The following is a 72,089-nucleotide window of genomic DNA, read 5'->3' as shown; positions in this document are numbered from 1 at the left end:
TGCTGTGATTGTTTGCTTTAGAGATTGCATTTACAAACTGGGTTTGAGACTGTCTGCGTCGGTCTAGCAGCTCCATTACCTTGTCAGCCAGCTGGGTGAGGCTCTTCATTTCCATTGGTTCAGTTACTGCGAGCACAATTTGAAGGTCTTGAGGTAGTCTGTCCATCCACAGAGTCCTGATAAATGATTCGTTTAAGTTACTTCCGTGTCGACGCATTTGCTCGTATAGTTCAGATGGTTTCCCGGTCAGCTGCAGACCGGAGATTAGTGTCCGAAATTGGTTTTCCTGAGATACAGCATATTTGCTTGTTAGAGCATTCTTCAGGGCTTGGTACTTGTTTGTGGGTGGTGGTTGCTCAATGACGTGCTCGACCGCTGTCATATGTTCGCGATCTAACCGTCTTATAACCGCGTTGAATTTTGCGTCGTCGGTTAGGCCAGGTTTGCAATTGAAGGTTGCTTCGATAGCTTTGAACCATAAATTCAGAGATTGTGGCCAAAATGGAGGTAATTCATTTGCGTCAACGCGAACCGCAGGTTGATTGTAGTTTGCGAATGCTGGTGATGGATAGAACAGAGGCGGGTAATACTGCTGTGCGTATTGTTGGTCGTTACCTGTCGTGGTTTGATTAGCTAGTGGAGGTCCACCATTTGTTTGGTCGCGTGGTATTGTTCCCTTGCTGTTGGTTATTGGTGGTTTTGACCTATCCGGTTCATTTTGTGTTTGATTCACCTGGCCGGTCTCTAGTGTTAAGCGAGGCATTCCTGCATAATCTAATAAATCCTGATTGTTGTGAGCAGTTTGTTCAGTTAGGTCGTTTTGAGACTGTTTTTTTCCTGGTGAGCGCGGCAGCGTCATGTTGCTTGTGTCTTTATTTCTGGCGGGAGCGCGAGTGAGACAGTTGATGGCGTCGTCGAATGTTCTGGACGCGTTGCAGGTTATATTATATATGCACGCACTTTTCTCGGGGTCACCAATTTGTAGGGGCTAACACCACTACAATTAAATGTACATGTATGCAGAATAGAAACGTTTATGTTTATTGTAATAAGTAATAACGGGAACAATGATAGTTATGCACTTTTGATATGTCTGAGTCCCGTGGTCGTTAGGTACATTGTAGAGTTTCGTAAGCCTAATATGATAAATGTAATCTCGGGGTACCACTAGCACCGGCCCGTGCGGGGAGCGGTAGTTGGTAGCATTGTTGAGCGCCTAGTTCCATTTGTGTATTGAGTATAATGTGTGTGTGAGTGTTGTGATTGACTGTGTGTGTTTACCCCCACAAAAGTGTGCGTGTAGAGTGATAGAGAGAGGGGGAGAAGCGAGAGTCAGTCGTAGGCCAGACGGGCATCAGGAAAGGTAATACAGATATTGCTGGGTTAAAGTGAAATTGTGTGTTTTTTCCGATATCAATAAATGGTGCGCAATATTACCTAACGGCGAGTGTTTTATTCCTTTCACCAAACTATCTTTACATCAGAAGTGGGATTGATGCTGACAACGCTTACGAGTGGTAAAAACCGATAACGTGGTCGAGACGCCGATCACGTGTGGAACAAAGAACAGCAGTGTACACGGTCCGGTGGATTAGTGCCAAGGATGATTTCAGTGCAAAAGTGCGAGCAAATAATCTTCTAAATAATTGTGTATCGGAAGTGGAAACATATTCGCGAGGAGAGATGAATCGAAATACAATTTATTGAAATCAAGGGCGTCCAAGATGGCGAACGGCGAGTGATTTCGTTGAATGCGTGGTTCTCAAAAAGATCGCAAGCAGTGCTGTGATTACGAATCACGTGACGAACTCGTGTGACGGACATTTCGGTCGTGAACGTAGCCGTTGCGCACAGTCGTAATAAAAGTGACATCTGAATACATAGGGTGCTTTCCATCAACCCAAGTAACAAGTGCACGCCATGACCGTCAGCGGAGCGCTTGCATGATTTTTCCTCCGAACTATCTGCCTGTTCCCGCATACGGCGGTTAAACATGCGCATGGATGCTTTCGGCTGAGACTTGCAGCAAATAATGCGTATGGTTCGTGCATGATCTGCAGCTTGTAGCCGCTATATGCAGTAGTGCTCAGCCTACGGTATAGTATATAAAATTTCAAAACTTATTTTCGTTTTATTTCACATAAATTATATGCAGACAGTCATTATTTTCAGCCGTAAGAGACTTGAAAAACTATGATTATATACTTTTATCGCAGTAATACACAGTATTTATCATCAAACCATACGTAAAAAATTCTTGGTACTTTTTCAACAGTATTGCATGTATCTTATAAAAGGCACCTACGGTGCTATAAAGTTCGCCAAGTACGCCAAGTGTGTTTGATGTTGACCCTCCGAGCGGCCACGGGCTTTGGGCTGACTCGCAGCAGTTCAGTCGCTAGCGACGAGCCGCAATGGAGGCTCGCCGTGATCGCTGACAACAAGTCGTCCGCCACTGCGGTCTACTCGCTGTGTTTAACTGTTTGACAGCTCCGAATTCGCTGCTGCTTTCAAACTGTTTTGATCGGCGATGCAATGACCGCAACGATCACTATTTATTTACAGTACCGATAAAAGTAATTTCAAGGAACAATACGAGTTGTTTCTTCTTCTGGGGTATGACCAATGCTCCATACGAATTATTTCTCTTTCGAGGATATTAGGAATAATATGAAAAATATTGGCCACTATCGGAGGAGTAACTTCGGCAAATTTAACGGTCAAATGTTCGATACATTATATGTGATTCTATCACATGTGAAATCGAAACTTTTGAAGTGAAACTTCCTTATCGGGGTTGGAAAAAAATTTAGTGTAACATTTTTTCGTTACGCGTCACATTTTTCCGTTACGCGCCATCTTTTTCTTATCCCTACCACGCGTGATTCGAAGTATACTTTTTCCAGCGGAGTAGGGATTGGTAAATGTCTCTGTTTTGTATGTGTTAGCACGAGTAGGCTCTCCTGAATCGCTTGTATTTTCTCAGTGTGTGGATACAATCAAGAATTTGATAAACAAAGTAATTTATTTAAATCTGATCACATATGCTTACAAAGGTAAAAATGATGCGAGTATACAACGATACAAGCGGATCGAGTGTATTGATTAATAGGTAAAAGTAGACCTATTAACCGAATGATATAAGAATTTGAATGATTTAAACCAAGCAAAGTAACTCAATCAAATATTATTGTATAAAAAGTATAAGTGTACTTAGTGAATCGCGTCATTACCAGGGTGTTCGTTCACCTCAGCGGATACTCGACGAAGACGACTGGTCAAAAGTGTCCCTTTTTGACCTATGCTAATGCTGTGTCTTGGACCGAACCCAGAGGGTGGGAGGCAATGCCAGACACCTCCCTCGCGCGGCACACGTGTGGGACCCTTAGCGATCAGCCAAGGGACCGATGCGTCTGGCCACCACTTGAAGTTCTTAACATTGGGACGTTAGAAAGTCGTAAGGGCCATTCCACGTGAACCGGATCAGTCACCTCTCAGATATTTTTTTAATTTGGCATGTCGATTGTCCATGGGGAGTTAGATTTTTGTGCCAAAGGATTTTTGAATTAGTGCAAATTTCGATTTATTATGAACAATCGAAAAATTGAGAGGCGGTTTCTTTAAAAAATCATAACTTCGTCAAAAATGATGTTAGATTCAATTTTTTTTTTTGAATTTACGCGGATGAGGCTATAGATTTATGAAAAAAATAAATGGTGCCAAAAAAGTTTATTCATCATTTGTTTATTTGACAATGAATTTTTAAATGATTTTTAAAACACTGATGGATAGCACCGAAAAATTAAAAAAAAATGCTGACATATACTTTGAACTATACTACAGCCTGTGAATTAATTTCAGAGATGCGTTCGGCTTGGTTTTCGAGTAAAAAATCATCGAAGTTGGCGGCGCGCATGAATTCGAGCTCGTCGACGCCTATGCGCGTGATGACGCGCGTCGAGCGACAGAGACCCTATCTACTCTGTACGGACGCTACTTGGTGTACGCTCGACCGCGGTATTCACGAGTCATTTTCGCGATGATCGACACCGTTAAAAAATCTGGAAAAAATCCCATAGCTTCCCCATAACACGGCAAAGCCATAGAGTAAGTTCCAGAGATGTGTTATTTCTCGTTTTCGAGATATCCGGACGCATTGGGACTTTCCATGCTCGCTACTTGGTAGACACTCGGCGGCGGAATTCACGAGTCATTTTCGCGATGATCGACACCGTTTAAAAATCTGGAAAAAATCCCATAGCTTCCCCATAATACGGCAAAGCCATAGAGTAAGTTTCAGAGATGTGTTATTTCTCGTTTTCGAGATATTATTGTGTCTTAATATGTCCTAGTAGTGAGCGCGGAGTGCCATATGCGTCCGGATATCTCGAAAACGAGAAATAACACATCCCTGGAATTTACTCTATGGCTTTGCCGTGTTATGGGGAAGCTATGGAATTTTTTCCAGATTTTTTAACGGTGTCGATCATCGCGAAAATGACTCGTGAATACCGCGGTCGAGCGTACACCAAGTAGCGTCCGTACAGAGTAGATAGGGTCTCTGTCGCTCGACGCGCGTCATCACGCGCATAGGCGTCGACGAGCTCGAATTCATGCGCGCCGCCAACTTCGATGATTTTTTACTCGAAAACCAAGCCGAACGCATCTCTGAAATTAATTCACAGGCTGTAGTATAGTTCAAAGTATATGTCAGCATTTTTTTTTAATTTTTCGGTGCTATCCATCAGTGTTTTAAAAATCATTTAAAAATTCATTGTCAAATAAACAAATGATGAATAAACTTTTTTGGCACCATTTATTTTTTTCATAAATCTATAGCCTCATCCGCGTAAATTCAAAAAAAAAAATTGAATCTAACATCATTTTTGACGAAGTTATGATTTTTTAAAGAAACCGCCTCTCAATTTTTCGATTGTTCATAATAAATCAAAATTTGCACTAATTCAAAAATCCTTTGGCACAAAAATCTAACTCCCCATGGACAATCGACATGCCAAATTAAAAAAATATCTGAGAGGTGACTGATCCGGTTCACGTGGAATGGCCCGTAAACAATCAAGTGACGCAGAACACATCCTAGCCTGGGGTTTTTCGCTAGCTTTTCCAGGCATGGTTATTGTCACTAACAACTAAAGTGGGTTTATGACCGCACTGGAAATTCCGAAGGGTCAGACTTGGCCTGGGATTGCCTCCCCTCAAGAAATGAAACATTCCATGAGTCAGTCCGACAGTTAAAAAATAATTATATTTATGAGTATATATACTACAGCTATCCCATATGGGACCGAACATCCCGCCGGCCTTGAAAGAACGTACTTTCAACGCACTTGAGAATTCAATTATTATGACTAAGTATATAGAATAACGTACAGTCTTATAGATAAGTGTTTAAGACTATTCGTGCTCCTCTAAGGGAAGTATGCAGACCTTTGCTAGGGCCCGTTCTTCACGTGTGTAATGTGATCTTTCGTTGCATTCCTCCAATTTCCAGAAACGGTGCAATTGATCGTTGATTTGTTCGTTGGTAACGAATCCACAAACTTGGTGAGTCTGATTCTTCTCGTGATGTTCGACGGCAACTTCTCCGGAGATAATCCAACCAAGCTGTGTTTTCTGCATAATGGGTTGTCCGTCGGTCAATTTTATTTGACCTGCACATATAAGTTCCCAGAAGATTGATGCACCGATGAGGAGGTCAATTCTGCCTGGACGATTGAAAGTTGGTTCGGCCAGGGTCAGATTCTCCAGTATACGCAATAGTTTTGCGTCGATCCACGTGGCGGGATGCTGCGTGACAATCTCGTCGATGACGAGGACCGACAGCGTGCTCTTGTAGGCGTGCTGTCGCGATCGTATCGTTAATTGTAATCGTTCGTGTACTTTCGTAGAAGTATTGTTGATGCCACCGATTGGCAGGTTGAATCGTTCCCTAGGTAAGGATAGTCGATCGCTGAGTTCCCTAGTCATCAGGTTTGACTGGGTCCCTGAGACGAGAAGTGCTCGACATTCGTGTAATTTCCCGTACCTGTCTTCCACAAAAATCAAGGCAGTGGACAGCAGTACTTGGGATTTTGCGGTGCCTACCGCACCTGTGAATGGGGCCGTCGATTGGGAGGTACTGGCTCCGTCGGAAGGTCGCATCTTCTGAACATTGTTGCCAGAAGATCGTGGATGCTCTGGATCTGGTGTAGGTGCACTGTATTCCTTGGCATTTAATGTGTGCTGATCAGAATCCATATGTAATAACGTATTATGGAACCTGTTACACTTTCGGCATCGGCCGAAGGTACACTTTCCATTATGTAATCTCAAACAGTTCATACAAAGTTTATGCTTTTTGACTTCAGTTGTCCGCAACGCGACCGATAAATTCCTAAACACTGGACACCTGTACACTTCGTGGGAGTTTTCACACACCTTACACGTTGAAGAGTCTGTTGAGACACCTGTAAAACTAGTATTGTCCCGTCTGGAGTTCGATTGTCGCACATTACCGGAGGAGTTTAATTTAATTGGCGTCTTTGCAGCCACGTCCGTATCCACTATTGCGCACCGTTCTTCCAAAAATTCGATTAATTGAGCTTCTGTCGGCATGTCGATATCCTTCGTGAAGCATTCCCACTCGCGTTTCGTCGTGTTGTCCATCTTGCTGATAATATGATACGTGAATACTGCGTCCCACGTATTTGCCTTCAGAATCTTCAAGGACCGCGAGAGCTTCTGAGCGTGATCAAGCATTTGTCGTAACACTGGACCCGATTTTTTCGGTATCGAAGGAGTTTCGGCTAACGATTGAAGATTCCGACTTATCATGAGCTTCGTGTTGTTGAATCGTTTCGTCAGCATTTCCCATGCAGTTTTGTAGTTTTCCGCGGATGCTGTTAACGAATCGATCGCGTCTGCTGCGGTGTCTTTAAGTGAAGACCGCAGGTAGTAGAATTTTTGGATATCGGCTATCGCTGGGTTGTCATGGATCAAAGCCTTGAACGTATCGCGGAAATTTAGCCATTGGTTATAATTACCGTTGAACGTAGGTAAGCTCATCGTTGGTAATTTTATGCCAGAACCGATCATTGGATAATCTATATTTCCGGTTTGATTTGTGATTACCGAGTTGGGCGTAGCACTGGTGTGACGTTGCAAGAGCGTTTTTGCCCTACCTATTGTGGTGTGGTAGGAATCTTCGAAGTTAAGGCGTTCTTCATCGTGATTCGATTCTTGGTCAATTGCCTCGATCTTATTCTGCATTTCGTTGAACTCTGCTATGATATTAGCTGCTTCGTCAAGCCGTGATAGCAAGCTTCCGAAGTCACCTGTGAGTGGATCGAAGGAGTTGAGCCATGTAGCGAATCGAGTTATCCTGCCCTTGATTTGTCCTCGTGCGTGCCTCAACGCGATTAAATTGGCCATCGTAGATGGCAGCGTATGTCGGTTCTTGTAGCCCGAATGTGTTGGAGACTATTGTCTTCACGTAAGTGGTGGAATAATTTTCCACACTGATAAATGTTCGTTGGTGATAATTGTTTATTCACTACACTAGGTTCACTTATCACCACGCAATTGTCACTGTTTAATGCACAATTGATTTTTTTTTTTCAAATGTTTTGTAAACGCGGTTTAGATCACTGCACGTACGCGAACTATTCACCACTAATATCACTGGATCACTACGTAGTCAATCCGGCTCGAAGGACCAAAGAATATTGCATCCCGATCGAGGTTGCGGAAGCCACCCTTAACCTGACACCCCCGCGATTATTAATTTTCTTTGACAAATTACAAGTCCCAAACTAGAAATCTCTAGGCGTTGCAACTCTACATACGTGTTACTCTAACGATCAGAATGTATGAAAAAAATATTCCATCCCGATCGAGGTTGCGGAAGCCACCCTCAACCTGACACCCCCGCGATCATTGCATATTATTCAAAAATTACAAGTCGCGAACTAAGAATCTGTCGGCATAATACCTGACATACGCGTCACTACGATGATCGAAATGATTACTGCTTCTCAGAAATAGTTGTAATTGTATGAATAAATCTCACAGATCAACATCACATGCGAGTTGCACACAAAGGAATCACACGAGGTAAGTCATATCTGTATTCCACATTATCATGACGAGCATCCACCTTTTGCTGTTCAACTCAATATCTCTACAATTAATTCGAAATACTTTATGAGTCATACCTCACAAATTCTAATTCTGCCGACATTTGCACTTGACTCCAGTATTCCTATTACCACGAAGAAGATCAATTGTAAGCGATATATCCGATCATGATCGAGGCGGGGTAAGTCATCGCATACGCTCATTACGCATAGAGCTTTTGGTTAATCGATAACTTAATCGACTACGTTGGTCTAACAACATTATCCTGGACGAATATTATTCATTTTAAATAATACTGGGAATAATTCAGTAGAGTACCCTATACACGTAATGTGAGAACATGTTTTGGGATGAAATGAAGACTCATCTGATTACTCAGAATTATGTGAATCGATTTACTAATAATTATCACAACAATGGTCAACATCATATTACAATATTTGGGTTTCATTTTATTTTTGGATACAATATTTCTTCTTATGTAGACATTCATCTGACTTGATGCAGCAAAATGACCAAATAAATCGTAATCACAGATTAACAAATTTATGTATAAAAAATAACATGTTGAAGAAAATATTCGCGCAATACTTCGCGAAATGCACTCATAACACGTACACACCAATAATTTACTAGTCCAAAAGTAGTAGTGTTTCATAGTGTCTACATATAAAAATAACAACCCCAACAAGAAATAATGTTTGATAGTATGTACATAGAGAGATAACAATATACTGTACCGGTTTGCTACAATCGGCAGATTTAATGTGAATGTTGGGCGCCAAGTTGAATTTCAACTAATTTATAGACTCTTCTCCTCGGTCGATTGGACATACGTCCTTGGGCCGGATACAAAAAATAAATAGGACTGGACTATGATTGCGTCGTAGGAAGGAAGGATTTATGGGTTTTTATTCAGGACACACAATTATATGGGAGTGATAGGAATTTACAAACACTTTTTCTTAAGGCTAAGAGGATTTCTTTCCTTTTTTCACAAATTGTTTAATAACAGATATCCCTTTTTTGGGACTATCCTATCTATCTTTATAACTCTTTCTGTTTTCTCACTTTTAAAGGTTCTACTATTTTCTATACTAGAGACTCCTATACTTGTAGAGAACAACCATATCCCAGATTTTAGGTACAAGGAGGGAATTTAATGCAACCTCAATGCGTTGACTTTGAGTATTCAATTGAGTTTAGGGGGAAAAGATTTTTTAGGTGGTTATAGCTCCGGACAGGCAAAGAAACCGAAGCGTCTCCGCGATGCCGGCATGCGAACCAAAAATAGGGGAAAATCAGAGATCTGGACAGGCAGCGAGACCGAAGCCACTCCGCGATGCCAGCAACTCAGATTGTGCAGGATTTTACGGGTAAAGATCTGGACAGGCAGAGAAACCGAAGCCACTCCGCGATGCCAGCAACTTTACCGGGCAAGATTTTACGGGTAAAGATCTGGACAGGCAGAGAAACCGAAGCCACTCCGCGATGCCAGCAACTCAGATTGTGCAGGATTTTACGGGTAAAGATCTGGACAGGCAGAGAAACCGAAGCCACTCCGCGATGCCAGCAACTTTACCGGGCAAGATTTTACGGGTAAAGATCTGGACAGGCAGAGAAACCGAAGCCACTCCGCGATGCCAGCAACTTTACCGGGCAAGATTTTACGGGTAAAGATCTGGACAGGCAGAGAAACCGAAGCCACTCCGCGATGCCAGCAACTTTACCGGGCAAGATTTTACGGGTAAAGATCTGGACAGGCAGAGAAACCGAAGCCACTCCGCGATGCCAGCAACTTTACCGGGCAAAAGAAGACTTTTTTAAGAGAAAACCTATTGAAGATCTGGACAGGCAGAGGGACCGAAGCCACTCCGCGATGCCAGCAACTTCGCTAGGTGATCAGGTACAAGGGATATGGTGATCCTGGTTGAGTGAGGAATTCGGTGGATTATATATCCCCTTCATCCTTTTGTTCCCACGAGAGGCCACTATTCGTTCGTGTCCCTCTAGGAGTCACATATTCAACTCATGTGGTTTGCTCGGGGCCTTCTGAGGTACTCCCGGCGATCGCGAAATTAAACAATTGCTAGCGCGCTTCACGTATACTGACCTATACACTTCCATTGATCAGTATTCGTGTCGCCTACTTCTACGTATCTTTTTCTTCCTATCTTTAGAGGATTGGGCGCACCACCTTACAATGCCCCCCTAATGAATAGGTCTAAATGAGGAGAGTTAATCGCAACGTTTTTCGTTGAGTAGATCTCGATGCTTTTAGACATATTTATTACAGTAAGGACCGTGGTGTAGACCTAGTTTATATATTTTTTTTTTTTTTTTTTTTTTTTATTTGAACATAATTTGAACATAACACATAAACATGTAACACGTAATTAATAATAGTATTTCCAAAATTGTCTCTCTTTCGTAACATTGGGGATCATCACGTTCTTTGGATTTAGAAAAGTGTTTTTAATAAATTTAATTTGTTTTTTGTTAGTTTTCGAGGAATTATTTTGTCGAGGTCGATGCACACTTTTATTGGGGAATGTCTTTTCGGGGCCAGGGATTTTGGGGGAATAGGGCTGATGCTTTTCTTCTGGGGTTCTGGGGAAGATTTGCACGGGGAAGGGGGTAAGGGTGTGATGAGTTCGGGGAACTGATAGAACTTTTGTATCACCTGGTCGATCAGATCTTCTTCGTGAACCATAGAAGTGGCGAAGCTGGATGAATGCACAGGTGTGTAGCCTCCTTCTTCGTTTGTGTATCCTTGGAAAAAGAACGGGTCACTCAATCCTGGCGTATCATTTCCTATCCCGATATAAGGGCTGTCGCCTATCCACCATAGATGAGCGGGACACGGGTGTGGACGACGGGCCTTCCTCTCAAAGACGATTCCTGGTTGATCTATCGGAATGAGCTTCCAGGATTCACCCTGTTCGTCTTCTTCTGACGATACCTCCGTTTGGACACCGCGATGAGTCTTGCTGCTGAGACGAGTTGTCTGCTGGCATCGCCCCAGCACATGGCGCCCCTTGGCTAGTATCCAGGGTCCAGGCATCAGAATTTTCTGAGCGGCATATCCTGCGATTGCTCGGAGGAACACTCCTTCCTCACTGGTCTGAGTGCCGACCTCCCGGGTTCCGGGGAGATAGCAGCTAGCTTCTTGGTCAGGCATCTTCCTCGTTAATTGCTCGATTTTGAACTGTGACATTTCGTCAATCAACTGTGATTTATATAGGAATCCGTTTGCCATCGCCCGCACCAATCAGATGCGATTTCTTAGAATGCGTTTTTTGTCTTTTTCATGGCATTTCTAGTTTTGGCACGGATTTTGAGTTTTCGTGGTGTCGTGTGCATCGTCATCATGGCTTTCCTGAGCGGGACCACTTGGAGTCTGCTGGGTTTGATTGGCTTTTGTTCTCCCAGCTGATTTCTTCTCCTCGTCGTTTTCGTAGATTCGTGATGTCCCTCGTTAGTTTAATTTGGTTTTTATTTTCATTTAGGGAGGAAATACTATTGCTATACTACTCTCTATTTTACTTTCCTAGTTCTAATTTTCCTTATATCTACGAAGGTTATTCCGGTGGAACACCCCTTTGATCTTATTGTTCCTATGGATATCTGTTAATTCATAGGCATTTGCATGAGGTCGACCAGTTATAGTGAATGGTCCCTCATATAGGTGAAAAAATTTATTTATTTTCTGTTCACCGACGGCGGAGGTCCTCAATGCTGTCACTAAAACTTGCTCACCTATTTCTAACGGTGTTGACTCGATCTTGACTTTATTTCGTCTCGTGGCACTCCGCGTTAGATTTTCATGAATTAATCGTATTTGGAGGTTGCGCGGCACCTCAGAGTTCCACGGAATTTTTAATAATTTTCTTATCTCATCGTCTGGTCTCTGACCAAAATGTGCCTCGTATGGAGTGAATTTGGTACTTTCATGGGTTGTTAAGTTAACATATTTTTGAATTTGGGGAACGATATTCGCCCAACTAGTGTGTCTCGCACTGCAGTACGTGCGAAAATAACGCCCAAGTTCCCTCATGATTCGCTCGGTCGGGTTACTCTGCGGATGGCGAATTGGGGAAAGTAATAATTTAATGTTGTTATCCCTGCCGAACTTCTTCCACGTGAGTGAAGTGAATTGGGTACCGTTATCTGACAGAATTCTCTTTGGCTTTCCGAAGTTTCTAAAATAATGCTCCCGTAATTTTCTCACGCAAGTGATGGCGTTTGCCTTTTTTATCGGGTATAGTGTGATGAATTTGGAAAATAAATCCATGGTGACGAATAGGTATTTTACGCCACCTGTAGACACGGGTAGGGGACCATAGATGTCTACTGTTAGAACTTCATTTATGTTTGAAGGGATGTAACTGGACATGTGTACGTTCATTGCGCTATTATTAGGCTTTGTTCGTTGACATATATCGCACGACACGACATACTTTCTAATATCCCGGTGATATCCCGACCAGATGAAAAACTGATCCACGTACGCGATGCATTTCTTACTACCTGCATGCCCTGTGATTCGGTGAACATGCTCAATTATTTTAGTGGTCATGAGGCGCGGAAGGCAGATCCTCCATGACGGATCACTACGTGTATTTTGACAAAGAACCCCATTAACGATTCGGTATTGAGGGTTTGAAGAATCCTGATTCTCTTTGACCTTTTTAATAATCTTACTATATTTTTCGTCTTTAGCTTGGAGTTGAGCTATATTCTTGATGTTATTTCTCAATTCGCGACTGATCCCTACTTCGAGACGAGAGATATGGACCGTATCCCTTTTTTGTGTTTCGACTTCAGTTTTGTTGTCTTTCAACGGATTTCGACTGAATAGATCGGCGACCACATTATCGCGACCCTGGCAATGATGTATCTCAAAGTCATATTCTTGCAAGAATATGGTCCACCGGGTGATTCGACTATTGTGAAATTTTGCTTTCATTAAGAAGGATAACGCTTTGTGATCTGTGATGATCGAAAATTCTCGCCCTAACAGATAACTGCGGAATTTCGTGGCCGCGAACACTATGGCTAACAGCACAAGTTCGGTAATGGAGTAATTCTTCTCAGCGGAATTCAGGCAACGGCTGACGAGGGAAATGATTCGAGCATGATTTTCATCATCATATTGATAAAGTATAGCGCTGATCCCCATCAGACTCGCGTCGGTTTGGACATAAAACTTTTGATCTAATGAATAGTGACTGAGAACCACAGAGTTGAGAAATTTTTGTTTCAACTCGTCGAAATGGCGATTATGTTCCGGGGTCCATTCCCATTTATTCTTAGGACTCAAGAGATTTCGAAAAGGATCGGTATAGTTTGCGTATTTGGTGATAAAGCGACGGTAATAATTACATACACCGAAGAATTTCTGTAGTTGCTTTAGATTTTTGGGTGGAGAGAAATTTTGTATTGCCCGTATTCGATCCGGATCAATTTTCACTCCCGTAGTTGTTAAAATATACCCGAGAAACGTGATCTCCTTTCGGCACAGAAACGTCTTTGATAATTTAAGCGTGAATCCATATTGAATTATTCGTTTGAGCACTTGATCAAGGTGATCAAGGTGTTCGGAAAATGTCTGTGACGTTATTAGTAGATCGTCCACATAAACGGTAGTAAATTTTGCGAGATTGTTTCCAAAAGCGAGATCGACGGCACGTATGAAGCCACTGCTTGCAGTTTTGATTCCAAATGGGATTCGGCAAAATTGATAGAGAGAAGAGTCATGTAAGAACGCGGTGTAAGGGCGTGACTCGGGAGCAAGGGGTACCTGCCAGTATCCGTTCGTAAAATCTGTTGACGTTATATATCGAACATTGTCATATTTCTGAATGAGATCGTCTACTGGTGGGGTCTTTCATGATCAGCCTTCATGTATGAGTTTAATTTTCGAGCATCAAGGCAAATGCGAATCGATCCATCTTTTTTGACAACAGGGGTAATCGGATTGAGATAAGGCGAGCTACTCCGCTCAATTATACCATTATTTATCATTCGATTGATTTCCTCACTGACCGAGGCTCGACGTGAATGGGGAACTGAATAAATGGGACCAGTGATGGGACTATCCGTAGTTAAATGTATTTGATGTGCGTATCCCTGAACACATCCGGGTCTATCACTGAAGGCTTGGGAATTTTGTAAAAGCACTTGCTTTAGATCTCCTTTCTCGGATTCGTTCAGAACATCTATTTTTGTTATCATCTCCTCTATTCGAGCTGGAAATGACACTTCTAATGGCACGGGTACATCTCTTGGTACAAGTATTCGCTCAAATAAATTATTATCTGGAGGATTGGAATTCCCTTCTAAAATGTGATTTAGGCCTGCAGTTAAAGTCTGGAGTATCTCTTCGGATGGAATGAATTTCAACTCGTGACTGTTCGTTTGAGGAGGTCTGGGATTGCAACCGAAAAAAGGTTCTGTCAATGTAATCCCTTTTATCCGAATTGATTGTGACTCACTATCGAAAGCTACCTGATTGTTATGAATCCAGTCGATTCCCAAAATTAAATCTTCATGAGCTAGCGGGAGTACGAAACAGATGGTTTCAATTTTTAATGAATCTACTTGTAGATCTAACATAATTTCGTGTTTCACGATAGGAGATTTGTGAAAGAATGCCCCGTGAACTTTCATGTTTTGAACGGGTAGAATTGTTAATTTATGACTTTTCTTGAGCTTTTCAAAGAATTTTTCTGATACGCATGTGATTTGGCTCCCCGTATCTACCAACGCTTGAATTTGAACGTCTTCTACGAGAACCTGGAGTCGTGGACAGCCGATTAAGTTAGATAAATTTTCATTAATTTCGCGTGGAGAGTTGACCTCGTCCATGACTTCCTGTGTGATAGTGTGAATGCTCTGATTAGGGTCTAGACTGAGACTAGGGTGGTCTAGACCCGACGTCGGTTTAAAGAATATCTTGACTCTTCATTTTGGGATTGTATTGGTGCGCGAGTTGCTTCTCGAGCTTGGGGTAAGGTATTCTGACTTTGCTGCCGTGAGTTTTGATTCGAGGGTGAACTATTTGAATTCAATGAATTGATCTGACGACGCGGTGGTTCAGAGTTTTGAGGTGGCGAATTTTGACTTTGCCATCTCGATCGCGAATCTTGATTCTGCCCCTGCGAGCTTTGATTTTGCCAACGCGAGTTTGAATTCTGCCAACGTAAGTTTGAATTCTGCGCATTATAGTTTTGATTTTGAGAGTTGTTTGGATGCGTATTGCGATTGACACTCTCCTGATCTTGATTAGATGCCGATCTTTGGTTTTGGAAAAACCGATTTGAAGAGTTCCCAGGTGGGTTTGGGTAATCTAGATACATTGGATGCTCCATGATGCTTAACCGTTGGATAATCGAGTCGGTATTGGCGCAATCAACACTTCCGATGAGTGATTGTACTACTTCGAAGGGAAATTGCCTAATTACATTGTAATTTATTTCAAACGTCGTCATACGACTATCAACTTGAAGAGCTCGATGCACCTGATCGTAGAAATATTCCGTGAATGATAAATTTTCCCGGGGATCTAACCTACGATTCAACCATTCAGTTTTTCGACGAAGACGAATTGCTTCATTCCAATAAGTCCGTAAGAATTCTTCGACAAATTCTTCGTAAGTTCGAATTTTTGTTTTTACAACCCCAAACCAAAGCTTGACACTTGGACCGAAAATGTTGTTACGCGTTTTTATCTCTGCCAGTCGGGCATCGCCTATGATTCCCCATTTTTCAAACCAATCATTTAAATCGCTTAGAAATTCAGCAGGAAACACGTTGTCTCTATTAGTAAACACGGGTGGGTTACTTCTAGCTAGATTTGCTAAAACCGGTAAGGGGAACTCAGTTAAATTTCGCGGTGGAGAGGGCTCGGGTATGACGTTATTTTCACCTGCACTTTCTAAATCATGGATTAAGACTTCTACGGGATTCGACCTAACTGTAATATGATCGATCTTTCGTTGTAACCGTTCTTCGGTAAATTCTATTTTTTCGAGGGTTTCTCGATTTTGAACTGTTAACTGGTGCATCCCATGTCGTACTTCGGTGCAAAAGCTATTAAAAGAAGATACTAGTGAAGCTATGGTACTACTTTCTTTGTCTGCCATTGAGGAACCTTCGTCGCCAGAGTTATGTTCGTGAGGGTTTGCCTCTTGTGTTACGATTTCCTTATCCACTAAGGACATGGATCCTATCCGTCCTTCACCACGGGTACGCGGCATAGTATATATTTTTTTTTTTATGAATGAATTACTTTTTGTTTCCAAAACAAGCCCCGCGTTGGGCGCCAATTGTACCGGTTTGCTACAATCGGCAGATTTAATGTGAATGTTGGGCGCCAAGTTGAATTTCAACTAATTTATAGACTCTTCTCCTCGGTCGATTGGACATACGTCCTTGGGCCGGATACAAAAAATAAATAGGACTGGACTATGATTGCGTCGTAGGAAGGAAGGATTTATGGGTTTTTATTCAGGACACACAATTATATGGGAGTGATAGGAATTTACAAACACTTTTTCTTAAGGCTAAGAGGATTTCTTTCCTTTTTTCACAAATTGTTTAATAACAGATATCCCTTTTGTGGGACTATCCTATCTATCTTTATAACTCTTTCTGTTTTCTCACTTTTAAAGGTTCTACTATTTTCTATACTAGAGACTCCTATACTTGTAGAGAACAACCATATCCCAGATTTTAGGTACAAGGAGGGAATTTAATGCAACCTCAATGCGTTGACTTTGAGTATTCAATTGAGTTTAGGGGGAAAAGATTTTTTAGGTGGTTATAGCTCCGGACAGGCAAAGAAACCGAAGCGTCTCCGCGATGCCGGCATGCGAACCAAAAATAGGGGAAAATCAGAGATCTGGACAGGCAGCGAGACCGAAGCCACTCCGCGATGCCAGCAACTCAGATTGTGCAGGATTTTACGGGTAAAGATCTGGACAGGCAGAGAAACCGAAGCCACTCCGCGATGCCAGCAACTTTACCGGGCAAGATTTTACGGGTAAAGATCTGGACAGGCAGAGAAACCGAAGCCACTCCGCGATGCCAGCAACTTTACCGGGCAAAAGAAGACTTTTTTAAGAGAAAACCTATTGAAGATCTGGACAGGCAGAGGGACCGAAGCCACTCCGCGATGCCAGCAACTTCGCTAGGTGATCAGGTACAAGGGATATGGTGATCCTGGTTGAGTGAGGAATTCGGTGGATTATATATCCCCTTCATCCTTTTGTTCCCACGAGAGGCCACTATTCGTTCGTGTCCCTCTAGGAGTCACATATTCAACTCATCTGGTTTGCTCGGGGCCTTCTGAGGTACTCCCGGCGATCGCGAAATTAAACAATTGCTAGCGCGCTTCACGTATACTGACCTATACACTTCCATTGATCAGTATTCGTGTCGCCTACTTCTACGTATCTTTTTCTTCCTATCTTTAGAGGATTGGGCGCACCACGTTACAATACATGATAACAACATACGTCCAGCGTACCTGTCGAAAATAAATCGCAACGTGATTAGTACGCAGTATTACATAAGCACTTTTCTCTCGGCGTTCCAAAGACTACTCCGTTTTCATGCTTACATCTCGTAAACTTACAACGATGGTGATACATAGCTTTTTCAAAGATTGCAAAATGCTATCTCTAAAACTAAAAATGATGTTATTTTCTACGCATATAGCATTAATTCGTTTGTTCTCGGAGGTATCGTATATTTCAAGTGACATATGTTGCGATCCTCACATTCGTCACAACATTCTAATTGCACTTACGAGTCCATGAACAAATGATTAATACAAAGAAATACGAAGTGAAGCTATACTTCACGTGTTGCGGAATAAATCCTAGTCGATTGCATATTGTTCAGTTCATTTAATCCAATATTTTACGTCGTATTTTAGCTATTCGCATGTCCTCGGATTGTTAACAGATATTTGTTCACTCCGAATTATGCACCACGTCCTTCTTCAATTTCACGGCTTTATTTCTTTGAATTTTCATTCCGCACGATAGATCTTTTGAATAGATCAACTGATTAAAAATTTCCAGTGCTCTTATTAGAATAACTGTTGATATGTTATCACAACGAAATCCTTGATGAATAGATAGGTATGGGTAATTCATTTCCTCGATTACACAGTCAACTTTCTTTCCAAAAGTGAATTTCATCGGGTCGTTTTTATAGCAGGCTCTTCATCAACCGTAATATTCAATTGTCCTTGAGTACTGGATCTCTTGGCGGTGCACTGATTCCCTCTCATACGTGTTGCAGCCTCTCCAGATAATGTCAGCGTTGAACTTCATTTGGAACAGAGGGTTTCAGCATATGAAGGTAGATATTCTGTGACTCTTAATTTCTGTCCAACTATATCTCATACGTGAATGCTTACGGGCATACTACACGTCTATCAAGCTAGCACCGCCACAAGAGAAATATTGAGTTCAGTATATGTAATAATTGAGTGCTAATTAGATGCTCATTGAATGCTCTAATGCCGAATTTGTCGCTCTGCATTTTATAAAAAAAAACCTGTAGCGGTGCCAGCTTGGATTCAAGCTAGCAGCGCCACATTGAAAAATCAGCTAAGAGAGGGTGATTTCGAAAAAGTGATTGGGCAGTAATTAAATGCTAATTAGATGCTCCAATAATATCCAAGGCCCGAATTTGTCGCTCGTCATTTACGATTTTTTCTCAATTTTTTTCGATTTTTTCTGCCGTCTGTGGGGCTGCTGACGGTGTCGAGGGTCGAATCTACGATGGGGATGACAAATTCGAAAAAGTGATTGAGCAGTAATTAAATGCTAATTACCCAGGTAGAAAGTTATCTTGGCAGAATAAGTTTCAGCCTAGCCGCTAGCCTCATTTAATATTGGCTTGCGAGGTTCGTACTGCGACATTGGCTTTAGGTTGCTGCTAGGTACAATTGCAGTTCAGGATTTCGAGATATGTTGCTTGGTTATTACCTTTGCATTGTACCTAGCCGCGACCTAAGTATACGTGATAGCTTTACTTTTGCGAAAAGTGGGGTTAGGCTTACAGTGACATATATGTATATGTTTAAAATGTTCAGTACACACGTGGTTCATCGATAAAAGTAGTATACGTACGCATCTCACGTATTTATCTTTTTCAATTTTATTTTATATGATTCGATTTATAAAGGTATATGGATGATACTAAGCAATAACGTCTTAGCCAACATTTTGAAAAAAATCGAATTATTATATGATGAACGTATCCAGTGAATGTTAAAATGATAAAATAACGTTAAAGACTCAAATTTGTATTTTTGTTGGTTAGGACGGTATTGGTTAATACCGTCATACACGTATAGATCTTCTATATGAACCATACAATTATATCGCAATTATAAATTTTCCATTGTTATATACGGTGTGTATCTATGCTATGCTAATTTGCGCGAAGCGAATGCGCAAGCGATGGGTATGTTACGCACGTTTTCTGTGTTTGTTTACTTCATATTCATATTTATATTGTGGATATTCTTCGTTGAACGTGATTAACGACCAAATTTAAACTGGTAAGTAAAAATAATATTCACTCTGTTATAATTACTAGTGGAGAAAAGTTTGATAGTTCATTATTCTTGACTTGTAATTCGTAACAATAATTTAGAGGTTAAGTTCAATGATTTCCGACCGGTCTGATTCATTTTTCCATGTGGTTCTTTCTTAAATGTTTTTGTAATTATTGTAATATTTTCATTTTTACAAAGTAACTGTAATTGATACAACTTCTGCGTTATGTCTTTTCTTTAGATATTTCGCTTTTGAAAGTGTCTATAAACTTTAAACAATTTTACTTTGACCTGCAGAAACTTTAACATCCCGGATAAATGCAGTCGAATCGAAAGTCTATGCCGCACTAGGAACAGTCTTTACCAATTCAAAAGATTGGGAAGGTTACAGAATAAATCGGACCAGAAAAGAGAAGATTGACGAAAAAAGTGATATAAGCGAATAAGACATTTTCTTCACAGTTTAAAAGTTTATTGCAGTTATATAATACCCATAATTTATTACTTGTTACTCCACCATAATATTCTTCAGTATATTTTGATAATAAACGTTAATAACATAAATGATAACTGTATAGTGGATTGTTAATACTGCAATTTATTTCACGTTTACCTCTAAAAATCCCGAAGCCTGCTACAACCTGAATTGATCATATTGGTACTAGCTAAATTACGAAGGTTGGCCCAAGATAAGTAATTCAACCTGCTGCTAGCTAAAATGAGCGTTACAAACCGAGCTTGCAGCAGTATAGTTAAGCTATGCCGCACCAAGATAAGAACTAGCATAACTAGATCGCGGTTAGCTTCTGCCAAGATTAAATTTCTACCTGGGTAGATGCTCCAATAATATCCAAGGCCCGAATTTGTCGCTCGTCATTTTCGATTTTTTCTGTTACATTCCAAAGCTTATCCCACTCGAAATGAAGCTAACAAATACATGGCTCAACGTCAATATCAGCTTGTTACTGCGAACTTACCTTCTGCTTATTCTGTCTGGCCCTGGTTAACACATAGGCTACATTCGTAGTATATAGCGTACGCACAGCGTTCTTGTTGTTCTGCTACAGTGCAAGAAAAAGAGTGCTGATCGAATATTCTGAGTTTTGTGAGAAATTCAAAGTCTTGCGTTGGCCACGGGTTTGGTATAATATTTCTGTCTTCTTGTCGAATGAACCTCATGTACGTTATTACGAAAATGATCTGGTGAGTCTTTTAAGCATCTTGTGTTTGTTCAATAAATATTCATTCGTGTTGATTAAACAAACAAAACATAAATTAAATCAAAACTGATCATCCAAAACTACTTCATAATAAGTAGAAGTAAAAGGTCGTCCTTGTTGATCATTTTTGTTGAGTTTTCTGTTTTTATCGTGCGACCTATCACTGTGTGTGTGACGTTATAAGTAACTTAGAGTGGGGAGCATGATAGGTAAATAGATCTTTCATTCAGTTCGTCGTATTGAAGCAGGCATCGTGTAACCACGCTCCAGAATATTAAATTTTTCATATTCAGTTAAAACTGCAAAAGCGACATTTAAGTCACACAGTGCCGTGTTATCAAACAGGGAAAGAGAGCCAAGGGGTGAGGTGATTTCGCCTCACCTTCTAGTGTGTTTTGTTCGGATCTGCTACCCGGAGAAAACGTAAGTATACTATAGTGTTTGCTTTCCATTTAGGGACTGAATTATTATCATCCCAAGCAAGGTGATGATACCCTTTTCTCTTTGCCTTTTTCCAAATTGGTAGTTATAGTATAATAGTATATTACGCACCTAGCAAGTAAAAGTAATATACATTTCAAATTACGTGCATAAACGCAGTTTGATACGGTACAATTTTCTTACCACGCTGCGTATACTTTTTTTCGCGACACGCGTAATAGAATGCTCTTTCCGAAGAGGGCATTAATACGAAACTTTCCGTCAAGGTGTGGTGAAATTTTTTTTTAAACTGTTACAATTTTGGTGTTCGACTGCTATTTATTCATCTCATAGTAGCGAGTTTAGTCATTTTCCACGGTAATAATTATGTTGCAAATAAAGCATAGCCACTGATGTAAAGGTACGGCAGCGCCGGTCTGTAGCAGAAGACCAGCGTCCCAAGAAAAAAAAAATTGATACCTGAAGTCCGATAGGAATAAAACTGGAGGAATCGGTAAGAAAATAGTTTTTTTTTCTATTTCCAACAAAATCTACTGTATAGAATAGTACTTCATATTTTAAACATTTCAAACTTAATAACTCATAATTATTTTATCTTATAAAAATTAATCTTTTTTTTTTTATATCTTTCACAGGTTCACTCGTCGAATTTAAACCAAACAAGCGCGTGAGGTCTGGCTTGATGATTACGGGCGCAGAATTGGCTCTCGTGTCGTCGAATTTGAAATACGAGCTCGGTGGCCTCAACGAAATTGTCGTATAGTGCCCTAGCCCTGGGTTATTATCGACCACAGATCGGGTTGCTGTCCTTGGAGGCGTAAAATCTATGATACCGATAAGTCTGTAACGAGACTTTCCATTGCTTAACGGATCACAGCAACTCTTCGGGATTTGATCCAACATTAAAACTCCAACATCATCCGTTTCCATGATCATGAAAAGACCTGTAAATGCCAATCGTTACGCATAAAAGTAAGTGTTATGTCGAAAGCATAACAAATAGTAATTGATATAGAGACGGCATTTTATCTTCTGGTGTAATATCACCAGGATATATGCAATGCATTCCAGAATGCCTTATTTAGCAAATTTGAATCACGGATTTATCGTGCTCAAATGATTGAAATTCGATCAGTGATTTTGTGTAATCAAATTTCAGGAGAAATATCACTTTCTCATTTCCTATTTTACATCTATGCATGTTCGTCACCGAAATGGCTGAAAATATTCAAAATTTCACGGAGATTTTTTATTATGTGTGTCTAATCGGCTGTCCTCAATTTAATTTTTTTCTATTTTTTTACCGGCCACCACTCCAAAATTTTGTTTTTTGCCGAATCTTCGTTCACATTAAGGCTAGACAATACATTCCATTCGTTGCGACACATTTTCTTGATGTACATAACGGATTATCATTATCACGTGTTAAGATGAAAAAGTCAATACTTGAGGTATAGCGTTTATCTTTAATTAGGGTTCATTTCGGACGAAAAACACAAGTTTCAGGTAGTGGGACGTGAAAAATAGGGGGGAAAACAAAGAATCAGGACACACTAGTACCCATATCGCGAAATCACGTCGGACCGGGATAAATTAGTCGAAATCGAATTCAGGAATTTCAGTTTATCAGTAAAATTTGTGTTTCTTCATATGTGAGGTGTAGAATATCAGAAAAGAATGAAGTTATGATGAGTGCAATCAATACATGAAGTCTTTTTTTTTTAATTTTGCTTCGTCAAGTGATTAAAAGCTGTTTTTACAGATACACGACGTTCAACGAAAACATCAGCCAGATGCTTGATTAGGACCCAACTTAAAGATGGAAGAATGAAGAAAAAACATCAAAGAAAGAAGAGAATAACAATACAAATAACAAATTAACATAAATCAATCGGACAGTGATATTTTACAATATAAAAAAAAGTATGAACGTTTTTGAATGGAAACTTACCCGTAGCGGTGATAACGTGGTCCGTGGGTGCTCGACACTTCACACAATAGCCTCTACCACGACTACTCAAAATTTTATGTAGTACGTTATCAAAATCTTGATGCCGCATCAGATGGTCTCGATTAACGCTGATCGTTCGTAGCGATTTATCTACGTATTGACATCCTTTGGCGCACAGCGATATCTCACGAAGGCTTGGTGTGTTTATGAATGCCTTAGCTAACACTGGACAGACGTTCGACTCGCAGTCGACCAAGTGACAATTTTTTACCCTTCTGACAGATTCGTGGAAATCGAGTAGTATTTGTGCCCTCAGTTGGTAAGAGTAAGCGCGTAGACCCTTGGTCATTATGTCCACTATCAAGTTAAAGATCGGATTATTGTCCTTAAGATCCTCCACGGCTTTCCTCACTTGTGGTCTATCAAACGCAGCGACAAGTATTACGTTCGTCGCGCTATCGAACGCGCAAGTATTCGTGAAAGAATATTTTCCGGCAGCAAACCTTGAAGCCTGTACAAGTGACACAAAATAGAAAATAAGCATACATAATGAGGTATACTAGGGTGTTTTGAAAAAAAATATATATATATTTTTTTTACTAACTTCTCTTTTGAGTCAACAAAACAGTCTTAAGTTTAATTGAGATGAAAGTTTTGCGGCCAGATTATGAAAAAATAAATTTGAGTGTGATATTTGAATGGCAATCATACACTCTGTTGTAGCCATCTCTAAATCTTTATCGATTGGTCGGAAATTTTGCGAAAATTTTTTAGGCGACACACCGTAATATGTATACTGACCGGCATAAATGGCTTCACAATGTTTACGTCGTGCGGCGATGTGTGGGTCACAGGTAGGCGGAGTTTCTACCTACGGGGGCCCATAAGCGCGATCGAGAGAGCATCATAGTGCGACAGAGTTAGCAACACATCGCTCGTTGCATCCCTTTCGCACAGCACTGGTGCGAGCGAGTCGGCAGAGTCAGGTAGTCCAGCTTGGTGGGGGAGATATTCTTCTCCTCGCGCGGAAGGCATTTCTGGCCACCGATACTAATTCGTTTCTTGTCTCACTAACGCTGTGCGACGACGATGGGTGATCGAAAACACCATTCCTCTCGAACTCACGAAACTCGCCGTAGCGTCTTCTAACTCCCAACTCATGCGCTGTGGCTGTCTCTCACAATCAGGATACCCAACGTGCGGTAGAAAGTGAGAAGGCGCCAATGGGATGTATAAGGGTGCCGAAAGATAGATTCTTTCTGATGACTTTTTTTGACATTTTCCCAAAATTGGAAAAAAAAATTATAAATGCAATTTCCGATCGATTTCCCCATTTGTAGATGTTTTTTACCGATTTCCGCTCGTTCCCGAACTCATTAAGAACGTATACCGGGACAGGCTGAGTAAGACGCGATGTTATGAAATTATTTTCATTTCAGTTTGCAACAATTCAACTATGAAGTACGGGCAATATTCATGCCGTTAATTGAAGTAAACGGAAAAATTCGATACTTGATTGAACTTATAGACAGATTCAGTTTTCCCATTAAGATTACCAGGGCCTTACGGGTTAGGGGTGATCGAAGTTCTTTTTCTCAAATAAACAGAATGGCGGTCTCTGATAGTTTACTGGCGGTTTTTCGATTGAAAAAGCACTAGTTCATTATTGTTTGTAAAAAATGTAAATTTTAATAAAAAAAATAATACTACGATCAGCCTCTACTTTTTTATGCTTTCAACAAGCTGTGGATATTTCATTTGATTCCATCGAGTAGACGTTGGATTACATTGGTTATCGACTTCAAAAACGTAGTTTCTAAAAAAACTTTTTTAATTTTGGGAAAATGTCAAAAAAGTCATCAGAATCTATCTTTCGGCACCCTTATACATCCCATTGGCGCCTTCTCACTTTCTACCGCACGTTGGGTATCCTGATTGTGAGAGACAGCCACAGCGCATGAGTTGGGAGTTAGAAGACGCTACGGCGAGTTTCGTGAGTTCGAGAGGAATGGTGTTTTCGATCACCCATCGTCGTCGCACAGCGTTAGTGAGACAAGAAACGAATTAGTATCGGTGGCCAGAAATGCCTTCCGCGCGAGGAGAAGAATATCTCCCCCACCAAGCTGGTCTACCTGACTCTGCCGACTCGCTCGCACCAGTGCTGTGCGAAAGGGATGCAACGAGCGATATGTTGCTAACTCTGTCGCACTATGATGCTCTCTTGATCGCGCTTATGGGCCCCCGTAGATAGAAACTCCGCCTACCTGTGACCCACACATCGCCGCGCGACGTAAACATTGTGAAGCCATTTATGCCGGTCAGTGTACATATATTTAGATAAATTTGACCCAAATGTCTCCGGGATCTCGGGCAAAATACTGTAAACTAGGCTCAAAAGCAAAGCCAACAATTTTACACTTTGGTCGTAATAAACTTTGGTTAGACTGTGTTGCAGGCTCAACACGTTACTTGCACGAACACACGATCAGGATAGTCTGTAAAAATTGTACAAAATGTAAACGTTAATCAATGTGGCCTAAATACGCCTTGGTTATGGGCAATATACTGCGAACTAGGCACTGAAGCAAGGCCGTTAGTATCGCACTTTGGTTGTTATAATCCTTGGTTATCTAAATTTTAAGGCTCAACACACCCATCGTTCGAACGTAGTTGCACGCACGCACGTTCTATATTTTCTGTAAGAAATGTAACAAACATATAATCATATAATTCACACAACGCCTTTGGATATTACAAACAACACATGTTTCAAACAAACTTCATAGCCGGTTTGTTGAACTCTCATCGTTCATTGTTGAGCTAATAGAAATTATGATTGATATAACCAATCACATAGATGGAAATTGGTAGCATTATAATATCTCATCTTGTTACATAGCGCCTTTCATCGTATTTCGAATAAGTATCTTCACCTGCAAGTTGTGATATTTACATATTATCTCCAAGTGAACGATTTCAACATAAATGGTAGAAACCACGAAATCGTAGGATTTGTTTAATTGTAATGTCATTGCTAGTATGTTATGCGAATCCACTTTATCTACATAACTTGCATGTGTACGCAACACACGAATTTATCAAGGACGTTTTCCTTGTTTCTTGGAGACCAGCTTTACTATTCCGGGACCTCTTCTTGAATTTATTTAACGGGTCGTTTTCAAACTCTTCGTCTTCCGAGTTTACTTCACCTTTATCCAAACAGTTGGTGTGACACCAACGCAGACACTTCACGCATGTCGACTGAGCATCCGTATCACGACACTTTTCAAAGCAGTACATGCACTTGTCTTTGACATTATCTGATTTTAGTAATAGGATTCGAGCCATCTTCCGTCTGAATTCCGGCGGATCGAATGATAAATCAAATGGGTTGTTCTTTGCCAAACATTCGATGTAACGTGCAACGTGTGCTCCGCAATTGCTGGTATCATTTGGAGCCTGATACGGCCTGCCGAGTACTTCTTTCATCGTCCACTGGATCTTCCGCAGTTCCTTGAAAGTAGATCGGTTACTGCAGCCTGTCAAAAATTGATGGAATGCTTCGAGCAGCCTTTTTTCATCATCGTTTCCACCATATGGATCCAACAATGATAAAGTGTTCTCGTCTATATCGACAACCAGCAAACGTCAGTGACCATGAATCATGTATGGCAAAAAGATTTTGCCACTTAGGGGGCGAGAGATGTTATACATCGCACAGGAAGGTTGTTTTCTGTACAACCAATAGCATCCGATTATCACACTTGTATCGTCCGTCGACATATAGATGCTGTTCGTCCATGTGTCGATATGCGTCATTGAATAACAATCGATCGCCAAACCATCGATCCATCTATTCCGCGACAAAGTATGAAATTGTCTTGCGGTGATTTGGAAATTATTCGATCTCAATGGGGGATTCAGAGATGCAGTGTAAGAGCCAATTTTCACGTTGTGTGACCTGGACTTCAAGTAATAGTGGACATCATCCATCAAACCATTTTTAAGACCGCAGCAAGTATCTTGCGAAATTCCTGCCAAGCGATTCTCATCTTCGACAACAGTAGACTGACAGATTTCAATTGCTGCACGCTCGGGAGCGGTATATTCGCAAGCCTCTGGTTCCTTGACCACATCACTTTCAATCGCCGTGTGGACAGAAGTTTTCGGGGTTTCCATGTTTCGTATGGTACACTGTGGTACGATGCACTCGGATTTTCGTGTTTCGTCGGTATGTTCATATGCGCGCTTCTCTGTTTCTTCATCTTTGCGCAATTTTTGCATAATCCGTGCAAGACGATTACCTTCGAAATGGGTTCTCGCTCGAACCCATTGTTTCTTGTCCGTCCAAGTTTCGGTGATCAATGGATCGGACGCTTTCTTACGGCACGTAATGTCTATTTCGGAAGCTACTATCACGGTAGATTGAATTTGGTTCGGTTGCAATGAGTCCTGCCCTGTAACCAGATCTCCTGTGGAACACTGCGTGAGTGCAACGTATTCATCGGATGTCGGAGCGGTGACAGTATTGCCAATGACGTCACGTTTCGCAGTTCTGGGATACTTCGGTCTCGTGCTGGGTTCTTTGGTTTTCAAGGTTACTCCCAAATTGGCTTCCGCAATCAGCGATGGTGTGTACGATTCTACTTTTCGGATGAAGTGTCCGATCTTCATGTTTTTTTCGTGGTTCAACACCTGATGTTTTATAACGTTGTTGTAACTTTCCACGTAGGCGTTACTAAGACGAGATATATTTTCATCGACTAAATCCAACATCATCGATGTCCAAAGAGGAGCGTATGGAAAATGCTTCCAAGTCATATGCTTGGCAAAACCGGGTACGTAGTACTTGTTCGTGATTGGTTTTGTCCTATCAATTTCTTTTTCCACTTCCCGCAGTTTGTTGTCGAATTCTTGGAAAAACGGAGAGTTGGCGTACACTGCTTTGCTTTTTTTCTGTGTTTCGAAATCTACTTCCGGTTTGCTTTCGTGTAACGTCTCTTTTGCATTGTCGCCCATCTCCTTGCCGTGATCAGTCATGATTGTGATTTCCAGTTTTCGGTCTGTCACAATTTCCGCTAAAACAATTAAGCTATTTCGCGCATCGACTTCGTCGGGCGACGACACTGCCTTTACAAAGTGTGTGAACACTTGCAGAAGTTCTTGCATTCCTCTGCAGAGCATCATGATTGCTACGCACTCCAGTAAAAACGATTTTTTTCGCTGGAATTGCGAGAAGTCTTTTTTGATAATCATCGATATCCGTTTCATAAAATGAGCGCAGCAGCTTTGAACTATCACCACGTTTTTAGGTCTTTGGCCTATTGTGATATACTTGTACGCCATATTCAAATATTCTCCAACAGTCATGTGGTTCCATTCCGAAAAAATAGCGTTCATCAATGCCCAACTCCAATCGACAACTACTGCCGCAACAAATGGCCAAGCGTGTAATTTTTGCTGCACAAAAAATCTGTACTTTTTAAGGAATGTTGCGATCGAATTGATGTTGTGTTCCGACGTAACCATTTCAGCAATTGGTATCACGGATTCCTTGTGCTTTGTGACTATAATGTAGTAATAAATCCGCTTATAATTCAGATGAGGAGGTTTTCTGACAACAGATCCGGTGGTATCTAAGTGCACGACTGTTCCCTTCGACTTTTCTATTATCTCTAATTGAGCCTCTGTGAACATCATCGCAGTCAGAGGTAGGGACACATAACGAAGATACGGATCTTTTTCCTTCGCCTGCACCATCCATAACTGGAACACGTCGCTAAGGTCTCCTGAGTTAAGAGCTAAGTCGTTTTTGCAATTGTCTTCAGACTTCGCTTTTTGATAAATATACAGACGGCGTAAGTCTTGCATGTTTCCGTCCGCAGCTAGAGCCGAATCAAGGCTACTTTCGACCTGTAATTGGTAATCACGCGGTTGTCGCTTACTCGACGCGCGCTTCACTTCATCTCGTTCCATGCCTCTTAGTTGGGTGAAATTAGGTTTTGTACTGAATCTCACAGAACACGAACAGTGGTACTCCTGTGCAAGTACAATCTTTAGTCCTTTGCGAATGGTACTGTTGGTGATTACTCCATTGGCGTTTTTAAACTTTGCTGAAAAAGGTTGCCTCCCGCCCAGAGCCACGACATACCGAATTCTATTCACATGATCTGCTGAAATATTTGGTGGAGTGTTTTCTTTGTCACGTTCGATTTCATCTTCGGAATCGGTGAAGTCGTAAATGGCAGGTTTCGAGTTGTAACTTTTTCTCGACCGTTTGCGACTAAAAAATTTAGATTCGATGTACGTTTTCGGACCCGCTTTACCATTATTCACCGGAAGTGAGACATCCAAAACGCAGTCTGTCGTATCACTTACATTCCTGTGTTCAAGAGTTTCACCGTGATGTTCTTTGCACTCGGTGGTACTGGCACTAACTTCACAGCTAACATCAGTACGTTGTACTGTTATCGAGTCAGGTACTAGATCTCTTGCCGTATTTTCATGCTTTCCGTTATCATTTTCATAGCATGACGGAATTCCTGCATTACCTGCTTTACTTGCTAACAGTCTTTCAACGTCTTTTTTCAACGCACTTGAAGTTTCCCAGAGATGTTGTAACTGATGCCTCAATTTGTCGGTCGGCTTTCGGCGCCGCTCGACTGCAACCTGCAAATACATATAATTACGTTTTGAGTACATTATCTAGCAGTGCGATTCTTGTTAACTCTCACTTTTGGGTTGACATACATCAACATTATTACCCTCCACAAATTAGTAGTGCGCATTCAGGGGGCCCGCACAAATAAATTTTCAAACCAATATTAATGCAAATCAAAATATGTAGTTCGTTGATATTAAATCGTGTGGATTTCCGCATTTTCTATAATCCAATTCTCATGTTTCTTTTTACAACCTTTTTTTTACGATCAATTGAACCCATCTGGGTTTATTTTATTTTTAATCTCCAAAAGATTCTCAAAGATCTAGCTTTTCATTAAGGGTCTTGGATACCAACATATATATATCATTTTTTATGCGAGATTTCGTAGTTTCAACTATTTAGGCGTATTTTCGACTTATTCGGAAAAGTGAGAGGTGCATTCTCTTTTATTAATTGCTAGGAAGGTGCGCTGGTCGGAAAAACCAGGTATTAAAGTCAAAAAACTATGAAATTGAATTTTATAAAATGCGAGGTGCGTCGTGATGATTTCCCAGCGTGGGGACCCGTCATCTCTATTTGCACCAATTATACAGTAGTTTAGTCACTTGCTCACCACTTTGACTACCCAGCGCACCATCCTAGCAATTAATAAAAGAGAATGCACCTCTCACTTTTTTGGAAAAGTCTAAAATACGCTCGAATACTTGAAACTAGCAAATATCCGACAATCTACGCTTTTCTGACGGCCATATTGTCTTCAGACAGGCCCACATACGGTACACTAGTGTTCGAATTTTCCGCTGCACAGCGCGCTCCAACCGCGTATTATGAATCCGTTCTGAATTCGTATACGCGGAATTGATATCTGCTGTAATTTCGCATGTCTGAATGTTAGAACACTTCTGATTTTGCGATTGGCACGAGTCTGATTGCAAAATTTGCCAACAATAATGATGTAGGTGATATTTATTTCAGAATTTCGAAAAACTATAAGCAAGATGGTAGCATATTTCCACTTCATATTAGTAATTCCAGGCATAAAATTGATGGTGCATTCATACACATCCTAAATCTAGATTTGAATGATAACAAGTTATAATTCGGTCAAAATATTTTACTACAGCATATAAATATTCGTAGAACAAGATATAGCAAACTAACTACAATAAACAGACCCTATGTATTCCTAATATTCATGCCGTACACACAGCACATACATTACAAAAAACATAAAACGTCCTGCCAGACAAGTTTCAAAAGTAATAACATTGCCATGCATAGTACAACATATTATATCCTTCAAAATAGATCACAATTTCTTTCACGGCCTTGGCTATTTTTCGAATAACAAGACCGCTCTTGAGCAACTATCGTACATTACATTTGCTTACTTTACAGCTGAGTCCTTGGCAAGGGCAATACCAGATTCCAATGCTTTGCAAATCTTACATGTCGAAGTTCTAAGCTTCTCACTGTTATACTTGCTCCAGTGAGAATCACAATTCTGACTTAGTAATATTCTACTAAATATATCACAGACTATCTCAAGGCTTTGGTAGGTTTTCGAAGAGAAAAATCGCTCTTGAGCAGCTATCGTACATTACATTTGCTTACTTTATAGCTGAGTCGGTGGCAATGGCGTAGGCGAAGACCCGAATTGGGATATACTGCAAATATATAAGATGCATGTATGTATCCCACCCAGGGCCGTGCCTGGGTATATGGCCGCCTGCGTGCCAGTCTGTATGGCCGCCCCCAGGATAACATTAAAAAAAACTACTTTAATTTTTAATGTTTATTATTATACACAGGGCATCAAACCGGGAAAAAAATCAGTTTTTGGTTAACCGAAATCGAGAACGAAAAAAAATATTGGTTTTGTTCCCAAAACCGGTTTTATGAGATTTATATGTTTGGATGAAGTTTAAGAAAAAAAAATGCACAAAATAAACATTTTTTTATTTAAAATTTAAACAAAAATAATAACATGAAAAAAATTATGGTATTGGTTTTATAATCACAGACAAAATTATCAAACATAAAGAACAAGGAATAACCCTTAAATCTATACTAACATATTAGGATAACAAAGCTCAGTGGCCAATGGCAGATCTGGGCTGACTTGCAACTTGGGAGGTATACAAAATAGAATTAATTTACTTACTTTAATAATAACATGAAAAAAAGTAATTATGGTATTGGTATTATAATCACAGACAAAATTATCAAACGTAAAGAACATAGGAATACGATAATTTAAAATCCTAGGTGTCGCTCAGTGACAATTTAAAATTATTTGATTTTAAAAAATCAAATCTTACGTATTATTTATTGATATTGAAAATAGTAAAGGTTTTTGGTTAATTAACCGGTTTCATAAAATTATTTCGGTTAGGTTACCGGTTAATTAGGGAAATCTTTCAATCTTTCAATTATCGCGATTGAAAGTGAAATTGCTGAATCTTCACGAAGCAATTATTAAATAAAGTACATATTAAAAGTTAATCCTACGGGATTTTTTACTGACAAAATCGTCAATTGCTTCGTGAATATTTAAAGATTCAGCAATTTCACTTTCAATCGCGATAATTGAAAGATTGCTCATACGTTCTTGCGTCATGGAAGTACGTAGGTAATTTTTTATGATTTTCAATTTAGAAAAACTACGTTCTCCAGACGCAACTGATACAGGCATGGTCAATAATAGTTTTAAGCTTGTAGATACATTTGGAAATGAATTTTGTAAATTGTGTTTGTACAAATACTTTAGGAGTTCTTCGGGTTGTTTCCTATCTTTTATAATTATTTTCAATGAAATTAACTCTTCGTATAATTCTGCTCCGTTTATGTCGCACGATTCGCCATCCTTGAATTTATTATGAAAGTCGAAGCAACTTTTTTTTATGTCGTCCTCTCCTATTTCAACAAATTTATATAAAAATCCGAAAGACTGTTCGAAATTGGATAATGTTTCAAATCGGGTAGTAACAGATGAAATGGCTGTATCCAATATTACATAGAAAAAATTAATTTTGAAATTTTCTTTAGCAGTTAACTGAATATCCTCATCTCCTTCATAGTCAAATTGTTTTCGCTTATGGCGTCGACGTAGATTAATTTCAACAGGAAATTCTGGTTGTATTTCAAGTGATTCACATAATTCATCAGCAATTTTCAAATACTTTTCGAAATTTTCATCATTTCTAATACTTTGGAAAAAAATTAAAATATTATTAATAGATTCAGCACATGAAGTAAGATTCCAAGAAACGGTCTGCATCATTTTACTAATAATATTTACTTTTTCTAAGATTTCGTACCATATTACTGTGGAACAAATAAATTTGTACGATTTAATTTTCATTGCCAAACATTTAGCTTCATGTTGACCTATTGGTGTTGAACATTCTTCCGCTAGTTCTATTAGGCTGTCATAAATTTCACCTAATTCATGACGCAGTGGTCTAATCGCCTTAATCCTTGATTCCCACCGGGTTACGCTAACTTGTTTTACTGTTAACGATTTTACATGTTTTTTTAAAATTTGCCATCGAAAAGGGTATCCGGAAAAGTAATTGTATATTGCTGACACATTACTAAAAAAATCCACAGTTGAAAAAGAAACTTTCGCTGCATCATTGACGACCAAATTTAATGTATGCGCGTTGCATGGCATAAACAAAGCTCGTGGATAATTGTCCAAAATTCGTTTCTGCAATCCAATATGTTTTCCAGCCATATTTGATCCATTATCATACCCCTGGCCTCTCATATCGTTAACATTTAATTTAAGAGAGCTTAATTTTTCAATTAAAAAGTCGTAAAAAGCTTCTCCAGTACTTTTTTGAGCTGGAGAAAAACCAACGAAATTTTCTCTCACTTCTACTTCGTCATTTTGAATATGCACATATCTCAAAATTATTGTAATTTGCTCGACATGTCCCATGTCCGGCGTACAATCCAAAATTACTGAAAAATATTTGGCGTCTTTTATTGCTGACAAAATATATTTTTGAATTTGCGCTGCAAGGATACTAATTATTTCATTTTGGAAGCGATTTCCCGCATAATGTGGCATATGGTTCTTTAAAGCAACTGATTGTTGAATGCGATTTATGTGATCTGCCATAACATCATCAAATTTTCCTATCATTTCAATTGCTTTTAGAAAATTTCCATTATTGTTTTCATACAATCTTCTCGAGCTACCTCTAAACGCTAAACCCTGTACTGCCAGAAATTGTACCACAGATATCATGCGTACGACAATTTGATACCATCGTTTTTTCTCTGCGTCATAATACCGTTGCAAATTTTTATCAATTGTAGCTTTGTTTTTTAAATTTAATTCCAAATTTTTCCAATTGGTGCAATTTCCGATATGCAGCGATGTTTTTTCATGACGAGATAAATTATCAGATGTGTGTTGCCAATCATTGAAGCCTTCATTAACTAATTTTATTTCTTGTTTGCCAAATAATTTACAACAGAAGCAAAATATGGAATCCGTTTTTGGAGAATAGATTAAATTTAAAAAATTTCATTCAATTATTTTAAAGCAAAATCTAAAATTTAAAAATCAATAGTTTAAAATTTAAAACTGAATAATATTTTTGTAATTTTGATAATATTTTCGTAATATGAAGGCCCCGCATTACACTACGTTAAGACTACGCTCTTGAGGCTCTGGAGGCTTGTAGGTATCGCGCGGAAGTGAGAACGTAAGGGGGTGGTGGGAGGCGGAGCTTTTCGAAAATCAGCTCGATCGTGCACGGTCGCGCCGACCCCTGCGTTAAATTAAAGACTTTAATAATATCGGATCACACACAGGACACAAAAAACGATTTATCCTCGCTAGTCTATAGACCAGTGGTTCCCAAACTTTTCTCCCCGAAAGCCCCCTTTTCATGAAAAAAAATACTCAGCGCCCCCCTCTTAATTAAAATTATCCTTAGCGCCCCCTCTACAATAATGTGACGCCATTTACTTTGAATCTGTCCTTTTTTTAGTAACTAAATCGAACATTACAAGCTAAGTAAAACCATTTGCTATTCAAATATCTCTTTTTAAAAAAAAAGTGTCATATTTTATTAGTAAAATTTTAATTGTTAAAGGGTTAAAATGTATGCAAAATTATCTCAGCGCCCCCTAAAATGTTCCAGCGCCCAAAAGGGGGCGCTATTGCCCACTTTGGGAACCACTGCTATAGACTAATACGACTAATAAGACGAATAAGACCGCTTACGCGACGCCGGTCAATTGAAAAAACTATTTCGGCTCTTCGCTCGTGCAATGTTCGAAAAAATTCGGATTCGCTGCATGACTAGGTATATAAATACTACAACGACATAATCAGTTTTTATACATTTCTTATTTCTGAGAAACTCTTTTTAGATAGATTAGATTAGAGAAACTGTTTTTACTTCGTATCTTAATGAAAACAAACCGATTGTATTTTTGCCCAGTAAACAACTTGTAACGATTTGGCCGCCTCTTAATTTCGGCCGCCTGCGTGCGGTGCACGCAATGAACGCCCGTCAGGCACGGCCCTGATCCCACCCCATACCCCCAACCCCATTCCCTCCCCATTTCTAAAAAACCCACCCACCTGAAAGTCCCAACAGCCGAACCAACGAGCTCGGTACATGTAAATCACGACCAGAAGTGCACAGTAGGTTAAATTCTCGGTGGTTCACTTGTTCATATTGGTATTCTCATCCACAAGAATCATAACTATTCATCCGAAGATGAACAATTCTTCATCTCGTGGATGGTAATCCCAATATGAATAAGTCAGCTGCCGAGAACTTGACCTACCGTGAATTTGTGGTCTTGGTTTACAGTTCCGCCAAGTCGGTCCATTGGGATAACAGAATAATACTTACAAGTAAATTACTCTGTAATCACAATAGGAGCTATGCCCCGATAGGGACATGCTCCTGGCATGGCCCGCCCCATCCCCCCCGGCCCCTGCTTTGTCCCCCCCAGCCCCTATACTGCCCCCCCGGCCCCTGTACTGCCCCCCCCCCTCCCCCCCGGCCCTTGTTTTCCCCCCCCAGCCCCGGCCCCGGCCCCTACCGCGCCACCCCTCACCCCGCCCACGTTTCGCCGCCGGCTCGCCGCCGGCTCGCCTCCGGCGTCCCCCTCCCCCTCCCCCGACGGCGATCTTCCTCTCTTCCCGCGGCGGTACGACTCATTTCTTTGCCCAAGCCGCCAGCCGGTGCGCTTTCCGCGCTGGCGGTCTTTGCCCTCCGGCTCCGGAGGCGCAGTAGGCTCCAACGCGGGGGGCCCTGAAAAGATATAAATATTAGATTATGTTATCGAATAGTACGAACTAGGAAGCGTTGTTAGAAAACATAAAATTGTGGGTTTTCGTATTTTTCTTCCCAAAAACGTTGGTCTACACAAAAAATTATGAAGTTTTATTTTACTGAACCGCAAGATTGATTGATTCGGGAAGCTGAGTGCTACATAATTTTCCGTCGATGATTTGGTTTTGAAGAGTCACGATTTTTTTGTTATTGAAATTGCGTAAATATCCGAACTCTTCGAAAGAATAACTGGTGTTTCCATAGACCGATAATAAAAGTATAGCGAAGATAAAATTGGCACGCATTTCGGATTGACGAAAGGCACGACAATATACCAAAAATGCTATTCACAAGCTAAAGACTTGCTTCCTATGCCTTCGTAACATGAAGAAATTCACGTGGAAATGATTATTCTTACCAGGGGATGGAGCTGCCACCTCATCCACCTGGGGCCCCGCCGCCGCCGCTTCGCCCGACGACCCCGCCGCAGTCGTAGCTGCCACCTCCGCTGCGGTCGGAGCCGCCGCCTCTGCCGGACCCTCGTCCGTGTTTGTTTTTTTTGTAAAAATCGTTCCCATCTGCGAAAAAATTCCAATGATACATTGTATTGGAATATACGTAAAATGATACCGATAAATAATTCGGGATCTGGTATTATGCCGACAACTATTAGTATGCTGAAAGGTGTACGAAGGGTGCATTCCGAAATATACCCGAATTACGGCAAGTTCGTGTCAAGGAGAGATAGATAGATTAGCAAATGAACGGGTGCAAGAAGGGAACAAGGGAAATTCGCAGAACTTGCGGTATATTTCGGAATACGCCCGAAGTATGCTTGTGCGATATACATACAACGTATAGTCGACAACGTAGTTTTGTCGTTATGCACGAATGGTTCGCGACCATGAAAACCACATGCGGTCAATAGGTGAAAAATTTGTTTTTCTGTCGTCAACGCCCAAAAGGAATCGATCATAGGTTGAGGAAATATTACATCGAGCTCGATTATCATAAAGTATGTTCCTGATTGAAACAGAACACGTCATATCCAAAAATATACATGTTACAAATTAGCGAAAGAAAGACACGTGCAATAACCAGAAACCGTTCGAGAACGCGTAACATATTTCGTACATACGTCTGATAAATCATTGTCATTCAAGTTTTGCCTGGATCCGAACGCCAGAAATATTATTTATTTATTTTCTTTATTCTACGTATTCCGATAACAAAACGTACCTAACGGATCATATCATAGTACAATAAATATGTAACGAATACTTACTTTTTTCGCCGTAAACTTTCACCACTTGCACCTACAAGGTTTTGTGCCAGAATGGCTTCCGGAGTGCTTCCGATTGATGCAAGCAGGTACCTTGCACCACGGCGACGCTGCCGTGCATTGCGGAAGCCAATGTCATGCATCGCAACGGAAGCGCGAATCCGCTGCCCAATCACAGCCGTTATCGTTTGAACCACGAACGAATAAGATCGCTTGTTTATGCCGGAGTTCAGCGCCGCGCACTGTAAGCGTAATGCTGAACTGATAACGGTGATCACAACCACTTGTTAGATCGAAATAAAGTGACGAATTGTTGATTGTGTAATAATGCCTGGTAAGCGAATTAATTCACGCTGGTATTCGGTACCGCGTTGGAGCCGCAATAAATATTGGGCACAAAGGTAAGATATATTTCTTTATTTATCCATAACTGGGGCATTCATGCTTTTCCGTAGTGAAACTTTTGTGGTCAGAAATTTAGGCGGATACCTTGGTTAGAAGCTATCGTATGGTGATCTGTGATCAATGGTGATTAGTTTCCATTTAGTCTCACGCGAGTGGAACCTTTTCAGATATTGAGTAGCATATTCCATAAAAATTGGGATTTCGGCGAGAATTGATAACCTCGACATTTGGGTATTCCTCCGGAAAGTATCCTCAAGTTTTCCAAAAAATTTGAAAATTTTTGACCGAAAGTTGGAGACATTTAAAAATCCATAAAAGTGAAAAAAATTATTGCTCTATTTTGGTTGCTCGAAATACTAAACGTATGGTAACTCTGATATTCTGGAATTGGATTGCAACTTTTCTTTACTAACGGTCCAGCATGTTGATCCGGAGGTTCGGGCTTTTTCGACTCACTACACCACCACGCGAACGACTTGATCATAAAAAATTAGCAAAAGTTTCATGAGAAACGAAATCTGAAAATATCTTGAATTCAGTTTGGTAATTATTAGAATAGTCACTGCTAGTCGAACGGGCAAATTTTATTTGTGGTTTTGTATCCAAGTGCAACGTCTTGGCTTTCTATTTTTGCCTGCGACAAACTTCTCGTGCGGAAGATATATTTTATTTGACGAACAGCGACGGAGCCGAGATTCACGTAGAAATGGAATTTTGCGAGTTTTGTATCAAAAAACCGTCATATAAAAAACAGAAACCGGTCATTTTGAGTAGGTTTCTCACCGAAATGTCCCAGGAAATGTCTGATAAAATGTGTTCATACAATAGTGTCGAATGTCGTCCGAAATTACCAAAAATGTTTGTAAAAAAATAAATCCCCTCTGAATCGCTAAGAGCGTTTCTATTACGTAAAAGTAATTGTAGAATAGATAAACATAGATCGAAACAACTTGTTCTTTCATAGCAGGTATCAAATGTAGGTAATCATTGGAACGTGGGGTTTACCCTATTTTTAGCAAACAAAACACGGAAAACGATCATATTCAATTTTTGATTTGGATTTATTCACGTTTACTGCGGATTTGATAGCGATAGAGAACGAATCACTCGCTTTGGAAAGTCATGGGGAAGCTATGGAATTTTCTTCAGATTTTTTAACGGTGTCGATCATCGCGAAAATGACTCGTGAATGCCGCCGCGGAGCGTCCACTGAGTGGCGACGGCGACCATAGAGAGTAGACAGGGTATTCTTTGTCGCACACACGCACACAAGAAATATATATATTAAGATGTGACTGATCCGGTTCACGTGTAATGGTCCATATTTATTGAATACTAGCTGACCCGACAGACTTCGTCCTGTCAAAAAGATTTGTAATGTGGCAGTTTTTGTGCCTACGTATTTTAAAAAATTCTCCTGAACAGAACCGTCACCCTGGTGATAGGGCGTTGTGAATAAAAAATAATTAAATAAAACATATATAAGGATTTAAAAGTAAGTAATCGCTTTATTGTTAATCATGTGAATCATAATTATTATTATTATCATTGTAGTGCTTTGTGGTATACGATGTTTTTTGTTTGATTACCTGGCGCATAGATAAACAAATCTGATGGTTTTCCAACACGGGAACAGGCAACATACAATTGACCATGTGAGAAACATGGGTTTTCTAGATTAATACCACAAACACTTAATGATTGCCCCTGCGACTTGTTTATAGTCATAGCAAAAGCAAGCCGCACTGGATCCTCGTTTCTGCCACTCCACAGAATACATCCAGCAGCGTGTCTCACCAAACACATTATGTTTTACAATGAAATCCATTAAAGATTTCAACTTTTGTCTAAAGACTCTGGCTGTAATATCATGACGATCAATGGGTGATTGCCCAGAGAATAACTCCTGCTTGATTTCTATCCATTGCGGATTGCATGTAAATGTGATGAACAAATCTGCTGTACCATAATGACGAACATACGACATGGCATCTTGAGCATATTCGTGCATATGCCGAGGGCTTCCGATGTATGTTGCTGGAAGAATAGTCATCCGACCGACATTCTGTGCATTTCCATCAGTATTAATCGCATCTCGAAGGTGAATATACTCTTCAGATCGGAGTTTGGTTTGATTCAACCTGATGAATGTTAATCTCTCCGTTTCAATTTTAACATACATGTCAACAACATATTTGTGATATAATCGCCGACATTTCAATATGTGATATCTTCATTTTCCCGAATCATTAGGCGGTATGAATAATAGTTCATTGAACTTACTTTTTTGTTGGTTTCAGAACCTGTAAATAGATTTTGTTTTAATAACATTCAAATATAAAATTAAAATACATAATATAATGACTGAGATATTATCGCCATAGCTAAACTAATATTTTAGTTACCTGTAATGGGATTTATCATTTTTATTGAGAAATCGTAGCCATCTTCACCTTGCCAAAATATAATGGGATATTACAGTGCGTCATATGAGCGGTGTGTTTCCTTTATACGTTGTAATTGATCATTCCGACGATGTAAAACAATATCACGGGATTCCAAGTTTTCTCCAACTACAACGATAGCAACTTCATCAATAGTTGGTGCATTAAAACGTCTTGTATGTTGACCTGCAGGTGTTTTATCAGCTCTGATTACAATTTTGTGATTATCGGATGGCATCAGATCCAGGGCAGTTTTAAACAATATAATCAATTGATTGTGTTGATGAAATAAAGTTTGTAATTGTTCTACAATAGACCTCTTTACTAAATTGTTATGTGTACAACGCAGATCAATTTCTTGTGGTGAATTGCCCATAAAATAAATTTGCAGGAATTTGTTGTCGCTATCTGACACTGGTAACAGTGAACCTGCTCTGTGATATATTTGCCCTTGTATCTGTAAATAAAAAAAAAATATTATGGAATAATAATAATAAATTAATGGATTGTCAGTGATCAAACTTAAATAATATTTGATCTTAAAAAGTATATATTTAGTTTGAACTAATATCTATCAAATATAATAAAATATAATAAAAGTGTCACTGAAACTGAATCACCATATAATATGATGACTAAGTGATATATTTCGTAATGATTAAGAAATTGAAGATTAGTGACACATCTTAACTTTGGTGACAGAAAATTTTGTTCGCTAAAATAATTATGAGTAACTGCTATAATACATACCTTGAAAGTTGGCATAAAATTTTCCCGAACTACATTTGTTGCCCCAAATGAAGTCATTTGAAAGCAATTGTTATATTGTTGGATATGTGTCAAAAAGTGTATAGAATCTGTTCCTATTCCTGAAACCAATGAGTACAATGGTTCTGGTGGTGGATCCAATGGTATCAATTTCACTTTACCATTTGCGCAAGACAATCCATTGGCTTCGTTTTTGTATTTTAATGCCTTACAGTGTGAGCAAACCGAGTTCATAGAACCAATAACAACACATTGGTAGTTACTGTAGTCAATTGACACATCGTAACTGAAAGCAGCTCGATTCAAACTTGCGCGATTATTAGTTGAATTTCGCGCTCGCGCTTCACGCGTTTGTGATATCCGAATTCTTTCACGTTCATTTCCGTCGTCACGTTCTTGTGCAGTACGATTAGATCGGTAATTAGCTTGGTTTGTAGCATTTCTGGTTCTTCTACCTAAATTGCTTCGTCTTATAGGAGGCATATCAAATATAAATTATTTTTTCACTAATAACGAACTAAACAAACACTAACTAACTAAACACTCTGCACAAAACACGATATACGAATTTGTTTCGTGTATCAGTTGACAAAAGCAAACTCAGTAGATTAGGTAACAGACAACTTTTTTTTTTTTTTAAATTTGATATGACTTGAAGTCAAATCCTTTTAAGCCGTACGAATTGTTTCATTTATTTAAAATTTGTATATTAAAAATAATAAAACACTGTTGGTAACGCGATTTTTGTTTGACTGATGTAATGACGTGGAAACTGATGCATTTTATCTCGCGTGCCGAAACTAATACAAAAGAAACGCGAGTTTCGGAACGCGACATTAAACTCCTCCAACTATGTATTCTGTGCTCCAACGCACACACGCACATTGTTTTGATAGATATGATCTTTGACGTTAGGAACACACCTACATTGCTTAGACAACAGTGAGTGCTTGTAATTTAATATGAACTTTATACCATAGCAATAAAGCTCAAATTGACTACGTTGTTTTAGTTAGAAATCATTTGTATGGGAAAAAGAAAAGGGCTATTTTTAGGGTTTTTCCAGCAATAATTCTAATTTTTCTCGCCGTAAAAACCATTCTTGAACTTCAACGAACATTTAAAAAAAAGAATTGGCCAAATTGGTCCAGGCGTTGTTGAGTTATGCGCTTACCAACACTTTTTGCGATTCATTTTTATATTATAGATTTATCCTATTCATCAAATTCGATGTATGATTAATATTCCAAGTTCATAAAGATGATGGTTTTCCGTGCTCAAAAAATTCAAAAAGTTATAGAAATATTCGTTTTTCGTCATAGCTCTTTTTTCCATCAATCCACACTCGACATGAACGATTCAAAAAAAAAAAAAAAATATATATACAAATGTTATTTTGATATTTGTTATGATCAAAAATAGGGTGGACAGTTGTGTAATACACAAAATTGGCGTGCATTGTTTCTTTTACAGAAGAAGAGATGCACGGAGACGAGTGGCGGAGGATGCACCAGTTGCAGATATTGATGCGCATCCTGCTGTCGATGTGCAGATCCGTGACGAACGTCAATACACGCTTGTGTTACGTCCGATCGGATTAGTGTTGTTTGAGATGGATCTTACGTGAACAGGAGTGTGTGTGTCTCGATTTTTTGGGTTCAAGTGCTAGCACTTTTCACCTGGGACTCGAGACCAGTGCAAAGTTGGAAATAGCGGTGGTTAATAATAACACGGGAAATTTGAGGATGATGTTTTACTTGAAGAGGGATTTGGTTTTATATGCTTGTCTCCTGAGATCTGTTTTATTGATTTGCTTATAATCGGGAAAATTAAGTTTAAACTCTACTGGAATGTTACTCGTAAGAATCACTTGGTTCTTGAGATAACTACGGCCGGGTTAAGCGAGTTTCTCAATAGTCGCCTGATTCATAAGGAAAATCTAGAGGAAAACGAGCATCAGCCGGTTAAAGCGTGGTCGTTTCGAGCCAGACTTTTCCTTTTGAGTAATTTTGAAATTGGTAAAATTGAAGAATTAATTATTGGAAACAAGGGTGAATTTTGAATGAATACGTGGTTATATTTCCAGAATAAAATATGAAATACAAAATTTATAATATAAAAATACTAACTAACAGTTGATCAGAAAACTCAAGTTAGAATCGGGAGTGATATGAATTGGGGAAGTAAGAATTTGGAATGAGACGAGTATGTATGAAAATAACACCTTGCTCAAATTGATTTGGATTTGGAGAAGATGGTGCGAACTGCACTGGTGGACTTCCGATTCAACTTTTTAGAAAACTGGACTGAATGAATGAGTGGACTGAGAATAAGTAAGTAAGTGAGTATTGTGTTGTGTGTAAGTGAGTATAAGTAACTAAGTGAGTGAGTTTTGTCTGTAACTATAACTTTTGGTCTGTGCTCGAGTCTTGTGTTGCGAGAGAGATTTTTTAGTTGGGTTCCAGTTTTTATACCAAGATTTTGAGGGCGGTGTTTTGTAAATCTCTACAATTGGTTAGAATTTTCTTTTGGGGGTTCTTCCAATCGTATGTGTTTATCTATTTTGTTCAGAATGTTTAAAATATCTCATTGGTTGAGGTTTTCTCCCACTTGGGCCTGGTTATGCTGGGGTAGTTTTCTGGGGTACGAACACTTGAGTTTTATGACTATCTTCGAGAAATTGTTCGGTTTTTGAAAGTTTACTATTATTTAATGAACAAACTGGATTTTTACCAACTCCGGAATGGAAAATACTTAGTGAATTTGAATCATTGATTTGTGTTTTTGAACAAAGGTTCTATCATGTTTTTTACGGATTTTATATTATAAGATTGAAATTTGACTGAATTCTTTCAATTTAACAAGTGTAACGAGTGTGTGATAATGTTTTATTAACGCGGAGACGGTTTAAAATTGTTCATTAGTAAATGTTAAAAATTGGTTCTTAATAATTGAAGCAATATATGAAGCTAATGGAATATTTCGAACTCGGAGTGGTTTACAATATGAAGAAAAGGGTCTTGGCTTGAAAATGTGTGCGCGGACCAGGGATTTGTTTAGACTATTCTAGGGTTTTACGACCGACTCTCCAGATTCCACATCTGCAAGATCTCAGGTTCAAATGGTCATCTCTGGAACCTTTGTTTAGTTAAAATCTAGGGGATATTAAAAATTTTGAATTTAGGAGTCCCGTGGGACGTAACACTTGACAAGGATGAAAGAGCTTTGCAGAATGTTCGCATCCATGCTGCGCTTGCCGATATGGGGCTCAGAAATGATTCGGAAACATTGCTTCCGTGCGATAAAAAATTCTCGACCGAAGAGCTCATCGCTGTGCTAGAAGCCGAAAACGACGATAACGAGGCATTTCCAAATTTACTTGTGGAGAGAACTGAGGATATCGATCAGGATTCAATTGATCGAGTAACAGAGAGCCTCCAGGGTAGAGGAATCGTAGATTTCGCACATATGTTTCGGGATCTGCACATCAAATTCGACAATCACTGCAGAGGTGTTGAATGCTGCTTTCGAGACCTTGCCATGACAGGATCGCAACGTTTCGGACTAAAAACCAAATTCACATTTACGTGTAGAATGTGCAATTATAAAGACCATGTCTGGAGTGAAGCGCAAGACGAGGCGTGCATGGACGTTAATCGTAGTGCGGTGGCCGGTACCATAGCGATCGGGACCGGCTTCAGGCAGTTGCAGGAACAGCTCGCGGCAATGAATATTCCGTGTATGGTTAACGCGTCGTACAGAAAATACCACAACGACGTATCGCTGGGATTTGCAGAAGCAGCTGCCAGCGATATGAAACTTGCGGCCGAAGAGGAAAAACGGTTGGCCGTGGAAAGGGGCGACGTCGTTGATGGAATACCTTTCATTACCACCGTTGTGGCCGACGGAAGCTGGATGAAGCGCTCATATCGGACTGGAAAATACGATTCTCCATCAGAAGTCGGCGTTATTATTGGGTACCACAGCCGCAAGGTACTCTTTGTTGGTGTCCGAAATCGCTACTGCTCCATTTGCGCAAAGGATGAGAAAAAAGAAGTGGAGCCCCGCGCGCATGTCTGTTTCAAAAATTGGGGCAGCAATCAGAGTTCCGCGAGCATGGAAAGCGACGCCATTGTGGAGGGTCTCAAACGCAGCGTAGAGGATCACGGTTTGATTTATCGAACGTTGATCGCCGACGGGGACAGCAGCGTCCTCAAACGTATACGCGATGCTAACCCTTATAAGTCTGTTATCGTCGACAAAATAGAATGTACAAACCATCTGCTCCGCAATCTTTGTATCAAAATCAAGGAGGCATCGAAGATGCATGGACCCGCACGTGTCGCTAAAAGGATACGGAAAACTGTGGAAGACAGCACGCTACAGTTCCGTGGGGCAGTAAAGAAGGCCGTAGAACATCGGTCGAAGGAACCCGGAAGCGAGACAGAAAAAATAAACAAGCTCCGCGAAGACATCCTGAATATGCCGAGTCACATATTCGGAGAGCATAAACGTTGTGCCGAACTTGTGTACTTTTGCGATGGTACGCTCAAGGAGGGCAGAGAGAACATCGTTGGTAAGCTCGTAGAGTACGGATTGTACCAGCCCGTATGTGACGCGGTAAAATACTTGAGCTTCAACTGTAAAAGTTTACTGCGTCAATTGGATAGCAACAGCGTGGAGTCTTACAACGCTGTCGTCAGCAAATTCATTGGCGGCAAACGCGTGCACCATGGATTGAGAGGTTCCTACCAAGTAAGGGTATAGGGTGCGGTTGTCAACTTCAATACGAAGAAGCCAATGACCGTACTGAATAATGCCATGGAGCTGACTCCAGGTGAGTTTACTGAACGTCTGGAGACAACCCGAAAACGTGAGAACCAGGCTGCAGCCATACGAGGTCATGGAGACAAAAAGAAACGGTTCCACGGGCCACCAGCGACGGCAACGCGTACGAGCGAGGACTACGGTACCCACTCACAGAAGCCCGATTTGTCAAGGGAAGAGTTCGATGCTCAATGTGAGATACACAAGAAGCATCTCGAAGAAGCGCAGCAACAAAGAGATGAAATCGAACGTCTCACCGTGCAGCAGTCGGAATCCAATTTGTGGCTGCAGCTTCGAAAGCGAGTGCTAACGGCTTCGAACTTTGGCAAAGTGTGCAAGAGGCGGCAAACGACACTCTGCTCGAGTCTCGTTACTTCGATTTTATATCCACCATGCCTGGACAAGAACAAGGCGATCACGTACGGACGTCTGAAAGAATCCGAAGCTGTTGCGCAGTTGAAGAGCACCTTGAGTGTACAAATCAAACGTTGTGGACTCTTTATAGACCCGGAATACCTTTCCTTGGAGCTTCGCCAGACGGTTTGATCGACGAAGACGGCATCGTCGAAGTCAAGTGTCCCTACGCGGCTAGGGAAAGACGGTCAAGGTCGACCGAGACGATGAATTCTAGCAAGAATGCATGAAATCGCAGCTTGTGAATTTTTATCATGATTGTTTGCTCCCAGAAATAATCGACTCTCGTCGCGAGCGGAACATGCCTATCAGGGAACCCCCATCTGTTCTGGATGCTCGATCGCGAAAGGCCTTGGACCAGGAAAAAGAAAATTTGGCAGTCTGAATGATACGGTTCTGCCAGGGTAAAGGCGTAGTCTGAAATCTTCAAATCCAAGTCGATCGGTTCTGCGACGGGAACGGCGCAGTCTAAAGACCAGATAAAGTACTTCGGCTCTGCGACGGAAACGGCGCAGTCTAAAGGCCAGATAAAGTACTTCGGCTCTGCGACGGAAACGGCGCAGTCTAAATTCCACAATTTCAAATCAATAGGTTCTGCGAAGGGATCGGCGCAGTCTAATGACCAGGTAAAGTACTTCGGCTCTGCGACGGAAACGGCGCAGTCTAAAGGCCAGATAAAGTACTTCGGCTCTGCGACGGAAACGGCGCAGTCTAAATTCCACAATTTCAAATCAATAGGTTCTGCGAAGGGATCGGCGCAGTCTAATGACCAGGTAAAGTACTTCGGCTCTGCGACGGAAACGGCGCAGTCTAAAGGCCAGATAAAGTACTTCGGCTCTGCGACGGAAACGGCGCAGTCTAAATTCCACAATTTCAAATCAATAGGTTCTGCGAAGGGATCGGCGCAGTCTAATGACCAGGTAAAGTACTTCGGCTCTGCGACGGAAACGGCGCAGTCTAAAGGCCAGATAAAGTACTTCGGCTCTGCGACGGAAACGGCGCAGTCTAAATTCCACAATTTCAAATCAATAGGTTCTGCGAAGGGATCGGCGCAGTCTAATGACCAGGTAAAGTACTTCGGCTCTGCGACGGAAACGGCGCAGTCTAAAGGCCAGATAAAGTACTTCGGCTCTGCGACGGAAACGGCGCAGTCTAAAGGCCAGATAAAGTACTTCGGCTCTGCGACGGAAACGGCGCAGTCTAAAGGCCACAATTCCAAATCAATAGGTTCTGCGAAGGGATCGGCGCAGTCCAAAGACCTTATAAGAGGCTGAATTATGGAGTAATATCAGACTACATATGTAACATCCTTTTGCGATACCACTGAGAGTGACGAATATTCAACATTTTTACAATAAATTCATTTTATACTATATACGTGAAGTGTTTTCATTTACTACACCAAATTTTTTGCGAATTTCAGGCCATCTTCGACGTATTCACATGACAGACTGCGAAATACAGCGGATATTAGCTAACACGCTTATGGTAAAAAGAAATAATTACAGCAAAGAGAAATCCACGATTTGAGACTATATGATTCGAGTTTCCTTGTTAGGAACTTTGCTACGTAGGGGAGACCGGGGCAAGTTGGAGACGTTAAGCTTCAAGTGCGGTTTTTTAATCGATTGTAAGCGAATTTCAAAATCTGTTGGTATTTTTCAAAAGTATGAGATGTTAGCTATTAAAAAAAAAATTGACATTGAATTCGATCATTCACAAACTATGTAATTTCCATTTTTCCGAAATTCTGCAAATTCGTCATCTTGCCCCGACCACGGGGCAAGTTGACGAATATTAGATTTTGGTTTAATGGGCCTAAAAAAATACTTTTTTCGTCAAAATATACTTCAGTTTATTCAAATCCATAAAAGATATGAAAATACAAATACGCATAGTTTATGTAGTTTAGCTTGGATATACAATTAACACTGGTCGCAAACAAACTCCTCCTTCGACATTAGAACATGCCAACATTGAATGGTGAATAAATTTATTCATTTATTTATTTATCGAATTATTCAACGAGCTGCACAATCGTATGTAGCCTAAATATCAATTAACTAAACAACATGCAAAGATCTCGATAAGGACGATCCGTCAACTTGCCCCCACCATCTTGCCCCATTTGCCACTATTTGCAAAAAAAGAACCCCACAAAAAGTACATTGGTGAAAATTCGGAGATTCTATGATCTCTAGGATCTATATGCGTATAGAAATAAAGTATTAATTCACAAGTCCGATCTTGCTTATCTGTAGTTGCGTACAACTATTTTCTTGAGCTCCAGATATTACTTCGCACACGTCTGAAACCACAATGCCTCCGTAAAAAAGCCGGATGACCTTGCCACGCTAGCTATATCGCAAATATTATTGCGTAGAAGAGTGTTTAACACTTTTTGATAACTTACCCGGCGCTATCTGTCAAAATATTCTAAAAACAATCAATTCGTCATCTTGCCCCAGCCTCCAACTTGCCCCGGTCTCCCCTACATAGAATTCACAACGTCCGTATCGGTCATTGGGAATTAGGAATTCATCACTAAACTATGTGTATTGCCATTTCCCGATCACCATAATATAAGGATATTATTGGGGTTAGCGTATTGTTGAATTTCACCTCTTTATCCTATTTTAGAAATCATCAATCCATAACGAGAACGCAGCTGCGCGTCCAGTAGTCCAATTGATAATTGAATTCGTATCCTGCCAAACACTTTTCTTTCTGTTTTATCGACTATATCTTCTACATTTTCCGGCAAGAGGGCAGGACCGATTGGGTAAACATACCTATATACATCATCGTTTCGGAGTTGCCTTCGAGGTGTCCAAGACCCTTAAGATCTTTTGGACCACCTTACCATGATGGTCTGATTCTTTTTTAATTAATTTTAGCTCGGACCTTTTTCGATTTAACCACCACACGAATATCGTGTTAAATTGTGTTAGAATAGTGGCAAAACTACTGGGCATTACTCTACATATCTAAGAACATTGGACAAACGCTACTTTAATATATAACGACGAATTTGCAACAAACATCAAAACTCTACGGTGACTCACTGACTTCGGGACCTCGGCGTATTCTTGCCCTACAAAATGAATTTTTACTCGACGATTTCGAAAATGTTGAAAATATGTCGAAAAAGACCACCGAATGTCTTAACCCCTTTTCTCTACGTTTTTGGAATATTTCTCATCAGGTGGTAATATATTTATGTGATTTGAATCCTTTTTGTAAAATTTCGCGGAGTCGATAAAACGGAAAAGATCATTTGGCTGTTCCAACGTTTTGAATAAATAAAACGCGTTTAAAAATTACCAAAATTTTAAAAAAGACAACAAAAATTCTGTGATTGTTACTCAATCTCTTGACGCAATACCCATGATGACATGCCATTTTGAAACATGATACGGGGTCGTGCGTCATCAACATGTGAAACTCATCGAATGGAAAAATTAGATTTTTTTGTATTTTGCCTAAATTTAATAAAAAAATCCAATTTGTAGACGTGTTCGATTAATTATGAATTAACGGTCGAATGAAGAAATTAAAAAAAATTCAGGAGTGCTTCTTTCAGATCGTAGATTTTATTCGGTATTCTCGTGGAGAAACTACCTAGCTGGTGCTTGAATTTTGAAAATGGCTCTTTCCATGTTAAAAATCTCATAGGTTCCAGGATGAAATCAAAAATAGTGAATTCAATAAACGAAACAAAGAAAGATAATGCAAGATAAAACAACGCAACAGTGTTGAAAAATAAGTGATATATCATTGAAATTAACACCTAATCAATCTGAACATTCAAAATCATATATGATGATACAGGACATGAGACCTTGTAGAATAGTAATGTATTTTGAATATCAAAAATGAAACAATAATCAAAAAATTAAAAGGCAATAAACTGAAGAATTCACACGTGTTCCAAAAGATATAATAATTGTTTATTTAATGTTTAATAAAAAATGTTGAATATATACGAAATAACAAAAAACGAAAATAAAATTTACCAAATCACTATTTACCAACAGGAAAACTATAAAAAAAATATATTCAAATAAAGAAACAATATGAAATATGTACAAAGTAAGAAAAAAAAGAAAAGAACAAAAAAATTCGAATCTTAAACACTAAATATATTAGCTTACCCTAGGCATAATATTTATGTTCTACTTATTAATAAGATAAAAACGCGCCGCGTTTCGGGGTCCTCCCCGACGACCCTGCCCTTGGCCGCCGCGTTGCTGGCGGTTTTGGCGCCGCCTTCCGTTGGGCCGACCGCCGTACCGGTCCATCACCCGCAGGACTATTTCTGCGATGCGTTCCTATTGACGGCCAGAAAATTGTGATTAGATAATATATCTTCTTTTATTTTATCCAAGGCTTTTCTTAACTATCGTTTTAAATTTCTCAAGCACTATTAATTATATGTATGCCATGCGGGACTTATTATCGCCAACAGCGGTCATGCGAAATCTATGTAACAGATGAATCTACAACCTCGAACGCTGGCGGGTCGGCTTGTGCGTCCAGCTCGGGGTTCAGCAGTTCTGGCGGAACACCCTGCGCTACCGCCACCGCCAAGTTGTTTGGTTGCGGTACAGCTTGGCGCGCGTCCTCTTCTTGCAGCAGCCACGGCTGATGCAAGTGCGGCGCCGGAGGAGCCGTCACGCAGCGAGTTGCAGGTTGCTGCTGTTGCTGCCGTGGCTGCTGCTGTGGCTGCCATTGCTGCTGCTGTTGCTGCTGCGGCGGATAAAATATTTGACTCGGCCTTGGCACCTGCTGCTGTTGCAGCCATGGCGCCTGCTGCTGTTGCTGCCGTGGCTGCTGCTGTGGCTGCCATTGCTGCTGCTGTTGCTGCTGCGGCGGATAAAATATTTGACTCGGCCTTGGCACCTGCTGCTGTTGCAGCCATGGCGCCTGCTGCTGTTGCTGCCATTGCTGCTGCTGTTGCTGCTGTTGCTGCTTTGGCTGCACAGCCGTTGGCAGCGGCAGCAGTGCCGGTACCCGTTGTACAGCCGGCCGAGCAACGAAGTTCTGCACAGAAAAATAAGTTAACACAATACGTACGATTAAAAGTGAGAGAGGGGGATACCAGATATTCGCCCACCTGCGTTAATGGCATCGGGTTTGCTCACCCCCACCATGGAGTTGCGGTGGTCCCCAATCCCGCGGAATTCGCCGGTTCGCTTGGGCCCGCGCTTGGACCCGCGCTGGGTCCTGTTCCTTTCGGTTTCGAAGAATGTTCTGCTAAGAAAAATACATTATAGGAATTATACATTATGTCCAGCAGGGACCATAGTAGAATTAATCATCGATATTGGGACGGAATTCGCCAATTTTATCATCTATCATTCTTAGCTCATGTGAACTGCGACGTAGAGGTTTTTTTTTTGGCCCCAGGCGGGTTGGACCCGGGAAAACCCACGTGCCTTCGGCGCGATCTGTACGAAACGGAAAACGGAAAACGGAACGAAAAGATTGTTGGGCGCCAGACGCGTGTCGCGTCACTTAACGAAATAACAAAAACTTACAGAATAAACAAATGCAGATCCGGCGGAGTGGCTGGCTAGGCACAGGCTGTTCAACAGCGGAACAAATGGTAGAGTGGCGTGGATTCACAACAACAATTCGGGCACAAATAAAATAACGATAACGTAACGTAATTTCGGGAGACTGTATTTTGACAAATTCGGTAGGAAATTTAGAATCGGTAGATTTACAATAGGTCGAGAGTAACAAAATATAATTCGTTTAACGGTAGCGGGAGATTATTTACGGGAGTACAGAATTATAATTTCGATATTCGGAAGGTCTACGGGAGTTTACTGATTCTTTTACAAATTATCCGAATGTGCGATAATTACGAACGGGAGAAAAGCGCGGTTTTACACGGAGCGCTTTTCCGTGACTACTCTACGGTAACAGACAATAAATTTTCCAAATTGACCGGGAACGTAACGGAACGAAAGATTCACCGTAGGGGTAACAAATTACCCAAAGAAATGACAAATTAATACGGGAGAAAATATTACATAAATTATAACAAAATACCACACAGCATCACCAGATATCACCAAGGCTTTCCGTAACGTATTACTTAACTTTTACTTAATTCCTGGACGTATTAAATGATGCCACGTGCAGAAAATGCACGGGAGAACGGTAGAAGACCAATTAAAAACTCAGATAACAGAAATACAAAATGTACGGTAACTTAATTCAGCCACGAGGTGCACCGGGAGGAATTACAGAATTGCCCAAAAACCGAAATACGTAACGGACCGGACCGTACTAAATTGCGGTGGGGCTCGTTCCCACCGACTTATCAAATTACGGGATGCAGTGGGCCTTTTACCCACTGACTTACACTCTAAATTGACGGGATGCAGTGGGCCTTGTACCCACTGACTGACACACAAAATAAACTGCGGTGGGGCTAGTTCCCACCGACTTACAAAACAATAAAAAAAAAAAACGTAATATTTTAGGCAATTCGCAATCCCCACGTGGCTACTTCGTGCCTCTCTCGGAAGGTGGAAAACCTTACCTTATCGAAGGAGTTCGGCACCCACTGATTCTAACTTAATACAAATATTCTAACTGACTCTAGATTTAAATATACTGCGAACTAAAGGGCGGATGGGAATGAATCTAAATACAACGGTAGCGGTAGATGTTAGGTGAAAAACGGTAGAGAGACGGTAGGTTTTGGAAAGCGGAAAAGGAAGATCTGAATTGGTGAGGAAGGATCTAGCCAAAAACGTCCTGTCGGTACAACGGTATCTCGTAGAGTAGGACGAGTTGAGCGCCGGTGTCCAGGATCTTCTTACTCGGAAATCGTCCGGATTGGCGATTCCCTCTCCTAATTAGGCCACAGGTGTAGGGCGCAATTCTTCGGGTGACAATTGAATTTGCCTATTCGGCGCCTCTCCTCTCCTCTGACGTCATCATCCATGCTTCCTCATCGGCCGCGCTCGCTTCTGAATACTGACCGGCTGGCTGTCTGCGTTCAGAAGGCCATCCAAGGCTGCGTCGACTCAGGCACTTGGAGTCCTCATCCTAAGAGCAACATCTCTATCCTATGTCGTCTCGGGAGTCGGAATGTAGTCCTGGGCTCACTTGTGCCTCGGCTCCTACATGTCTTCCTAGGCAGAACGTCATCTCGGGAGGTTACCAAGTTTTACCCGGTGACGGGATCAGTTCCGGAACGGTAGATGTTATTTTGGTCTGGCTCCTGGCCAGTAAGTTACGGGACGGGAGGTGACACTACTCGGTTCATGCCACCCTATACGCCGCCTTCCGTAGCATCCATTCGTCGATAGCAGAGCGTCTTACGCACCTATCGTCTAGCGGGAGATCGTAGACGGGTCGTCTTGCGGTCCTATACGCCGGTAGCGATTCGGTAGATCGGGAGGCGGGAGATGTTGGCGATGCTGTCATCAGCTGGTGGTCCTGTCCACCGCGGGAGAGTGCACATCGGTATTCTGATTGGCACGGATGACGTCAGAGTTGTACCCTTGGAGGAAAGGGCCCGGGAGGTCCTCGTAGGTCGTCCTGGCTCAACTCGTCGGTATTTTCCCAGGTCACATAAGAGAATATTCGAAACAACAACGAAAATTAGCTCAACATACGGAATATCTCTTATTTCAATTTAGCCTTGGTGATTCGTTTCGGTGTGCTGCCGTTTTCTAGATTATTAACGAAAAACGGGAGGAAATTCCGGGAGATTTGGGTGCCGTAGTAACGGGGCTGAAAACGCCACGTTACAGAACCTAGCATCTCATTTGCTAGCATCCGTTGAAAAACTTGGAGTTCTCGAAGCATCCCTTCGAGTTCCATATTTCCTGAAAAGTTAAATCGTTAGTTCTGAAATTTTTACCCCTAAAAAACGTTTTCGGAGAAATGAGATGCCAACGGCTGGAACCTAGCATCTCGATCGTTAGCATCCGTTGAAAAACTTCAACGATCCTGAAGTTCTGTGATGAGTTCTGGGTAGATTGTGAAGAGTTCTGACGGCAATCCTCATGATTTTTTTCCCTAGAACCGATACCGAAAAAGTTCCGAGATGTTAACAAATCCGAAATTCGGGGGTAGTCAATTTTTTGAGAGTTCGGAACTTTCTCGGTATTGGTCCTACGAAAAAAAATCATGAGGATTGCCGTCAGAACTCTTTACAATCTACCCAGAACTCATCACAGAGCTCCTGGAACTATCAAAAAATTGACTACCCCCGAATTTCGGATTTGTTAACGTCTCGGAACTTTTTCGGTATCGGTCCTACGAAAAAAAAACATGAGGATTTTCGTCAGAACTCTCTACAGTCTACCCAGAACTCATCACAGAACTCCAGGATCGTTGAAGTTTTTCAACGGATGCTAACGAACGAGATGCTAGGTTCCGGCCGTTGGCATCTCATTTCTCCGAAAACATTTTTTGGGGGTAAAAATTTCAGAACTATCGATTTAACTTTTCAGGAACTATGGAACTCGAGGGGATGCTTCGAGAACTCCAAGTTTTTCAACGGATGCTAGCAAATGAGATGCTAGGTTCACATGAGCGCGCGTAACTCACAGCGGAGCGCCCGAGTGCACCTCCATCACTTCGGAACCGTTCGGAACCCACAGCGAATGGTTTCGAAATAGTTGCGCGCGGTGCGATCGGACCCGGCGCGACGCAGCGACTAATAAATAATTACATAAAAAATAGACTCCATGAAACCTCCATAAATATATCAATTTTAAATCCCTAAAGTTAGCACCCCCACAATGAAAAAATGTATTTTTCGTTTCACAGGAATTCGCTGCTCTTCAATTGCTAATTTGTTGCTCTATTCGCGATTCAATTGCTCCCACCCCTTATCCAGAAACAGTGGGGGTGCCAAATGAACTTTAACCTAGCACCCCCACAGCGTAAAAAGAAGACCGGAAGTAAAAACTAGAAATCTACGACGTCAAATTTAATTGCTATTTAATTGCTCTCGAAACGTTCTATCCCCGATTTTTTTAGCCACCCCCCGAGTAGAGAAAACAACCCCCCAGACTTCAGATAACACTCAGCGAGGAAAACTCAAAATCTGAGACGTCAAATTTAATTGCTATTCAATTGCTCTCGAAACGTTCCATCCCCGATTTTTTTGAGTCACCCCCCGAATCGAGAAAACAACCCTCTCCACTTCGGATGAAATTAAGCGCGGAAAAGTCAAAATCCAAGACGTCAAATTTAATTGCTATTCAATTTCTCCTGAAATGTTATATCCCTAATTTTTTTCGTGTCACCCTCCGAGTAGAGAAGCCAACCCCCTACGAACCAGCGCATGAAAGAAGCAGCGAAAGCACCGAGGTTTTTTCTTTTCACTCCGAGGTGGATGATCTCAGTGTCATTCAAAGACTCTTGGGATCTTTTATTTGCGATATTTTTCATCTAAACGCTTAATCAAACAATGTCAAATATTTTCGTAATAATTTCAAAAGTTATAATGTTTTAATTCGAGTGTTTCGATAATCATAATAATCATAGTATTCAGAAATAATAATAGTAAAAACAATAATAATCATCATTATTATAATAATAAAACTTGAAAATCCAATAACCATAATAATAATAGTAATGATAATACAGGACGTTGCATTATATAATAAAATGAAGTTCCAATTTTCACAGTTAGGGGGCATAAATAATCATGTGAACGCAGGCTATTTCAGTTTTGAGCACTGTCTGTTCTTTTTCTTTCGTGTCATCATATTGAATCCACGTGTCTCCAGGTCTCCGGCAAATTGCCGTGTAATGGCCGAGTCCATCAATTGAAGACCTTGTGTTCGCTTTCGGAGCAGGTGGTTTAAAGCTCACGACGCCAATCAGGTGGTAATTTTCTGTTCCTGGGACTTCTATCTCAGTCGGAATGGTACATAATGTAATCTCTGTTCGGTCGGGATCGCCAAGGATAGGGAAAATATCAAACGCTATAAAGTGACCTGCAGAATCCGATAGTATCTTGATTAGGTCAAAATAAGCATTCAAAATTTTCAGTTCAATTAGTAAGTTAGTCGTGGATAATAAGGTGTCCGTTAAAAAACCCAATCATGAATCATGAGGCTGAATCTAGCCGCCGGAGCTAGCGGCCGCAAGCCCGATAGTGAGCGATTACCAATATTTAATAATTTTCCAAAGATCGTCCCCCGGGATTTTAATTTCTTTTCTCAGTTCGAATGCCAGTCGTGAGTATTAGGTTGGTCCTTATATGGGGTGCTTTTTCGAATTTTTACGCTCCCAAGGGTTCAAACGGATCCTTTTCAAGAAAAAAAATTTGTCCTGAAGTTTTAATGCTCTATCTCAATTTTAACATCCCGCGCACGACCGCCAAAATATTTTTTTTCGTGCTTTTCAATTTCCATTTTTTTTTCTTGCAAAGGATCCGTTTGAACCCTTGGGAGCGTAAAAATTGAAAAACACCCTATATAAGAACCACCCTAGTGAGTATGCATACGTAATTTCAACTCGACATTCGTTTGCAATAACTTCGCGCGCTCCGAGCGGCCGCTATAGCTCCAGCCGCTAGATTCAGCCTCATTCATGAATCGGGCTAGTCGCATCCCCTAACAATGATCGGAGAAAAAAAATCCAAAAAAATTTTAAGCGCAATTTGATCCTTCTATCTGAATTAGAAGGCATGCCTTAGCGTCCAAATAATTTCCCATCTGAATAACATTGAATCTTTTCATTGTTTCAATTTCAATTTTATACGTAGCCAACAGAAGGTAGTAAAAATCATTCGATAGTTGAAATCTCCGTCGTATAAGTGGAAGTACGTAGAAAAAAATCCTGGTCGTTGCCAATCGTTTTGTATGTACTCTTTATTGACAGGATAGTTGACTGGTACCCTTACTACGGGCGCAGCGTGAAAGCATCGGAAGCAGGGCAGGGGACTTGAAGGGGGTCGGAAGAACGCCGAAACTTGTCAAAATCTACGCGGGAATTTTGATTAGGTGCACAGTTCAAGACCCGGGTCCAGTTGAATATGTGCTTCTTTAGCATTCCGTCAATTCTGGCATAGTTCGACCGAAAAGTAACTTTGAAAAAGTAGTTTTCAAAAGAAATCGTGTATTTCATGTATATATATACATTTGAACTGCCTGCGCAGACTTCGACCGAAAAAACTGCAAATGGCGCTGATCAATTGGTTTCTCTCAGCAGCCCCAGTCCACTAACCATTTATGCACGCCATCCGTGAAGTGCGTGTGTAAAGTTAAATTTTCGATGCGTGGAGTGTACTTTTCTTAACGCCGTGTGTAAAGTAAATAGCTAAAGTTTTACTTTGGCCTTGAATAACGTTCGACCAAGTTGATTTACCAAAAAATGAATTCAGACCTTTTTTGGAGAGCGCTCAATTCTCTGCAAAAAAATACCAAGAACTTTACCGTACGACGTATTGTTCGTTAGTTACAAAAATCAGAAGAAATAAAAATAATGTTGCCTGTGTTATTCTTATGGGAAATTGAAAAGTGCGATGCGCACTATATCATCATTAATATTAAAAGCTTATATTCCAACAGGCCTGTTTGAGTATCTAAACAAAACTTTTAAACTTGGTACCAAGATGAAACAAAAATTCTCTTGTTTTTTGAATCACCCTAATATATCGCGTGTCTAATGGTATAAGGTCGCATCCGCCAAAAAGGCGATTTTGGTGGTAAAAGGTCGTATATTTTTTTTTTTCTTTTTGCGGCGTTCACTGTAGAAGTACCCAAAACAATAGATTCATTGAAATTACCCGAAAAAATAAATAAAGGTAAAAGGTCGTATGATTGGTAGATCCGCTCTTTTACCACCAACTTATTTTTTTTTTTAATCACATTTATTAATGGTATAAGGTCGTATCCGTCATTTAAAAAATTTTCTTTTTCGGAAATGCTCCAAAAACTTCTGAAACGCAAAAATACAACGATATTTCAGAAAAGTCAGATTTTTTTTTATTTTAATAAAAAAATTTCCGACTCATCTGAAATATCGATGTGATTTGGCGTTTCGGAAGTTTTTGAGAAAAAGAAAAAAAATTGCGGATACGACCTTATACCATTAGCTTCGAGTTTTTTTTTTTTTAAATAACAAAATTTCCGACTTTTCGGAAATATCGATGTGTTTTTGCGATTCAGAAGTGTCTGGAGCGTTTCCAGAAGAAAAAAAGGAACAAATGGCGGATACAACCTTATACCGTTAGTTAACGAGACTTTTTCTCACAAATTTAGAGATGAAAGGGCGTAACCACCAGTACTTACGACCTTTCACCGTTAATTGAATAATTTTTCAAATATGTTTGTATTGAATGTATTTTGACATTTTCGGCGGAAATACGGGGGGAAAAAAAAGATATGCCCTTTTACTTTTATACGTGGTAAAAGGTCGTATATTGGCGCATACGTCCTTGTACCATTAGACACGCGATATATGTATCTACAATAGATTTGTATGAATTAATGTTTCTTTTACCTTCTATTGGCTACGTCAAAAATTGAAATGGAAAAAATGAAAAAACTATGTTATTCAAATGGGAAATTATTTAGACAATTGGGCCTTCTAATGGAGATAGAAGGATCAAAATGCGCCTAAAATATTTTTTATTTGTTTTTTGCAATCATTGTAGGGGGTACGTTTAGTTCGATTCAGAATTGAGTTTTTTGATTTCGAACTATTCATTTTATATGTGTCGCAAATCGGATTTGATTATGCCATTACAGTCTGCTCGTCGAATTATTCACAACAGTATTGTTAACAGTTTGGCGATCGGTAGGAGCGGATGTTGGTTTCTTTCTTGAAACTAGATATTATGTTATGCGAATTTTTATTTTGTATCAAACTTTCGTTGATTACAATGGATTGAGGTACCTATTGAATGAAAATATTAATACGGTTAAGGAAAATGTTAGTTACCTATTCCAGTAATAGTCGTTGACTCCAAACCCATGCAGCCTTGTATACCGCAAGCCTGAGGTTCCTGAATGATCAGCTTTTCCGCAATGATTTTATGAAAATTCCGGTCTGTCAATGAAGAGGGCAGCGCTTGGAAAATGGGCAAAGATTTAGGTCTTGGTGGACACCCCTTATCACAAACAGATATCTCTAACAAAGCAGGTGTTGCTCGAAAAAGATCTCTCGCTAAATCAGCTATGGTCACGTCGCACTCAACGAGACTGGAGTTGTTGGGTCGTGGAACAGCTGAGAAAATTTCTCGTAAAATCTCAGTTCTTTGACGATAAGAACCATTTGTCAATCCCTTAGATGAAATATCGAAGGCTAATTGAAAAAACTTGCTATCTCTGTAATCAACAAGTACATTTTCTTTCAGTAATGGACGATCTTTCACAGCAGCAAGAAAAATTTGCAGCAAGCTGTCAAACGCGCAAGTGTTTCTCAGTGAAATTCTCTCTTTACCGAATTTCACTGATTGCAGTGTAAGAGTGTTACCATCTTCATTATCGGCATTTTTTTCAATTTTTCATTGAGAATAAATTCGTTGGCCGTGTAGCTCTGCTGTAGGTATCGACCTTTTTTCTTTTCCACCGGTGCTACTAACCCACGCCAATTTTCAACTTTCCTGCTCGCGAGGATAACTGGCACATGGTTAATATTTTTACAACCCGAACAAATTCTGCGCTGGCCATAACCTTCAGATTCACCTTCCATCGGTGTAGAACATAGATCCAAAGCATGCACGGATCGAGAACAGATCGCGCACACGTGTGCTCCAGATGGGTGATCACCATTGTTGCAGGCTGGACATGATGATAGTACATTTAGTGGTGCTTGGGATTCGGCTTGCACAGTTGGTATTTCTTCGGCTCCAGTTCCATCAACTCGTGAGGATGGTGTCATGACTACCTCGGACTGCGCGTCAGCAATTTTCGTTCTGCCATTAATAAAATCAGCGTGCCTTTTGATAAAATCGTCCGCCCGTATTGGTAAACTGACATTTTTCAATACCCGGTTTTTTAGGTTATTGAAATCTCCTTCTACTGGGGCACTAGACGCAGGAATGCGGCCATACCCAAATCGGTTCCGATATATACACGACCATAGAGGCAACCATTTCATATCCTTCAAAAGTCTATCTGCTAATTGAGGAAAATAATGCACATTGTCGCGATCACCCTCTGCCATTCGCACCATAGACTTGACACGATTGTCTATTTCTTTAGCCCACTCGACCCATGAGTTTGATGTCCGAGAATCATTCTCTTCAACTGATTCGGGGGCCTCCGATGGATGGTTATCCGCCTCTACGATAAGACTCTCTAAGTCTTTTTCGCCAGTGAATATATCGCGCAATTTCATTTTGTGAATTTCACAGAGTGTTTTCTGTCCATTCCCCGCCTCGCCTTCCGTATCGCTTTGCGCTATTATTAGTATGGATGTGAAAATCTCAGTTGCGGTATCGAGATTGCAGGTCAAAATCAACTGTCCAATAGCCATAAAAAAAAATCTCTTGACTCTCGCATTGACGTCCTTCATAAATCGTGCATACATCTTAATAAAATGTGCCACATCAATCCGGATATAGCATTTAGGTAGTGCTGGAAGTTTGCATGCATCTGTATAATCGTCGATCGTAGCATAATCCGTGAATGCTCTCACTACAGCAGTTAATAATGCTTTGGAAGAGTCGCAGACTACTTCTTTGGGTGGAGGCACACCTATGTAATTGAAGTTCATTATTTCAAGCTATCAAATCAAATAACAGCAGGAAATTAATCAACTTATATAGGGAAAAAATTCACAGCGAATGAAAACAACATATCGCGTTACTAATGCCAGAAGAGCATATCCGCCATTTTTTTTTTTTTTTTCGGAATCGTCTGGAAATTGACGAAAACGCGTATTTCCATTGGAATTCCCCTGTCACATCCCGCGACCACAAAACACCACCCCACCAATATTAATCGCTTAAATTTCCGTAATCATCATAGTTTATCGAAGAAATTACCTATTGTATTATATATAGACATACTTATATCATTAAACCATAATTTTAATTCTTTATTAAGAATAACCCACCAAGGGATTATACCTATACAGAGCGGACAACGTGAAATTGCGCACCCCATTTGCACATGCGCGATCGTCGGCATTTGTTTCGCAGAATGTCCAACAACACTCCGCTTTCAGATTTAGCTGTCAAATACAAGGACCTAACCTGAACTTTTCGATGAGTGTATCTCTGTCGACATTTAATTAATCTCTCATTCAATTGATCAATTTTATTTGATGCTATGCCACCCCAATTATCTGTGTCTGGTTTTGTGTCGCATTATTCACCTGACACAACATACTTCAGTCATATTTAAATACGGCAAAATCAGCTGTATTGGTGATCGACAATTTGACAGCTACAGCTGAAATCTGAGGCTGTTGGTACAACACGCTAGCAGATGATAAATTCGACTGTCGTTTTGATTCACGCTTGCGCACAAAATCTGGGTGCGCAATTTCACGTTGTCCGCTCTGTATATACCTATAATCAAGTTAGTTAAGATGCCAAACACCATAGGATTCAAACGCATTTATTAAGTCTGGTGCACAAACGCACACCAGCGTTATACTTCAGCATACGTGTTCCTTACGCATGCGTATCTTTTAAATTCATAGGAACTCAGCGAGATACCCCGCCTTAGGAGTAGAGGTGGCTAAAATTGTTTATGTTATCTGCCACCTCCATGGTTCACAGCCTCCTCCCAAGACCCTTTTAATAAGGGGAGGTTGCGGGTCTCTCTCCATGGTCCACGCGGACTTATAAAAGCTCCTGCATCAGAACTAGGGAACTCACACACAATCCTTTTTTCGAGTCACTTCTTGAATCACAGTTAACTTTTGACCTCTGACCAATCATCGTTAGCTCTGGCCGAATTCGCCACCTAAAAACTTAGATTACAGTAGCTCGTACAAACGCGAGTGATCCTTTAAACATTTAGCTATCCTTACACTCCTTTTTATTAATTATCATACTTGGTGTTGGCATCATTATCATAATTTTATCATTATCATCATTTAGCTATTATCATTAGTTGCATCGCTTGTGAAGTCATTTTATTTGCCATTTTCTAATTATATTCTTAATAATTGTTTGAGACATTAATTTGGTGTGAGTTCATTTGCTGTACCTAACAACCACTACCCAGCTCGCCCTAGCACGCTACACCAGACAAAGGTAAGTCGCACCTCTAAGAATAAAATTCATAACTTTCTCCCAGAACCTTCCCATATTCTACTAATTCCTTCCAGCTTCCCGTATCCCCGTACATGTGTACAAAATCGGAGGCATTGTAGTCGCCAACGGAGTAGGACGTGAACGATCCGCGATATTAATTTAGTTCGCGACCAACCCCGTATGTGACATAAAATAGTGACAGCGGTGGGATTCGAAAAGGAAGGATTACGTAAAGATGGGATTTAAAGAAGTATGTTGTAAAATAGATCACCCGGGGGTAAACGATTTCGGAACTCACTGATCGAACGGGTAAAGTCACACGGTTAAACTCCTCAAAATTAGTCATGTCGGAAAAAATACCAACTACGCGAAGTCAATCAATGACTAGGGTGCCTAAACCTCTCACGGAGGAGGAGCTAGCGCGGTTAACCCTAGCACACGAAGATTGGGATAAAACTCTTGTATCGAAAGAAAAGGAATTAGAATTGGAAAAACAAAAATTAACACAACGGGAACGGGAAATTCAGAAAGCCGAGCAAACAATTAAGGAAAAACTAGAGGAGATGGATAAGAGGTCCGCGGAATTAGTAAAAACGACAAAAAATACGGAACTTCAAATGTTCGAGGAAATAGAAAAATTAAAGCTACACAGTCAAGTGTAGTACAGTCGGGGAGGGAGTACAGTCAAGACAACAATCCGAAACATCAGATAACGATCAAGATATGGATAAAACAATAGTACCTCGAATAAAACAAAAATCAATCGAACGCGAGGTATCTTGGAAAAAATACTCAGATAAGGAATTATTGAACCATGGCGAACCGTCGTGCTCACGAAACCCTGGGAAAGCAACCAAAAAACCGCGTAACGTTAGAAAGACACGCTCGGAAACTGAATCCTCCGAGGAAGAAAAATTAAAACATTCACGGAAACCTCCCAAATCATTAATTAGAAATAATAGATCGGAAACCGAATCGTCCAACGACGACGAAGTGAGTCACCCGCGAAAAACGCGGAGACCTCGAAGGACAGAATCACGCAAAACTCCCAAATACAGTTCGGAATCTGAGTCGTCCGATAGCGAAACCACCTCAGATGAAGACGATGAAATTGCGGCAAGGCCACGAAAACCTTTAAGAAAATCAAAGCGTCACGTAGGAAAAAAGGGTCGCCGCGACACCATGTTAGAATCATCTATTACTCTCAAAGAAGCTCTTTCCGACATTCCCTCCTTCAACGGCGCGAATACCTCAGTAATGCATTTTATTAGAGCTTGTAAACGAGCCAAAAAAACCATTATGCCGGGGGCAGAACTCAGACTTATACGCGGCATAAAAGGTAAATTAACCGGTCGCGCATACGCACTTGTAGAAGATACCGAGTTTGACGATCTAGAACCATTGATAGATAAGTTGATCTTTGGTCCTTCCAAATCTGCGAACGTTTATCGAGGAGAGCTAGCTAGTATCCTTAAAAAGCGGGATGAACACATGCTCGATTACATAGGGCGAGTAAAAGACCTCATTACCGCGATACTGGAAAGCGAAAGGCGTCAAACCGGACGAATATCCAAACGAACGCGAAAGGATCTCGAAACGGAAGCGCTGGAAAGTTTTACGCTGGGCTTACCGATCGAACATCAAAATTCCTTGTCTTTATCGGGAACACTCACGCGAGAAGAGGCATTTTCGAAAGCCATACAGATAAGCAGACGATTTGAAGACCGGGTAGAAAATCAAAGAGGAGATAGAAACACTAATCAATTTTCGCGCCGAGCTGATGCTAATATCATAAGGCAGGAATCGCCCATATGTACTCTCTGTCAACGCGTAGGACACTACTCCGATAATTGTCGCCAAAACCGTTGGTATCAGGGAAATCCGGAATACGGTAGAAATAACGATAGTTACAATAAAAACCGCCCCTACCAAAGGAATCCGAATTACAACCCCGAACAGTCGAGACAAAGAAATTCGGAATACAGTAGGAGTAGCGATAACCCCAATCAAAACCGCCCCTACCAGGGAAATTCGAATTATTATACAAACAGGGATAATTACCGCAATAATAGAAACCCGGATCGCGAAAATTACCGTAGAACGGAAGATCAGGGCAATTTTTACCGAAACCAGGAAAACGGGCCACGTGTTAAATTCGAAAGACCCCAGTACGATCGCGATGACACGAGAAACCGCGCCGGAACCTCTCAAGATGCGAGAGAAAATAGCAGCCCACCATACGACGGGCGACGTCCACTTGAAATCCCTGTCAGTTGTAAATACTGTCGTAAACCTGGTCACACCATAGACGAGTGTAGGTCCCGACAATATTATAACGCGAAACGAAATGAATCAGGAACTTCCCAAAATCAGGGAAACGAAACGCGACCCCCTGGAAATCGGAATGGCGCCCAGGAGGTCCCGAAGGAGACAAAGGCCACACGAGCCATCCAAATAACTGCAGACGAGTCCGAGCCTCGACGGTCCGATTAAGTAAGAAAAAACCGTCGCCCACAATTAGGGCATCTTCGGACCTCTGTGAAGTTGGCCCCCCGATTTTACGGAAAATTTTTGGAAAAAATGCCATCGATTGTCCTCGGTTTGCCAATGATTGCCGTGTTTTCGTTTTTGAATGCCCCGTTTTTATTTCGAAAATATCGAATTTTGAAATTTCGGGGGGCCGGCGTTGTGAAGTTAGCCCCCCGAGTATAAAATATCAGAACTTTTGTCGGATGAAAACTGTTACAAATCGTTAGCCAATGTTTGTCATATGTTTGTGTTTTTCTAAATACGCATTATATTCTCAAAATCCCCACTTTCGGGTACTCACTATGGTGAATTGAATTCGCGTTTTGTGGCCTATCACGGTTGCAACATAGATTATGACGACCGATGACTAGAAGTAACCTGCAGGGGAGTAAAACCATCATTCCCTGAAATATTTCAAGCGACTCGAGGTATTCCACCCCCTTGAAAAAATTCCGCGAGGGCGGAAACTCACCGAAGAGCGGATTAAGGTAAGTGTTCCGAAAGTTATAGGTAGCTAGTATCCATTCTGGGAGGTGGCAAACGACAAAACTTGGCAGAGTTGTTCAGAATCTATCCCTGAACATATTCTGGAAGACTCGAGGTATGCCAACCCCTGAAAAAAATTCCACGAGGGCGGAAACTCACCGAGGAGCGGATTAAGGTAAGTGTTCCGAAAGTTATAGGTAGCTAGTATCCATTCTGGGAGGTGGCAAACGACAAAACTTGGCAGGGTGGTTCAGAATCTATCCCTGAACATATTCTGGAAGACTCGAGGTATGCCAACCCCTGAAAAAAATTCTACGAGGGCGGAAACTCACCGGGCAGCGAACTCAGGTAAGTGTTCCGAAAGTTATAGGCAGCTGTTATCTATTCTGGGGGGTGGCAAACGACAAAACTTGGCAGGGTGGTTCAGAATCTATCCCTGAACATCTCTTCTATACATATGAAAATTTTCAATTGAGAAAAAAAAAAAAATAAAAAAAAATGCCACTCTGAAATTTTCAGAGAATTCAGCAAAAATGTCTAAGTTTGATATAAAAGAAAAAAAAAAATCAAAAATGGTAATCATCGGGAAATTCTCGATTTTTCCCAAAAATCTGGAAACAAAAGTTGAAGACTGGTTTGAATAATTTTTTCATAATTTGCGTAGAAAAGTACATTCAAAAACAAAAAAAAATTAAAATATAAAAACGTCTTGATTAGTCCATTTTTTAGGAAGTTATTGCTATTTGAAAAAAAAATTGGAATTTTTCTTAAAATTGTTGAGCGACCTTCAAATCATATGTGTGTGAACTTGGCACCGCCATTTTGGAATTTGAAAAATCCAAGAGTTGTGCTGCATTGTGCCACAGTTGTGCCACACTGTGCCGCAAACATTATTTCAGAATCTCAAAGAACAACGCAAGAAAACGCAAAACAAACTTTTTGCCCCAGCACCGCCATTTTGTTTTTGTTCAAAATTCGATGTTGTGCCAGACTCGTGTGTCCTTGTACAACGTTGTGCCGCAAGCCAAAACTTTCGTGGACTTGCCGATCTCTGGCAATCAACAAATTTTGAAAATTTGTCAGCACCGCCATTTTTGAATTTCCGAATTTTTTTTTGAGCATCGTACGTGTTCAACTTTGTGCTGCGTTGTGCCGATGACACAATATTTTTCTGACCATTGGTTCGTCCGATACACGCAATCGAACTTGAATTTCCCGTGTAACTCGATGGAGGAGAAGGACCTCTGAAACGAACAATCTTTCGATTGTGCTACATTGTACTATGCATTAGTAACAACTATCTCTCTTATCGAATTTCGCTAAGACGCATGGTTCACCGATTTTTTTCATATTCGAAACTCAAAAAACTGAAAATTTTGAAAAAGTAGAAACTTCTCGGTTGTGCTGCATTGTGCTACGCATCAGTTATAACTATCTCCTCTGACGAATTCCTCTCAGACGCATATTTCACCGATTCCTTTCAGATTCGAAACTCAAAAAACCGAAAATTTTGGAAAAGTAAAAACTTCTCGGTTGTGCTGCATTGTGCTACGCATCAGTTATAACTATCTCCTCTGACGGATTCCTCTCAGACGCATATTTCACCGATTCCTTTCAGATTCGAAACTCAAAAAACCGAGAATTTTGGAAAAGTAAAAACTTCTCGGTTGTGCTGCATTGTGCTACGCATCAGTTCTAACTATCTCCTCTGACGGATTCCTCTCAGACGCATATTTCACCGATTCCTTTCAGATTCGAAACTCAAAAAACCGAAAATTTTGGAAAAGTAAAAACTTCTCGGTTGTGCTGCATTGTGCTACGCATCAGTTTTAACTATCTCCTCTGACGGATTCCTCTCAGACGCATATTTCACCGATTCCTTTCAGATTCGAAACACAAAAAAACGAGAATTTTGGAAAAGTAAAAACTTCTCGGTTGTGCTGCATTGTGCTACGCATCAGTTCTAACTATCTCCTCTGACGGATTCCTCTCAGACGCATATTTCACCGATTCCTTTCAGATTCGAAACTCAAAAAACCGAAAATTTTGGAAAAGTAAAAACTTCTCGATTGTGCTGCATTGTGCTACGCATCAGTTCTAACTATCTCCTCTGACGGATTCCTCTCAGACGCATATTTCACCGATTCTTTTCAGATTCGAAACTCAAAAAACCGAAAATTTTGGAAAAGTAAAAACTTCTCGGTTGTGCTGCATTGTGCTACGCATCAGTTCTAACTATCTCCTCTGACGGATTCCTCTCAGACGCATATTTCACCGATTCCTTTCAGATTCGAAACTCAAAAAACCGAAAATTTTGGAAAAGTAAAAACTTCTCGGTTGTGCTGCATTGTGCTACGCATCAGTTATAACTATCTTTCCTGTCGAATTTCTCTCAGACGCACGGTTTACTCGTAACTAATCCATCAAGCACTTGCCCAACGCACAAAGTCGACTCGTTCCTTCGAACTTGGTACCTTTTAATCATTAAACTATCGTCTTCGATCATCAAATCATCTTTCACGCCCACACTTCGTGGGCGTCGTCATAACGTAACGTAACGTTTGGACTACAAACGACGCTAGAGGATAGCACGTGTAACGTGTGCGACCACGAGAGTGGGGGGCCACTGCAGAGTGGGGATGTCCACGGAGTGGGGGAGGGCTAGGAAGTGCTTAAATAAGCGAACGCGCTAAGTATTTCATTACTTTTCACTGCTTCGTTGGATGAGCAACTTGGTGCATTCGCTTTTTTTTTCGCAGCATAGTACGTGATTCTCTCTCTACTGATTTCTACTTGTTTCTACTCTCATTCCAGGGAAGAGTTTCGTCTGTCTTCGCTACTCCGTCGCTTCATATCAATATTATTTAGGCACGAATTTTGGTTTTCAGATATTCGTTGCGTAATTCGGTTACTAATATGGCCGATCGGCCAAGTATTAAACAACTCAAGCAACTGTTAACGTTGCCCGAGTATCATGCCGTTGTAGATTCGCTGGGTCAGGTTGCTTCTCCGAAGGCACTGGTTTTCCAGAAATTATCCGACGCGATGGACGATGGCTATTCATTGAGTCCGAAGTATATTTATACAATTCTAAAATTGAATAGGTATCGAGTTCATGAGGAGCTATTGATGCAGCTTAATATTACAGCGACAGTCGATATTTCCCTCAACAGTACGACAAATTCGATCGGTGAAAACGTTGTCGAGTTTTGTCTCGATGTGACGGACGTGTGGGAGAAAATGCAGCCTGAGGAGGTCGAATACCGATTTAAGAACCTCAGTAACCGTCGATTACACACATTAAGACGATATGCGTGGACTCATGCGCTATATGGTAAAATTTTTGAAGAGACAAGGATTCCGTGTGCTCTCACCTTCAAAACGGTAAAAATGTCTGACAGCGGGTATTTCGCATCTGTTTGGGGGAAATGCCCGGAGTGTACAGCTCACTTCATGGGCAGGATTGTTCATAGTCCTGAAGCAGCTTCGCCAATCGTCATGGAGTGCCGTGTTACTGATTTTGATCGATCGGTAAAGCACAAGATGAAAAGACAGTTGAAGGGAGAAATCAGAGTTGAAGTAGCTAAACAATTAGTTGAAGGAAACATGCTGCCTTCTTCTTGGAGACGTCGAGAGGTGGACAGGCTGGGATTACAGTTGGGCGACGATGTGCCGCCTCATGTATTCACCAGCCATGTTTTGCGAAAGGCAAAGCAACAACGTCACGATAAAATTCTGGGTATTACTACAAACAATGTATTTGAAAGCATTCAGCTAATGAAGTACAACACAAAATATGAAGGTACCATAAAATCAATTGGCCTGGATCCTCTTTATGTCCATTATTGGACAAGGGAGCAGATTGCTGTCTACGAACAGTTTTCACACATCTTGTACATAGATGCGACTGGCTCTCTAATGAAGACGGTTGATTTGCCGAACGGGGAGAGATGTTCTCACATCTACCTGTATCAAGCCGTTGCACAAGTCGATAGAAAAACAGCTCCGGTTTTCCAAATGATTTCATCCGTTCAGAATAGCAACGCCATTGCTTACTGGCTCCTTGAATTCTTAAGACTAGGATCACTCCAAAAATCCAACTTTCCGCTTCCAAAGGAGGTGGTAACGGACTTTGATAAGGCTCTTCTTGGAGCGGTCACTCGAGCTTTTGCGCAATAGCGAAGTCTAAAAGATTACCTGTCAGGGTGTTACAACATCATAAAAGGAGAATCTACTGTAGTACCACCTTGTCTCTTGCGGCTCGACATACGCCACTTTATGAATATGATTGCACGTTGGAAATGTTTCGCTGGGAAACAGTTGGGCGTTCGTCAGTTTTATCTACGATCTGTTGCCATTTTGCGTAAGCAGACTACTTTCGTGGAATTTGAAAGAATTGCAAAAGCTATTTTGACGATGGCGCTGAGTGAGAATTTGTCCAAGGGAAGTACATCAGATGACGCACATAAATTGCTGATATCTTTGATTAAGGGTGATCGTCTTGCTGAAGTTACAGAAAAGTTACTCGATAACAAAGAAGAGGAAGCTGCCGAAATCAATGAACAAGAAATGCAAAGCTCGGGCTTGTGGACATGGGCAGAAGATATGTACAAAGATTGTTTGGGTAAGCCTCGCAAGGAAGTGGACTTACACGAGATCAACGGGTATTATTGCGTCAACTTCGCTAAGAAATTGAAGACGCTTTTGCCTTACTTTCCTTTATACAGCGAGGTCATGCCAGAAATATTTAGTTATGGGTCGCTCAATGCAACATCTGCAGCAGTAGAGTCGGAATTCAATGATTTGAAGAACCGAACATTGAAGAATATTGGTCTACCGCTGCGTGTGGACAAGTTCCTCAGTAGGCATATTATGTCGTTCTCTGGCAAACTCAAATTAGTTATGGAAGGGAAGATTGCCACGGATGTTCCGTTTACCCAGGAAAACGGCAATGGCAAAGATAACGGACCTATGCAGGTAATGATAGAGGCATCAGAATCAGTTTCGGAAGATAATGTAGAAGGGGAAGGTTCGGCGAAGGTCATTGAAAAAAATACGAATTGTGAAGATCAAGAGGTGTTAAACGAATTGAGAGAGGAGCAAAATTGGCGCAACAAAAATACAAAGCGTTCGAAATTTTCGTATATCGATCCGTGTCCCGAATTTAATCCATTTAACGTGAGCCACACCACTTTACCGGCAATCCCTAATGGACATCACTGTCCAAGTGTCCGCGATAAAGGGTTCACCTATTTGCTCCGCAACACTTGCGGCTTTGACAGCATCTGCCAAATTCTGGCAATGGCAATGCTAAATTACGAAGCTTATAAGACCACGTGCACTGAGGCAGCTTCTCCAATCTATTGCAACTTTCCGGGACGTTCCCTAAGCGGAGCTTGTGGGACACGGCCGGTAGTGGTGGGTTTTTTGCACTACTTATTTAACTTACGGCCCCTTCTTGTGTAATCAACGTCTCGTGGGCTGGGATGTGGGCAGGATACGGACTCGGATCCGATACTGGACCAGAGCCGCGTCGGGGGAACCAGACCCGGGTCAACTCACAGTTGGACCAAGGCTGTCTGTGGAGATGTGGGCAGATTGGGCCGAATGGCTGCCGAACTCGGATGGAAACGATGCTCCACCAGAGTCGTATAGCCCCTCCAGAGCAGGGAGCACTTATGCACTCCGTGCCTGTCTATTCAGACTCGGGTGGGGAACGGTGAGCACAAGATCAGATACGGATTGCAATTATAGCTCAACCAGTACTGCCTGTTGTACGCCTCGCCCCACCAAAGCTGGCTCTAAGGACTGAACTTTGTTACAGGGTGAAAAGAAAACCAAAAACAGCGGCCAAATAGAATGATCAAACAAAGAAAAATCAAAACAATTACTATTTAAAGAAAAAACAAGAAGTCTGATGACACTGGTTTTTACAAAAGTGTTCTCTTTGGCAAATTTGTACCGATTGTACGGCGGAAACTAAACGAAAATTATTAATTAACACGTTGAGTGCCACGCGGTTTTATAGCGACTTCCCCGTCAGGCCGCGCGTGCAGGTATCGTAGTGCAGCAATGCGAAGCGCAATACTGGCAAATTAGAATTTACTCGATGGAAATTTTAAAACGTATTAGGGCCATTGTTTTTTAGCATAATGGAAGGTATTTCTGTTCGAAAGGGAATGCTTATATAAGCATTCATTCAACACGTTAGGCCCCTCGCCTGTTTCGTTTATAGTTTGGCCCGCTAGAGATAAGATTACATTGAACTCCACTTCGGGCCGGGGCTCTGCTTAGGCTACGGCAAAGTAGTAGTAGTTTCAGCAGTGCGAAAATATTGCAAATCGTGCTATGAAGAGAATGCGGCACAGAGTGGCAGAAAAATAGCACGAAACTTGACCAAACAGGTTATAACATTTTGTGACACTT

At 40.8% G+C, this 72,089-nt stretch overlaps 3 protein-coding genes across 5 annotated transcripts; all 3 read right to left on the bottom strand.

Annotated features, from left to right (window-relative positions):
- Positions 1-5,415: 5,415 nt before the first annotated feature.
- Positions 5,416-7,431, bottom strand: LOC112694816. Its single transcript, XM_025746095.2, has one exon. It carries the CDS (start codon positions 7,429-7,431, stop codon positions 5,416-5,418), a length of 2,016 nt encoding a protein of 671 aa, XP_025601880.2.
- A 14,261-nt stretch (positions 7,432-21,692) lies between these two features.
- Positions 21,693-24,185, bottom strand: LOC125501307. The gene is made up of 2 exons (XM_048656581.1): positions 23,330-24,185; positions 21,693-22,322 (listed from the first exon to the last, which is right to left on the bottom strand). Exons 1-2 carry the CDS (start codon positions 23,871-23,873, stop codon positions 21,970-21,972), a joined length of 897 nt encoding a protein of 298 aa, XP_048512538.1. The 5' UTR covers positions 23,874-24,185; the 3' UTR covers positions 21,693-21,969.
- A 577-nt stretch (positions 24,186-24,762) lies between these two features.
- Positions 24,763-30,753, bottom strand: LOC125501306. 3 transcript variants are annotated; one of them, XR_007278841.1, is made up of 4 exons: positions 30,080-30,753; positions 29,708-29,998; positions 26,109-29,612; positions 24,763-26,025 (listed from the first exon to the last, which is right to left on the bottom strand). XR_007278841.1 is itself a non-coding variant. In XM_048656579.1 (4 exons), exons 3-4 carry the CDS (start codon positions 29,779-29,781, stop codon positions 26,978-26,980), a joined length of 2,709 nt encoding a protein of 902 aa, XP_048512536.1. In that variant the 5' UTR covers positions 29,782-29,998; positions 30,080-30,212; positions 30,348-30,753; the 3' UTR covers positions 24,763-26,977. The 3 variants fall into 3 exon arrangements, 2 of the variants coding, with proteins under 2 accessions (XP_048512536.1, XP_048512535.1); XM_048656579.1 differs by having other exon boundaries at positions 24,763-29,612; positions 30,080-30,212; positions 30,348-30,753; XM_048656578.1 differs by having other exon boundaries at positions 24,763-29,612.
- Between the last annotated feature and the right edge of the window lie 41,336 nt (positions 30,754-72,089).

The sequence above is a fragment of the Athalia rosae genome, chromosome 6 (assembly GCF_917208135.1).
Source record: "Athalia rosae chromosome 6, iyAthRosa1.1, whole genome shotgun sequence".
Lineage (NCBI taxonomy): Eukaryota > Metazoa > Arthropoda > Insecta > Hymenoptera > Athaliidae > Athalia > Athalia rosae.
Note: the sequence above shows the minus strand (reverse complement) of the source record. Positions and strands in the feature narration are given on the sequence as shown.

Excerpts from the sequence above, each read along its gene's own strand:
- LOC125501307 (XM_048656581.1), bottom strand. The coding sequence starts at position 23,873 with ATGCTTATTTTCTATTTTGTGTCACTTGTACAGGCTTCAAGGTTTGCT. Across the intron at positions 22,323-23,329 it reads CCACGTTATCACCGCTACGG|GTCTTTTCATGATCATGGAA; the intron begins GTAAGTTTCCAT and ends TGGCATTTACAG.
- LOC112694816 (XM_025746095.2), bottom strand. The coding sequence starts at position 7,431 with ATGGCCAATTTAATCGCGTTGAGGCACGCACGAGGACAAATCAAGGGC.
- LOC125501306 (XM_048656578.1), bottom strand. The coding sequence starts at position 29,781 with ATGTTAGCTGTGAAGTTAGTGCCAGTACCACCGAGTGCAAAGAACATC. Across the intron at positions 29,613-29,707 it reads AAACTCTTGAACACAGGAAT|TCGCAAACGGTCGAGAAAAA; the intron begins GTAAGTGATACG and ends TAAATTTTTTAG.